Here is a 72,089-nt window from a genome sequence, read left to right as displayed (position 1 = left end):
TCAACTCATATTGTCGTCTAAGAGTTTGCAGCCTCACTTTCTACAGTTGTTCAGCACCTTGATTGCAAGCTTCAAGAAGCAACCAAGCCTCCTTTGAATTTTCAGCACCATAAATCTTTTCAAAGTGTGCTTCATCTACACACTGATGTAGGAGAAACATTGTCTTGCAATCCTTCTTCTTGTTCTCCTTGTATAGCTTCCTTTGTTCCGCGGTTGCACCTTCATCAAGGGTTTGAAAACCTTGCTCAACAATCTCATCTACATCTTGATATCCCATTAGTGCCTTCATTTGTAGTCTCCATCGGTTCCAATTCTTTCCATCTAGAATTAGAAGGTTTGCTGTGAAATTGCCATTGTTTTATCTCATTGCTTTCGAGTGTGATTGATCAAGATTAGAGTGAGTTCTTTGATCTTTCAACCTTGCTCTTGATACCAATTTTCTTGGAACACTGAATGTGTAACCCGAAAATGAAGAATAAATGCAAGAAAATGAAGTTGTGTGAAGGAAGTAGAGTAAAGAAGAATGAAAGAATGAAATGAGATAGAAATTAGTTAGCGAGGATTATGCAGGGGAGGTTACTTGTAATGAAAGAAAGGTATATATGGAAGAGTATATTGAGTGATTTTTGTATTATTGTGAGTAAATACAATGAGAATGAACTATAGGCTATTTATAGTAAGCCATAACCAACTTAACTGAATTTTGAATTACTTTTTCAACAATTAGGAGGGTAGTCACGTAGGAACTGTGAAAATGATTAGTTCATTACTCATAGGATGAGAGAATACTCTTAGTACTACCTAAAACCTCTTAATAAAACTTCAATAATACTCTCTTTAGTAGAATAGAATGGGTAAGAAAGGAGGAAACGGAAGAGTAATGAAGAGAAAGGGGAAATCTTTCATATTTGGTTTGAAGATAGTAAGGAGAGATATAAAAACGCCTGAACTCATCAAAACTCTCTTAACATGTGACAAGAAAGTGGAGAGCAAGACCAGTTTATTGTCAAATAACAAAAAAACAACAACCCTTTAACGGTTTAACCACCACCTATATATATCACTTCTATACTATTATTAATATTTTATTTATTTACATAACTACAACATTTTCAACCGTTTATTTTTATATTTATATTCTTATTTTTAATTATTTTCACTTATTTCTCACCTTTCTTTCTCTACCCTCTCTTTCACCTCTTATCATTTTTTTACTCTTCAATAAAAAAAGTATAAGAATTATGGCGTGAGAAGTAAGTTTGTTTAAAATCCATATATGTGCTATTGTGCTTTTATTAGTGTTGTTTTATTAGCTATAAAATTTTAGATTCACAATAGTTCAGATTTCAATTCACTGATATCAAAGTGATAAAGTTAATATGTCGTTTACCAAAATATACAATACCAGCAACAAAAGACTTGCCAATGTTATAAAGAACTCGACTTTGATGCCCAGACAAACATACATAACGAGATGACACATGACCTTGTGGGTACTAACTGCTCCGTACCGGGAGAGTGGGAGGATAAGTAGTTTGTATAGATGATAAAAAAATGTATGTAATGGCACAAAACATATTTATATACTGTAGCTACACCATTTAGTATATATATTAATTATCATTTATTTTTAAATATATGTAATATAAATGAATAATATATTAAATATCTATAAAAATTTAACTCAACAACATATAAATATGAAATTCTATTTTAATATATAGATTTCATTTTTATATTAATTTTTATGAGATATTATTTATATAAACTCTTTATCGTATGCTATACATGAAGATACATGTGTGTGTGAGAGAGAGAACCATACGGGTCAACAATTTAACCTAATTTTTTTGGAGTGCGGAACTTTTGAGAGTTTCCAAATCCAGACAAAGGCCAAATGAAGTGAGTCACTGCTTGGTAGAGAGGCAGCCAGAACCGGTAGCATAGCCACTTGTTTGGTGCTCCCAACTCCCAAGCTAAGAGTTTGCACCACGTTCAAGGGTTACAATAATATATTGTTGTAATCACAACTTATATCTCAATGTTTCTATCTTCATGTATTCTTGTTTTTTATTATATGTTCCCTATATTTTAGTCTTCTAGCATATCAAATGTTCGCTTTTCAATATCTTTTATTTTCTTTCAAGAAAGTGATATTTATACATGCATCTGAAGATGAAAGTTTTTAAAAATACCAATGAGAGGCCCCTAAGTTTAGAACTTAGGTTGATAAAATCTATTTACACAATTGAAAATGATGGATTTACAAAGAAACACAATTAATTATTGTAAGTATCAGAGTGCAACTAAGAGGGGGTGAATTAGTTGTCTTAAAATAATGACCGTTTTTTCTGCAAAATCAAAGTTAAAGTGCAGCGGAACAATATGCAGAAAAAGTAATAGGAAATAAAATGAAAGAGATAAGGAGAAGAGAGTACACAAGGAGTTTTTATACTGGTTCACCTTCCTGTCCACCGAATGTTACATCCAGTACTCTTGCCGCACAAGAGATTTTTCCACTAAGAATTATGAGTTGTAATTACAATATCTCACCCCGAGATCTCTATGTACCTTACACACTCCCTAATTCTTATACCCTTGGAAAACACCTTTCCAAGTGAATCTATTCCCCTTTCTTTTCACACCCCGTGAAAGAAAGAATTCTTTACAAGAATGAAGAATATTCAACTATGCTTTTCTCTTCACATAAGTATGAAACTTATGTAACTTGCAATCCAAACTCTGAATATATATAGAAGTATATAATGCTCTTTGTAAAAGTCTTTGAAACACTTGAAGCAACTTTGCAAAGTTCACTTGAAAATTTAAGAACAAGTTGCAAAGAGTTCAAAGATAAGTTCTAAGAAAAGTGTGAGAGCTTTTGAGAAAATAGTATGAAAGTTGTATGTATTCTCTTGTATATTGTGTGTTGTTTGTGTGAGAGTTTAAAGCTTTTATATAGAGTTTACAAACACCCTTTGAAGGTTTTTGAAAGTATATGAGTTGTTTAGAGTGAAGAGATTTCGTTTGGAGTGAACACCTTTCACTTTGAAATCTGAAAAACACTTCTTCCAACAGCTCTCAGTAATGGGTTACTCAAACTTTCTGTCCACTTGAAATTCGAATTTTACATTGAGTAATCGGTTACTCACTTTGAGTAATCGGTTACTCACTTTGAGTAATCGGTTACTCACTTTGAGTAATCGATTACTCAAACTCTCTGTCCAACAGATACTTAAAATTTATTTTGAGTAATCGATTACTCACTTTGAGTAATCGGTTACTCAGCTTCAAAAATCAGTTTTTCAGTTGGATAACTCTTTTCTCACACATGTAACCTGTTACACACTATTTTTGAAAAATGTTTGAAGTCTTTTAAAAGTGTCTCACATTTTCTAAAAAATAGTTTGAGCAATTATACTTGTATATGTTAAAGCTTTATCTCCATTTGTCTTCATAAGTCTCTTCCTTTTCTTCTTTTTGGTGATGTTGGTGTCTTCATCAAAATCGTGTCAAGGTGAGGAGCAAGATCTTCTTCACAATTATTTACGTTTTGAGTTTCTATTTTAAAATGAATTGGTAATTAGTAGAATATCTTTTAACAATTATATAAACTACATCTAAAAATGAGAGAGAATTTGAGACTTATTATGCAATGAGATGTTTTTGTCCATGATGGAACATTAGAGAATTTGAGCTATTGTTGTGGTACTAGGTGGATCTCAAAACTAATTGAAATTTAGAAGAATAACCTAACAAATATACTAATTGCATCATGAAGAATAGGGTAAACAATGTGACAAAACCAATCCAATATGAGTTCCTTGTGAAACAAGATGAAAAGGTGAAGACGTGAAATTTTGACTTTGATATCATATTAAGTCCTTACCTTAATATCAATTAAAATGATACCGGTAGTTAATAGGTATATAAATCATAATCTATATGATGATGCAAACGATATGAGAGATATTATACAATTGATAATGAGAAAAGTAATTTTATAAGTATATACAACACCTTGAAGAATAAGATAATTAATATGAGACATGCTAAATTATTTTTTGCCATGACCAAAAACTAGAGAAATTAAGAATGTGATATTAAGTTTCCAACTAAAAAAATAATTGATAATAAAAATAGTAGCCTAATAATCTGAGGTAGAGAGTATAAGTGAAACTTACTCCCCATTAATCTGTAAATGAATGTATTGATTATTAAACTATATCTGAGGAGTGCATGTACGTAATATTTTTAATCAATCAGGTAATAAATAAAACAAACATATGTATTTCTTTTCAATATATGTCTTAGTGTGAATCAATAACTATTTTTCATGTTAGATTCAATCTGTATGTCGTATAGATATTAGACTCTCACTTTTGTCAAAAAAAAAACTTTTTTAGAATAAAGAATTTGTTTGTAAAAGTATCTAAAATGAATTAAATAATGAATTTGTATATTAAGCATTTAATAATTATTTATTCAAGTTAGAACGGATATATCGGATAAAGAATACATTATTATGTATGAGGACTATTGTTCCATTATCTCATTTTTTATACTACTAATGATATTTCATTACTTTTATGGATAAAGAACTAATTCTTTTCAGAGTTATGGTTGCCCCTTCCAACAAAAACCGCTTTTAGGAATCAAATTCTTAACCTTAAATATTCAATAGGACCTTATACTATTAGACCAATATTTTGTTGATTCTAATGCTCTAATTAAGTTAGAAAAAAGAAGTTCAAAGTGATAATTTAATATTTAAAATATAAATATGATATGTAACAATTGGAATCTAGTCCACTGTAATTTCTAAACAATTATAATTAGCTAGTACATATGGGTGACATCTTAATTCTTTAGCAAAACCAACTTCAATTTTAAAAATATTAAACACCCATTTAGTTCTGTGAGCACTTAAATTATCACTCTGGTGCACACTTTTAAAAAGTAGATTCACTTTAGTCTATTTGTTATCTCCATATGTTAATATTAACAAAATTGCTTATGTAACATGTTAATTTGCTTTTTTTTAAAAGATCAATTTTTTTATTTTTCTCTTATATTAGATTAGTACTGTTTGTGTTGATTTTAATGCATTTTGCTTAGTAAAAAAATTACATATGTGACGATACTATACTATAAAATTTTGTCACCTCAACAAAACAACTTTGTGATGATTGCATGTTTGTATTCAAGATCTGTGGGATAACTTGGTATCAAGAAGGATGATTTGGGGTGAAGAAAGATGATTTAACGTTCAAATTTTCAAGTATTGGACTTGTTAAATGGAGAAGATTGTGAATTGATGTATTTTATACACTAGATGAGAGTCTTAAAATAGGCAGAGAAAAAATGTTATAATTAATTTCAAAGGTACACATAATAACTTCCCTTAAAATTGAGGTAATTAATTGCTAAACTACTCACCCAACCAGTAACACAACACATAAGTTGAATAAAATATAAAACATATGAGTTCACATTCTTCTCTAATTAACATGACTAATATGATACATACACAAATCTTGAGGGACTAAAATAAGTATTTTTAGAGCTCATAAGGAAGGAAGAATATGACACAAAACAGTATATTAATCTTTAAAAAAAGAAACAACGTCACGTCTGCAATTTTGTTGATGAGTAAAGCAGATATACTAATATGGATATACATTGGGAATGCTTGAAATATGTTATTGTATTAGTTTCACATTGTCTAATATTGGAATAAAGTAGAGTAACCAATGTTATATATTGGACTAAAGTCCCTTGTTATAATGTGCACCAGATATAAGCACCAAATAGAAACACCTAATGGGCAAGTGGGTCCATGGGTGTGCTAAGGTTTGTAATCATTATTCTCTAATAATATTTTGGTAGCCGCTCAGGCGCTCCCGATGACGTATGCACAATTAGTCGAACCCCGTTAACAAATTCTCTTGTTTTTTCTCTTCTATTTATTTTATGCACATTATTTGATTGCTTGTGACCAACGTTGTGCAATGATCGCTTCCGCTACACCAACAATTGATATCAGAGCCAATTGGTAGTTGGCTCTTAACCTAGACGTCAGATAATGGCTAAAGAGGGTGAAAGCATGATGGTTAGACAAGGTGCGTCAAAGGTAATGAGTTGAAGGAGAATGAAACATGGTGGAATTGTAGTGTGGGCAATGTATGTGTTCATCCAGAACTCCATAAGTTCATGTATTGGGTTGGGATCAAGGTGGATATAGGGACTCATAGTGTTGAGTTTGGCCTAGGGACATGTGCTAACAATATCTCTCTAGATGTTGAGAGAATGTTCTCATTTGAGATGAGAAGTGGAATATCCTAATGGCGTGTCTCAGACGTCATAGTGAAGAATGTTAATTATTAGTAGATCCACAAAAGCACAGAGGTGTTGACTGACTTTGATATAGGGTGTAACATGGCATTGACTTTGATGCAAGTTGTAACACGAGCATTAGTAGAGATGCAGGAGTGTAACATGAGCATTGGCTTGGATGCAAGGATGTGACATATACATTAGTTAGCATTGACGCAATGTGTGAGCTGTGGGTATACTCCTTATGGTGGAGTATGATAGTTCTTTTGAACTAGGATTGTCGGAGTAGACAATGGTGGTAGCAGTTGAGGTTTTCTAAGGAAGCTCCGAGGTTCAGTTTGACTGAGTATCGAAGAGAGGACGATTGTTGGTGAACTTTTGTGTAGAAGTTCCAATATATCGAAAGACTTCCTAACAATAGGTGGCTAGGCGGCATGTTCAATTTGATGGCGGTACGGGAAGCTGCACTACAAGTTTGGAGAGTTATGCTCTTGGTAACATCGTTAATGATACTCAGAAGGTCTATGTTGTGGAGGAATTATTAAAGAGAATTAGACATTGAGCAATGTGGAGCTGGATATTCGCTAAGGTGGAGATTCTTGTGTAGAATTTCAAAAGAAGCGAGATATTCATCTATTTCAATCAAGGTGGAGATTGTTGGGAATGCTTGAAATATGTTATTGTATTAGTCCCACATTGTCTAGTATTGGAATAGAGTAGAGTAACCAATGTTATATATTGGACTCAAGTCCCTTGTTATAATGTGCACCAGATATAAGCACCAAATAGAAACACTCTATGGGCAGGTGGGCTCATGAGTGTGCTAGGGTTTGTAATCCTTATTCTCTAATAATATATTGGTAACCGCTCAGCGCTCCCGAGGATGTAGGCACAATTGGCTGAACCTCGTTAACAAATTCTCTTGTTTCTTCTATTTATTCTATGCACATTATTTGATTGTTTGTGGTTAACGCTGCGTAACAATCGCTTCCGTTGCACAACACATTTTATTAGTTGATAATTAAATTTATTATAAACTATGTTGATTCTAGAAGATATGAGAAACCCAAATGAACGCTTAATCCTTTAAAAATTATGTCAATTAAATTGGGAGTCCATTTATTTATTCTATAATGAAGTTTTATTTGGTAAAATAATTAAAAATAAAAAATAAGAGGGGAAACAAGAATGATTTGATGAAGATTCAATTGACAAGGAAGTAATAAGATAACATGGGCTTGCGTGCTAAGACTGACACGGAGAGGTCCCGCGTCGTTGGCTGCTAAACAAACATATTTCCCTTAACCCACTTGAACTCTAACCCCAGTTTGGGGACATTTTCAGAAAGGACAGTATGGACTATCTCTCCTATTCCCTCATTTTAATTCTAGTTTAATATTTATACATTATATGTTTTTATAATGTCAAGTCTAACATTTATCTTTCATTGTTAATTATCATCAAATCTTACATTAAAGTAAAACAATTAATAAGACATTTATCTAGTAGTCTAAGACTCCACTGGATTTCCAAGATCAAAGGTTTGATTCTTGTGAGCGACATTTATTAGGAGGGACAATCACAAACCCTCCAAAAAGTTTAGTTTATTATCCAAAAAGGTGAAAATATACTCTTAGTACTATAAAAAACAACCAATAAAACATTAATCTAGTTATGTAAGACCTATAAGATTTCCAGAAAGATAAAAAATGTTAATTGCATGGGAGGGAGGGGTAGTTAAACACCTTAAAATGAATTAGCTTATAGTACCAAAAAACAATCAACAACGCGTTAGTTTAGTGATGTAAGACTTATAAGATTCTCATAAAGATAAAAAATGTTAATTGCATGAGAAGGAGGGGCAGTTAAACACCCTAAAATAAATGGGTGGACATCTATTGTGCCATAATAGTGTACCACTTGATGTGCCACTACTTGTGATTGGTCAGAAAAATAATTAATTATTAAAATTTTAATTTAAATATTTTTTTTCAACCAATCAGAAATAGTGGCACATAGAGTGACACTCTTTGTGGGACAGCAGATGTGCTCCCAAAATAAATTAGCTTCTTACTCTTAGGGTGATGATATACACTTGATAATACATAAGTAATAAATAATGTATTTATTATGTAAAGTACTTGAATTTTCTCAATTTTAAATTCTTAAAATTTAAGTATTGTCTCAACGTACTAATTAGTTACCAACAAGATGTTAGTCTAGGATCTATTGGTGTAATACATCACTAGATTTTTAGAATGAATAAAAGGTAATAGTTTGATTATTGTGAACAACCTTATAGAGAAAAATAATTATACATCAAAAATGATTTAGTTCCTTACTATAATGGTAATGAAATAACCTGAATAGTACAAAAGTTAAAATATTTATTGTTTCTCCAATTTTCTAGATCCAGTAAGAAATAAAAATAACTTTATCTATTATTATAAAAACTTGTCAAATTTTAATAGTATAAAACATTATTTAATTTATCTCTAAATTCATTTTCTCTCACACACTTACACACAAAACCTTATTAATAACAAGCCTAGCCCACTTCTTTCTCCCATGCACTTGTCCTCTTCAACCCCCAACACCCACTCTCACATTCTCTCAAGCCTTCTTTCATGGCATCCCTTATCCTCTGTCCCTCCATAACCTCTCTTACCTCCTGAAAATTTATATACTTTAAAAAAATATAATAAAAAAAAACAAAAACACTTTTTCTCCCTTAAATATATTCCCTTTACTTTGCTTTCCCTAGCTCCATACCCATCTCTTTCATATCAGATAACTTGCTTATATAATAGTTTTCTGTTTCTTCTCTGACAAACCATACCTTCCTATTTGGCACCCTTCATTGCTTCTCTCTCTCTCTTACACACACTATCATTTATCTTGAACAAGTATTGAGATTTAAGAGGTAGCATAGCAACATCAAATATTTCTGACACATTATTATTCACACATTTACTACTAGAAATGTCTAACAGAAGATCTCGTTCAAGACAATCTGGTGGTTCAGCTGAGATCACTGATGCTCAAATCACAGATCTAGTTTCCAAGTTACAACAACTTATCCCTGAGCTTCGAGCTAGACGCTCCGACAAGGTATTAATGTCATTCTCTTTCACATTCTCTCTCATACCCACTCACGAGTCATCACATGCATTACACATAAACGCATACACATTTCTCATTTTTGTGTGGCCTTAGTTTGGTTTGGTGGTAGATAAGTCACGCTCGACCCCCCCTCTCTTAATTTTTATAAACGGTGGAGGAGAAATAATAAAGGCATGTTCTATAGATATTTTTATCACAGTATCAGGTAGTGTCTACAAATTACTAACCCTAGATGAAATTTATTTATTTTCATGCTTAGTTTAAAATAACTAATTGGTTTTCATTTCACTTTCTAGATCAGTAAAATCACTCATCAAAATTTTATAATTATATAGTAGTTATAATGTTTTATTCACAATGGGTAATCCAATTGGAGTTCTTCGGTGGTCACGAGTCTTAGGCAAACACCTTAATTGTAAGGGCTGCTACGACCCTCCATAAAGTCACATTATTTGAATATCTTAATATTATATATAAGCTTATATATATATCTATTGAGGTATTCGTAAAATACATAGTAGAAAAGAACAAGGTGACTTCATTCGATGTCCTATGTTGATGTTCCTGAAACATTTTCTTTAATGTTAAGCATGTTCGATGAGCAAATATTAATTTTTGTTATTGACAAAAATATTACTATAGGGAGCATTTATTGTTGAGATTCCATGAACATCTTTTCCACCCTACAGGCTGTGACTAAATAGTACTACTAAGCAACGTGGACCAACAAAACATTGATTTGTGACTTTCTCCCTCTTGCAGGTTTCCTCTGCTAAGGTATTGCAAGAAACTTGCAACTACATCAAGAATTTGCACAGAGAGGTTGATGATCTAAGTGACCGGTTGTCACAACTTTTGGCCAATACAGACTCCAATAGTCCTCAAGCAGCCATTATTAGGAGCTTACTTATGTAATAGTACTCTAATTATAACTAATGCATAATATATATAAATGTCGTGTGCATGTCCATGTCTCACTATATTATCATTATTATTATAATTATTATCCTCTCACTTCTCTGGGTAGGGTTTGGTCTGTAGACAAAGGCAAAGGGCTATATCATGGGGCTCCATGTCCATGCTAATTAGTCCGTTATTAGTTTTTATGTGACATCTTGTAGTGATTATCATCAGCTTTTATATAGCTCTAAATAAAATGGACTACATCTTGATGGGTTCAAATTAGCACATAGATATTATTGGTATTGTGATATTATATTTCATTTCATTTACATATATAGGGTCAAATGATTTTCAAATTTGGAGGCTGCAAATGTTTGGGATTTGATCTTAGTAATCTATTTATCTATCTTATGAGAGAAACTCCGCAGTTTTTGCTTGGACGGTGGACCCATTTAAAAGGGTCAAGGTTGATGCTGATAGTGCCTATTACATGTGACATTACCCCACACTATTTTCGGCTATTTGTTCTGGCCAACCCGTGATATTAATGTTGGCTTTAGGACCACAATATGAAATAACTAACTCATGATCCAAATCCAACCATATTTACTACCTTTGCCAGCATCCATTTATATGAGGATAACAACAAGATCTATATGCATTCATTATGTTGTGGACCGAACTACTTGGTCGAAATATCCAAGATTGACATACTCAAACTTTCTATCCACTTCACCAACATAAGCAATGGAATCCCATATCCCTGGACTCCCTCACTAATTGGAATCCCACTATATGTGATCATGAATTATGTTGGATAGTTAACACAACCCATATCATCGCCTACAAACATCTCAATATAAAGGTAGCTTAGTCATTTAGTTTGGTATGCTCTTTAAAGGAAAGGGTGCTCCACACACTTGACCTATATGATATTACATTGGTTTATATTTATTGTTGATATGAATGTTTCATTTTCTGAATGCAATAACTTGTATTTCCTCTTGTTCTATTAAGCACCCATTTTTAATGAAGTTTTTTACTATAAAAAAAGCTAACCATAACTTTAAATCTCACAACACATGATAAGATATTGATTAAGAAGTTGAAGTTTTTTCACCCATGACTCAAGACTACAATTACTTAGCAAAAGTAGGAAATCTTTCCTACCCTGATAAGTTTCTTGATACCCCAGAACTAGGTCAGGGACGTCACACATTGTATTGTTCATGCTCACGCAACGTCAATGGAGATCAATGACCTTTTAAGGATCAATGTATGTAATGGTAGATATGTTTACATGTATTCAATATTCAGGTGCTTAAAGCTCTTTCCCTACTTTAACCCAAAGCTTAGGGGTTTCTGGCCATAGACTCAGTGAGGTTTATCTAACATAGACCAATTGATTAACAAAGTTCGAAAATAAGTGGTATTCTTTTTCAATTAAGAATTAAGAATTATTTGGTACTCCTATCTATTTAGTAACTAAGAGTTAGTGCTAATAAAAAAAAAATAGTTCGAATGACAAATAATACAACAATAACTAATGATGACACAATAACCGCTTTGCCAAGTAGATAACCAAATCAAGGTACCATGACCTCTGTCTATAAATGAACCTGGCATTCATAAACTACATGATTTCCTCACTCCTCTAAAACTTAGAAGGAGGTAGATCTTAATAACCTCTCACTTCATGCTACATGTGGAATCAACCACCAAAAATCACTATTATGTATAGCTAGCATAGAACCTTAAGGTGGGTAGATCACAAGTACACATACCATTGCACACCAACATCGACTCTGATAATTCCTTCTTGGTCATTGGCCTCTATTCACTTTGCATGACTACTTCACTTTGAAAGGGAATTAAGAGAAAATGAATATTTGAGAGTCATAAAATATACTGATGAGATGACTCCAAAGCTTTCATTCTCTCTTCATTTCCCTCCAAAGCTCAAATCACAAATATACCCTAAAAAAATAAGATCATATCTAGGATAGAATGCTAAATGCACTTAAAAATATTAGTCCACATATCCTCTTTCTCACAAATGTGATAGTGACACATGTAGGATCTTATTAGTTGTTAGTGATTTACCTGTGATATACATATCATCTTCACGTGTTCTGTAGAATTTGTTTAGTAATTTGTTATATAGGAGAATATATCATTAATTCAACCCATATATCCATCAAAAAAGGTAAACCCTGTAAAGAGTATCTTTTGAAGATTTAAATATCTTCTTCCTCAAATCTAATCCTTCATCTCTAGGGATGTGGCTTTCTAGCTAGTGTGCTAGCTAGTCTTGGACTTTGATTGGTTTTGAAATGCTTCTCTAGTCAATTTTATCTTTGCAGTAGTAAGGTGAAAACAAATATATCACGACCCTACGCACCTTTAGGTACCATTCCCTATTTCCCATGCATATGTGGTGGGGAAAGCTTGTTTCATATTGTCTCCTGGACCCCCAAGGAAAAATAACTAGTTCTATAGTCCAAATTTATTGTAGGGTAGACATTTATGGAAATTTATGGGTGATTAGTTCAAACTTGTTTAAATGACTTAGAATTCAGAGTAGGTGGAATTTTGGAGCTTATTAGTAAAAATCTGTTACCGTGTAATGTGTTTCAGACACTAACACTTAAGTCTAATTTTCTTATAATAAATAACTTCTTTAATAATGAGTATAGGGTACCCGGCGCATTATAAAATTGACATTTTTATATAATAGAAGGAGAAATATAAGTTATTAAACTTATCCACCAACCAGAAAATGAAATATTCAACAATAACTAACAACTATCTAGTATATTAATCCTTGTCCAAAGTTTATTAATTAAACTATCTAGTATATTAATTAAACTTACTTCTCATCATTCTCATTAATTCTAGAAAAATCCAATGATTTGAATTAGTGAATAGATCTAAATTATTAGATATTTTTAGAATTGATGGTTAGGATAAAGAGTAAGTTTTTTTGGAGCAAATAAATCTCACTCTAATATATATTATTGTATTTTACATTATATTTCACAATCATAATTGTGGCTATAATATACAATATTATAATTTTAATTGTCTTCATACTAATATCACTATCAGAATTATGATTACATCATACATATAATTATAATTTTCTAACTAATTTATCGATCACTCCCATCGAGTAGAGATTATTGTATAATTATATCTACATTAATGTGTATACTAGAAAATAAATTATTAGTACACCCGCATTTTTGGGCACCCTTTTCTGACTCCTAGCAACTTATTCAACTAAAGTTGGGTTAAAGCCTGATTGATTAGTTTGAGAAGAAAGCCCAAAGCAAAGTTTAACTTGAACCTGTCTTTCGCTGATAGTGATCCTAGGCCGAAGAGAATGGGCAGATTAATTCGAGCTTTGCCTATTGCTAAACAAGTAAAATAAGACAATGCTATAGAAATTGATAGAGATGTGAGTAAAGCTCTTCTTTAAAAAATAAAACCAAAACTTTTTTTAAAGATTATAGCTGTGTTGCCAAGCATTATAATTATTAATAAATAACACTTATTTAAAAAATAATTGAATTATGAAAATAAATGATTTGCCAAATATATTCTCTAAACTTTATATGATTTATATCATTCTCATTGGGGCTCGAGCATAATTGAGCTAGGTCAATAGTGCTCCAAGGTTAATCACACAAGATAAAATTGTACAAACTAACTATGCTAATTCTTTAAAACAACCTGGGAGACTTTTTACGGAAATTTGGATCTAATTAAATCAAGCTAAAATAACTCATCATAAATGAAGGCTTTTGTGTATGGGCAAGCTGTAATGTATTCACCAAGAAGACATTAGTCTAATGATATAATGTTCATTTAGATCCCAAAATGAATAATATGTCAAATGTTTGATTCCTGTGAATCACATTTGTTGGAAAGGAGCCGTAAACTCCGAGAGGAATTAGTTCCTTATCAAAAAATAAGAAAATATATTTGATAGTAAAAAAAAAACGCTCTAATATGTTCACAAATAAATAACTCATGATGTATTGAGGAGGGCTTTTTGGATCTAAATGAAAATATTCCCATTTAAAATAAGAGTGAAGTAAATGTGACTTCTTAATGAAGTCTTAAGAAAATAGAAGACTAATTATTGAAATGGATTATTGGGTTTGTTTTTCCAAGGTAAGTCCAGGCCCACGACCCACGACCCACGATCCACGTTGACAGATAATTATTAACCAATTTCCTTTACAAACCCAATGCTTTTTAGTAACAAACTAGACACGAAAGAGAGCCCCTCTCTACTGATCTAAATTCCAAATCGTTTCTCTTCCAACTCATCACTGGTACGTTCAAGTTGTGTGAGATTTCGAATTTCCACTTTCTCTATTTACTAGTAAATCCATTTTATCATCATTATTATTTGTTTTGGTATGGATATTTTAGGTTATAATAGTTGCAGAATTAATGTTAAAATGTTTTATTGAGTTATTTATCAGTACATGTTACTTTCAGAATATACTCGAAAATCATGAGTTCTGGTGGATACTCTGTAGAAGTTACTGGTCTCTCTGCCAAAGCCACTGAGAAGGATGTCCATGACTTTTTTGCTTTCTCTGGTATAATTGAGCATGTTGAAATTGTTAGGTAACCTACGCTTTACAATTAATTATTTCATGCTTTACAATATGGTTTTATGTTACGATTGCGGCGGCTGTTGAAGTCGTTCCGTGTACAGTTTTGTTGCAATACTTTTCTGTGACTCCCTCGCCACAATATTGTGTCTACATTAGGTAATGTGATCCGGAAATTAAAACCTTCTTACTGTTGTTATTGAGTGTACTTTGAGGCTTCTTCACTTGTTGATTCCGTGTCCTTTTATTGTTGAAAAGTTGAAGTTTGAGTTCTTTTTGTTTGTTTTGATCAATAATTACAATTCCCCTTGAAATTTGTGCTAGTTATCATTGACACCCTTCTTATTTGGGAAAATAAACCTGCCTACCTTCATTTCTTTATTGTGTAAGTGTTAATTGTGTAGAGTCCCTGCACAAACTATGGACGCTATATTAGTATATGTAAATTCATAAACAAGATGAAGGTATTTGGGGGTGTAAGAACAGCATGTATAATAAGGGATGTGGGTGTAATTCTCCAAACAAGAGTAATGTGGGATACTCGAATGGGAAGGGAGGGTAGTGTAATTATCCCTTGTTTTAAATTTTAATAGTCCCATGCCCATTGAAGCCAACACCTGAAATGATCATTCCTATCAAAATAATTAGTTATCTCCTCTGATTTAACTCTGTTTTTTTTATGTCCCCTTTCGATATTCTTGGTGCTGCATCTGAGTTGGTCCGATTTGCTCAATGTGGATGGTGCTGCATGGGTCTCATCAAGCTGTGGTGTGTCTGAGTTGTATGTGGCCAGGTGCTTGGTTTCTGTGTCAGGATTAGACCTATTAGCTCAAGTTTGGCTCTGTGTTATGCCTCCAACCGTCTTTGTTGTGGGCATGTGTACTATGTTTTCGTGGTGTATATGATCAACAATTTTCTCTCTTATATCTTTTATATATTCTGAGCTATAATGCATATCACGACATTTTATTTTGTCTTCTATATTGCGACCTTTTTTATATATTTTAAATTAGAATTTAATTGAATGTTAGTTGTGATTATATATTAAGTAGTATCTTACAAGTTACAATCCATGTTGTGGTCTCACGTTTTATGTATCGGTGCCTTTTTCCCTATCCTAAGTAGGATTTCAAACTTGACAACCTTGGATGTAACACATTCTTGTTAGGTTATGATATATGTATGTAACACACCTTCAATATTTTTTTTCTTCGTTTTCTTCATGCTTAGCTTTCCATAATGTGGTGTATAATTTTTGGCCTGGAAATAAACTCCATGAGACAATTTGGACATTATGGTAAATATTCATTCCATGGATTTGTACCAGATATGAAGTCTATTAAGCATTCATAAAGTGATTGTTTTTATTTTCCTGATGTTAGAGGAGGATTGACATATATATTTGGTGGTGTCTGCATAGTAGTTGAACTGAAATTATTCCTAATATAATATTTCCCATCATTTTATTTGAGTCATTATTGAATTTTGGCTTAGCATTTTACATATGATACTTGATTATTGCTAATGGCAGGTCTGGCGATTATGCTTGCACTGCGTATGTGACATTCAAAGATGCATATTCTCAAGAAACTGCATGTTTGCTCAGTGTGAGTATTATCAGACTCATGTCCGGAAACCTTTACATATTTAAGCTGGAATGATCTTGTGGTCTACTGGTCATTAAGTTGCCTCAATAATCAATTCCATAATTTTCCAGTGATAAAAAGCATGAATGATACTTTATTTATTCCTTTCTTCAAAATTTGTTCTGTTAGGGAGCCACTATTTTAGATCAACGTGTATGCATAACACGCTGGGGGCAGTATGAAGCTGGATTTGATTTTTGGAACCACCCTTCGTATAATCATGAGGAGGAGACTTCTTCAACTGTATGAATATTTAATCCTGTGTTTCTTCACTTTTGCTAAAAATTATGGCTTGCCACTTGTGGTCTGTGACATCCTATGTTTACATGTTTTCTTTCAGACACCACAAAGCAGCCAATTTGTTTCCTCTGCTGGAGAAGCGGTTACTGTGGCTCAAGAAGTCGTGAAGGCAATGCTAGCAAAGGGATATGTTCTCAGTAAGGATGCATTAGCTACGGCTAAAGACTTTGACGAGTCTCATCAGGTTTCTGCCACAGCAACAGCGAAGGTTTCTGAACTGAGTCAGAGAATTGGCCTCGCTGATAAGATATCTGCAGGCGTTGAAGCTGTTAAATCTGTGGATCAGAAATATAATGTCTCTGAAACAGCCAAGGCTGCTGCATCTGCAACAGGAAGATCGGTAGCAGCGGCTGCAAATTCTGTGGTCAATAGCAGTTATTTTTCGAAGGGTGCCTTGTGGATGTCAGGTGCTCTAACCCGAGCGGCTCAAGCTGCTTCTGATTTGGGTACTCGAAATGGTAGGCAGTAAAGCATTGAGATAATTTTACTCTATTCTGTATATTTGTCTACCTCTGCTAAATAGCTTTTGTAAGTAAAGTTAATGTTTTTATACTTTTACAGTACCTACAATGTGCCTATATGGATATTATGATTTGTGAGGATAACATAATAGAAGTTTTTTTTATACAAAACTACAATTTAGTTTACAACTACCTTAACATGATTATAGAAATGGTATCAGATTTGAAATGTTCTTCCTTGAAGGATAATTTCATCAATACCCTTTTTGTTTTTGATAAAGATTGGTTTAACTCGAAACTCGACTCGAGTTTGGTATGAGTTAGTTTTTTAGTTCGAGTTCGGTTGGTTAAAGTTTGTGAACTGTTCGGTTCAGTTCGAATTGTTCTTTTGTACAACTTAAGTAATTAATTAAATTTTGAAAAATAATGAAAGTATAATTACAAACCTGCATAGATCTTCATTAATTTATATACATTTATTACCGTGAGTAATCCTTCATGAGCTGTAAGTATAATTACAATGATTTCCCCTATAGATATAGTATAATCTTAATGTAATATTTATATATTGTTAGTGTAAAAATTTATATACAATTTATATATTTTAATATATCATTTATAATTCATCTGTATTACTTTTTTGAAGTCAATAATAATAAAACATTAATGATGAATTATGCAGTGAAATTGTAAAACAAGTTGGTCACAAAGAAAATATTTACAGGGAAAAAATGCACACAACTGTTAGTAGTTGACTAATCACCATCAATCCATATTTCATTCTCCAAAAAAAATCTAAAACGATTGAATTTTTAGAAGGAACAATTAAAAGAAGGAAATACTACTATTTTGTACAAAGAGAACGATGTCAAACAACTATAGCAGGTGGAATTTGAGTAAGATGAGCATACCAAAAGCATAAGAGCATGTGGAGGACAAGATTAATTAGCTATATATATTGCTTAATTTCCCACTTTAAATTTCATTTTTTATAAGGATATTTCCTAATTTAAATTATTTAATTGAAAAGGAATACATATGTAGGAAAAAAAGGTTTTAGGAACATGGATCCACCCAATGCCAATAAGGCAACCTTGCTTCCATTTTCCAACTAATAAAGGCATGTGTAGTAATAAGAGATGTTGTTTTGGCTACATATTAAAGTTGTCTTTCCATGGGACCTATTCATGAAACATCAGTGTGTCCTTCTACCCCACTTCTCAAGAAAAGAAAAAAAAATACGTCTACTCTTGATTTTTTCTTCATCAAACTAAGGCTTGGTTTAACATAACTGATTAAAAAATAATGAAAGTTGAATAATTGGTAGAATGCTAGCTGAAAATTCAATTAAAAGTCAAAGGCTAATAAACAAATATTTTTTTTTAAAGTAAAGGAAGATTGGTTCAATTGACAAAGATTAATTCATTTCATATATTAAAAGAACGTGAATTATATATGATATCTCAATCTTAACAAAAACGAAGTGAAATATAGAGTTATAAGACATAAGTTCAATCACATCTTAAAAGACCAATGTTTTTGTAAAATTTCTTTCACAAAAAGTAAGCTACAACTTTTTTTTATCAGCAATCAACTTTATTGATAACATAAATAAGATTAGGAGAAGTAAGGTACAAATTTATTATTAACTTATAATTACATATTAAACTCATATTGAAGCTAAACTTTGAACAAATAACACTAAATGGTCATGCCATGCACAATCTTGTTATTGTTCATCTAAATTCTTAGCCGTGCAAGCATTTTCATTTAATGCGGAAAAAAAGCAACATGTAATAAAAGCACACACTCCTTTTATTATTTCTTTTTTCCTATTTAAATGACACCTAATCTCAAACATTCCTTTAATTTATTTTAATTACTTCATATGATTATTGATGTTACCAACAAGGTGTTGATCTAGTGGTATAAGACCCTACAAGATTTTCAGGATGACTAAAAGGTCAACGATTCGACTCCTGAGAGTCACACTTGTTGAGTGAGACATTCACGCACCCCGAAAAAAGACTAATTTCTTACCTAAAAGGGTAATGTAATACCTTAGTAGTACAAAAAAAAATATGATCACTGTTGAAAGTTTCACTTTTGATGAGTTTTAGACCACTATACTACATATAAAGTTTGGACAAAAGTCTTCTAATGTGACTTGCAATTTAAAGTTTAACGTGCATAAATCTATATAAAAAAAAACCAAAGATCAAAACCATCAAAACAAAATACCCAATACACCCACCACAAAAGCTTATGAAAAGATCTATAGTAAGACATACTAATCACAAAATACCACAGACACCAGATTGTAAAGTGAATCACCGAGCTTGTATTTTCAAGATAAGAATCATCATTTGTACCACCATATAGGCAAGTTATTGACTTTACATTTACATTTAAAGATAAAAGTGTCATTACAATATATTTAAAGGATAAAAGTATCACGTTATATAGTTTTCTCTCTATTTTATACATGTCCCTGAGAGAATCCTGAGCCATATTTTCCATATACAAACGAAATTCAGGCAACTTGATAGATGTTATGTTAAATTATTGAAATGGACACTTTGTGCCTGATTTTGCATATGCTCATGGTACTTGGACACTGATATGCTAATATATGAATCCGTTGGGCTAGAGAGATTTTTTAATAAGCTTGCTTATTTCTATAATAATCTTTTCTGAATATGTAATGATGATTCTTAAATTTATCTACTAATTAAGCTTGTTGAAATATGATAAAAAGAGTTAATTGTAGAAAGGACATAATCTATACTAGATAAATTTGGGTCAATTATTAGATAAATTTATCTTAGTTTATTATATAATTTTGTATTAATGAACACCAGTTTTAAAAAAATAATGAATATGACAGTTTTAAAAACTAAGTAGTGTGAAATAAATATTAGGTATATGATTTTTTTATTAGTAAAGGCAAAGTATGAATATAAAAATTACGTTCATTTAAATATTTAAATAACTTTTAGGCATGTTTTATCGTTATATAGTAAAATAGATAAATTCTTCTAAATGTCCCATTCATAAAGAAGGTTTGAACCTCAACTTTCACCCTTTTTATTTTTCACCCCTCTTTGTGATTTTTCTCATACATGTTAGTGTTTGTACTTAGAAAGAAAAGAAAAGAATTGTAGAAAGAGTTGCAGAAAGAAAGAAGTTGAAACCAGAAGGTGAAGAATTCGGGTGTGAGGGAGAGAATTGTTCAAGAAGAGATTCAATGAATATTCAATGCATTAGAAAAATGTGTAATCCATCAATTATATACACCTTTCCTAAAACAACTTCAACCAACTTAACTACTTTCTATAATTGGCAACTCTTCTAACTACTATACCTAACTCTCTTTGATTACAACTATTAACATGCCCTCTTAATCAAGAGAGTTTTGATTCATGACAACAAACTTTACACAGCAAAACAACATTACATAGTAAAAACAGAGTTGTTTTAGAACTTTAATACATTCATCATATCTCTTAACTTCTTGAACCTATCAACCTTGAGTGGTTTTGTTAAGATATCAGCCTTCTGAATTTCTGTTGAGCAATGAATCATCTTGACTCTACCCTTACCAACTTGATCTCTTAGGAAATGAAATATGGTTTCAATGTGTTTGCTCCTTCCATGACTAACAAGATTCTTTGCCAAGCTTATTGCTGACTTATTGTCCACCCTGAGTTCAAAATTCTCAAACTCTCCATACTCCAGCTCTGTCATTAGATGTATCAGCCATAAGCCTTGGCAAGTTGCATTACATGCTGAGATATATTCAGCTTCACAAGTTGATAAAGCCACTACATCTTGCTTCCTTGAGCTCCAAGATATAGGTGCACCGAAAATGGTGAACAAGTAGCCTGAGGTGCTCCTTCTGTCCTCCTTGTCTCCACACCAATCTGAGTCTGAGTATCCTACAAACTCTGACTCACAGTTCTGCCTTTGGTTTGGAAAGAGCACACCATAGCACAAAGTTCCTTTGAGATATCTCATGATTCTTTTTGCTGCAATCATGTGAGCTTGAGTGGGCTTGGCCATGTATTTGCTTATGACTCCCACTGCATATGTTATCTCTGGCCTGCTATGACATATGAACCTGAGGCACCCTACTATTTGTCTGTACAATGTTGTATATGCATCATTTTCCAGGCTAGCTTCATTCATCTTCATGTTTGCTTCAACTGGGGTTGAAGTAGGCTTACAATTCTGCATTTGAAATCTCTCTAGCACATCATTTGTGTATTTCCTCTGATGCATCATTATTCCCTTCTCTATTTTGAGAAATTCTATCCCAAGGAAATAAGCTAATTCCCCAAGATCTGTCATCTCAAACTCAGATTTGAGCTTTCCTTTTAATGCTAGAATTTCACATTCACTGCTTCCTGTGATGACCAAATCATCCACATAGAGACAGACCAGAATTAAATCTCTTGTGCTTGTTAGATTCACATACACACCATGTTCTACTTTGCACTTTGTGAAGCCAATGGATGAAAGGAATGAGTCAATTCTTTTGTTCCAAGCTCTTGGAGCTTGTTTCAAGCCATATAGTGCCTTCTTTAGTCTTAGTACTTTGTTTTCCCCTGCTGTTGCTGTCTCAAAACCAGGGGTGTGTTATATACACTTCTTCTTCAAGAGGCCCATTTAGGAATGCACTCTTGACATCAAGTTGCCACAATTTCCAGCCATTCCAACTAGCAAGAGCAACAATCAATCTGACTGTTTCGAATCTGGCCACTGGTGCAAACACTTCATCATAGTCATACCCTTCTTTTTGCATGAATCCTTTGGCCACAAGTCTTGCCTTGTGTTTGGAAACACTTCCATCAGGTCTCAGCTTGACCTTGTACACCCATTTGACTGTTATAGGCCTCTTAGTACTTGGTAGTTCAGCTTCTTCCCAAGTATCATTTTTATTGATTGCTTTGAGTTCTTCCTTCATTGCTTCAAGCCATACATCCTCCTTGAGTGCTTCTTTGAAAGTGATAGGTTCAATTTCACCTAAGAGAGCTAAGTGAATTAAGTCACCCTCATCAGTGATTACATCATCTGCAAACATTTCACACTCACTTAGCCTTAGTGGTAGATGCCTTGTCCTTGTAGGTCTTGTTTCAGTAGTTCTGTTTTCTTGATGCCTCATTCTTGGAACAGGGTTCAAATCTTCTGAATTATCACTGTTCTCTTGCATAGGGATCACAATTATTGATTTGTTGTTTTCAGGCTTCACAAATGAATCTTTCCATAAGCTCATTTCATCAAAGTACACATCTCTGCTGAACACTACCTGATTTGTGATAGGATTTAGGAGTCTATATGATCCTGTTGGGTTGTAGCCAACAAAAATCATCAATTCACTCTTGTCATCTAGTTTCCTCCTCAAATGATCTGGGATGTGCATATAACAGACTGAACCAAACACTCTTAAGTGCTTCACTGATTGCCTTTTTCCTGTCCAAACCTCCTCAGGAATCTGATTCTCAAGTGCTTGAGTTGGGCATCTGTTTAACACATATGTTGCTGTAATCACAACTTCACCCCACAGATTATGAGGTAAGCCTTTGCATTTCAGCATGCACCTCACCATGTTCATTATGGTTCTATTTCTCCTCTCAGCCACTCCATTATGTTGTGGAGTATATGGAGCAGTGACTTCATGAATGATGTCATGTCCTTCACACCAATCTTCTAGTTCTCTTGAGTTGAACTCTCCTCCCCCATTTGTTTTGAAAATTCTTAAGAGTTTTCCAGATTGCCTTTCTGTTAAGGCCTTGAACTTCTTCAGCTTTTCAAATACTTCATTCTTTGTTTTGATTAGGTAGGTCCACATCTTCCTGCTAAACTCATCAACAAAAGAGACAAAGTATTTGTTTCCTCCAAGAGAGGGCACTTCAAAAGGACCACATACATCAGAATATACAACATTTAGTAATTCAACAGCTCTAGTTTGGTTGTGATTACTGAATGGTGTTCTTGCCTGTTTGCTAGTTAGGCAGTTATCACATGTTGAGTTTTGAGTTCTGATTTCAGGAAGGCCAATAACCATATCTTTAGTGCTTAACATTCTAAGATCTCTATAGTTGAGGTGACCATACCTTAGGTGCCAGAGCCATGTCTTATTTGAAGCAGTTTCTGCCTTCAAGAATTGTGACTCTACAATTCCTAGTTTGATTTGGAATGTCATGTTGTTTGAGAGTGGAGCTTGTAGGATTTTCTTCTTCAGTTTATCATAGACACTCATCACTCCATCATTCAGCTCCATGCTGAAACCTTTTTCATGTAGTTGCCCAAGGCTAATCAGATTGGTTTTCATCTCAGGTACAAACAACACATTGTTATGTATGCTTTGCTCCCAGATTTCATTTTGAGAGGTATGTCACCTGAGCCTTTAGTGATCACTACCCTGTTGTCTGCAAACTTCACTTTGTTTCTCTTGCTTGAGTCAAAAATCACCAACCATTCTTTATGCCCAGTCATATGGTTAGAACAACCAGAATCAAGGTACCAAGTGTCATTTCTTTGGGATTTGCATTCTGTTGTCATCATGAGTTGCACAACTTCTTCTTCAAAGTCTTCATTCTCTTCCTTAACAAGATTTGCTTCTGAATCTTGCTTTCTTTGTTGTTGATTCTTGGTAGGTGCTAAGCATTCAGTTAGGTAATGCCCAAGCTTATCACAATTGTAACACCTGACCTTCTTCTTATCAATTTTTCTCCTCATCCCTTTGAATTGCTTTTGTCCAAACCTCCTACTGGTTTGTTCTGGTTAATCTGAATTATTGGCATAATTATTCCTCCCTTTCATATCAGGGTATCTTCCCCGAGTTCTACTTGAATTCTTCACACAAAATCCTCATTTCTTTGCTGTCTGCATTTGGAGAACTTGGTGTGAGGATCTATCTGTGATTCTCTCATTTAATCTTTGTTCATGGGCTTCAAGTGACCCTTGAAGTTCTTCAATCCTCATATTTTCAACTCTTCCTGATTCCTCAATGGCTACCACCACATAATCAAACTTAGGGGACACTGTTATGAGAATCTTCTCAACTATGGTTGCATCAGTCATCTTTTCACCACAAGCCTTCATCGAGTTTGTGTGTGTGATCAACCTAGTGAAGAAATCTGCTACTTTCTCTCCTTCCTCCATCTGCATGAGTTCATATTGCCTTCTCATGGTTTGTAGACGAATTTTCTTCAGCTGTGCAGCACCAGCATAGTGCTTTTCTAGCACATCCCAAGCTTCTTTGGTTGTTGCAGATCCTGCAATCATTTCGAAGTGTGCATTGTCCACTGCTTGGTGAAGGAGGCAAATTGCTTTGCAGTCCCTTTTCTTGTTTTGCTTTTGTATGTTCCTCTGTGCTTCTGTGGCTTCTTCCTCTAGAATTGGTAACCCTTCTTCTACTATATCTGCCACATCTTGGTATCCAAGTATTGCTCGCATTTGTATACACCACCTAGTCCAATTCTTGCTATCTAGTATAGGTAGTGTTGTGGCAAAATGTCCTGTTGTTTGTGCCATGTTGCAGCAGAAAGATTAGTGATCTTCTTGCTAGCTCTTGATGCCAATTGTTAGTGTTTGTACTTAGAAAGAAAATAAAAGAATTGTAGAAAGAGTTGCAGAAAGAAAGAAGTTGAAACCAGAAGGTGAAGAATTCGGGTGTGAGGGAGAGAATTGTTCAAGAAGAGATTCAATGAATATTCAATGCATTAGAAAAATGTGTAATCCATCAATTATATACACCTTTCCTAAAACAACTTCAACCAACTTAACTACTTTCTATAATTGGCAACTCTTCTAACTACTATACCTAACTCTCTTTGATTACAACTATTAACAATACAATGGTCTTTAGTGATTGACTTTTTTTAGGTCATCTCACACCAATTTTTCTCGCATATGTTTTTTAACTCTTGATCAATTATATTCTTAAGAGTAATGTTATTTTTACCATTCATTTTATATTAATTTCTCAACATCATCTCTTTTGAGAATAGAGAGAAGGGTCCCACATTTCTCCCACTTACTATTTCATTACTCTAACATTACTCTAATTTTAAAATAAAAGTTTTTTTATTAATAGTTATGGGTGTAATTAGAAGGTTTGAGGAAAAATGATATAAAAATGTCATCAATTAAACTTGGTTAAATTTAAAATTACCTGAGAAAACATGTTAATGAATGAAGTTAGTAATCTTATAATTTTATGTTTGAAGTAAATTTTATATCATCCTATTTCATTATAAAGATTTATTCACTTCTTATTATCTATATAAAAATAGAAGTCTACGGCACATGTGATGTGACCCTAAGAATTTATGATAAGAATAGAAAAGATACAAAGTTATATGAGGGCAAGAAAAATTAATTTTCTGGATTAATACATATTTACTTTCCAATTTAAATAGTAGCCAATTCAGTCATATTTATTGTGACCTTTATTTTATCAAAGTTGATGAAATATTTTATTTAAAATTTGCCGTTGAAGAGATAAAATAAAAATATCAATTTATCTTTAATTTGATACAAAAAAGTTCTTTAACTAGTATTAATTCAGTAAATAATCTAAAAAAAAATATTTTTTTTTATTGTTTGTGTCTTTAATTCAAATTCACAAATAATCCTCATAAAAACACACATAAGAGTGACAATAAAGTCATTCATCTCAATTTTATTGATATCAAAATCAAACCTTCAACTTTGAATGTAGAATCAACTGATTGACATGGCTAAAAGTCTGAAGGCCGTTAAAACAACGAAGAACTAGTGTCGTGCATGTTCATATCTGAGTAAGCTAATTTGGGACCATGTGTTGGAAATTTAATTCCTGGGTCCAACATATCAGTAAACTTCTTATCAGAAATAGATTGATAGAAGCACAATAACTGAAAAATACTAGTAAGTTTAGTGTACTTAAAAATATATGATATACTATCTATCTTGTATGGTTTTTAGTTTATTCATGGAAATGAATCCTCTTAATAAGTTTTTTAAAATAATTTTACATCTTGACAATCAATTTTAGGGAAATCTAATAACTTGAATTAATGAGTAGATCTAAATAATTAGATCTTTTTTAAAAAACTTGATAGCTATGGTATGAAGTAAATTTAAAAACTTATTCTTGAATTAAGTGAGTCTCCACTCTTATTTATTTATAAAATCTTATATGGGTTCAAAACAAATGGATTCTTAGCTCATAGCACTGGGACAAATTTCATGATTTAGAGAAACTGGGTTACAATCCTTCAATTAGCTGTTGAGATTTAGACTTATTTTATTTTAGGGGTCAAACTGGGATATAGAATTAATTCATATCTTAAGTGAAAGAATCAGATAAGTATAGATGATAAAATGGGTAATACACGTGAGCATGTTCGTATGGTCCGCATTTTTTACAGACATGACATACAAATTTTGCTCATTTGTCCATTTTGCTTGCAAGCCTGCAGTTATTTCCATTGGGCAATGTCGACTGCCTATAAATATAAGTTAAGGAAAATTAAGAAAATTTCAAATAAGTTATAATATGATGTGATTTTTAATCCCTAAAAATTGTAATATAATATGATTTGTTAAATTTCATATAAAATATTGAAGTTTTGTTCATTTTTTATCTTAATTTGATTTTAGTTTTACATAAGTTTTTTTATTTTTTAATTATTCAACAATACATGTGGGCCGCTTGCAAGCCCATTATTTGTTTTAAAACGGGTAGAACATTGAATTTTGTCCGTTAAGCTAATGCGGGTTTGTGGACAATGAGATAGGCGATGTGAGACTTACTTTCCAACATGCCCTCTCCACATAAGCCTGCCAGACCAGGCAAGTGTAAAGAAGTTGGGCTCTGACTCTGATACCATGTTAATGTTCTATCTCAAAACCAATTGACAATAAGAGGAGTAGCCCAACAAGTATTTAAACCATTACCGAGACAATGAGGTAGGCGATGTGAGACTTACTTTCCAACACTCTGTCCTAGGTCAATCAAATATTACCATATGAATAAAAGATTTTTTTCTTTAAAAAGTAACACCCTAATTGATCCGAGAAAAGAAATAAGACATAGTTTTCAATAAATGATCTTTCTTGCAACCTAGCTGCTCATTCACTCCATCCACAAAATAATATCCCCTACTAGCTACTGAGCCTCTGCTAGATTGTTGGTTGTTAGATGTACACTAATATTCATATCATTATCAAGCTCTTAGCAAAATTGTACATGTCCTTTTTACTGGTTGACGTTGAAACCTCCAAAATTAGACTAATGCAACTTGCAGTTTTAAAGATGCCATTAATTTCATGCTGCCCTTATAATCTGTCTTTTTCTCACATAGCCAAGCCTTACATTCGTTGTGAAATGTGCCTTGTAACATAAGCAATACTACTTAGTTAAAGGGTATCCAAATCGTTGAACACCTGGTCTTACCATGTTATACATGACATTACCAACTAAAATATTTGGTTGACTTCTCTTCCATGGTAAGAAAGTTCACCAAAATCTACACATTAGGGTAAACAATATCTAGAATTATATTATATATACACACACAATCATGAATGAGGAAAAGGAGTAAGGGACAAAGAAGACCAGCTTTGAAAGGATAATAACAACATGGCTTTCTTAGCTTGGGTGGGTTCTTGTTCGAAAGTAAGTCTCATATTATCTGTCTCGTTCTCTTAGGCATGATTTAAATAAATATTGGATTACTTCTTTAATTCTCAACTAGCAAGTTACCTGTGCATTTACACGAGGAGATATTTTTTGCCGCATGGTTGAAAACATATACTATATGTGCATTTACATGGTTAAGAACACACATGTTACTTGTACATTCGTATTGTTAAAAACACATATGTTATTCATGCATTCATATTGTTAAAGAACAAATATGTAATTTGTGCATTTTAATGGTTTAAAATTCATATGTTGTACGTAGATTCGCATTGCTAAAAACACATATTACATGTGCATTCATTCGCATTGTTAAGAATACATGTTTTACTTGTACGATTATGCAAGTACAATTTTATGAAATGATTAAATGTTATTATTACATTATTAAATATTATTATTAAATAATGTATTGGGTAATGAACAATGAGTATGGTGTACTTTATTTATCCTATGTACGAAGATGTATATTAAGAAAGTGATGTGTTTTAGGAGAGAAAATTTTCCTCATTGTTACACGTGTCATGAAATAATATGCATATTTTTTTTTATTATAGATTATTATATAGATTAGTTTTGAGATAAAATATCAAAGCTAAAATTCAACTTCTTTTTGTTGTCATATACTAAAAAATATTATTTAATTATGGATCAAATGTCTTTCCTTTAGTGGGAGAGACTTCCATGTCTGTCATTGTTTAAATACATATTGTGAGGGAGTACACATAGCCTCATCATACACATAGAGGCATCAGATATTAGGGATAATGGTTGCTGAGAAAGAGCCTCTTCCATATGCACGGTACATGTTGGAAGGTTAGGTAGCAAACCCTGACCCACCTCATTGGAGCCATCTCTATAGATTCCTGCCTCTTCTATCTTTTCCCTTGGAAAATTCTATAATGCTATTAAGTGCTGCCAGTATTTTTTCCAAGTGGGTACTAATATTGTTAAATGATTTGTTTTGTTCGGGTACGCACACTTAAATGATTTGATATAAAGCACGGTTCTTTTTCTCTATTTTGTGTTCATGGGATTAGTTATCTGCAAAAGAAAGCAAATTTTAATAAATAAAAAATTGAGAGTGTCATTTTTTAAAAGCAAGTTTTTGTATATTATCATCACAATTCACATTCATGATTCATAAGATTACTTTCTCTGCTTAAAAACTAGTGGTGGTTATTTATAATGTCAATCCACAACAACTTTTCTGGTTTTTTTATTATGGGGTGAGTATGGCTAACTTGGATCAGAATCCCCTGCATTTTTAAAAGCAACCGTAAGGTATGAAGTTCCTGTCTTATCATTGATTTTACTGAATTGCAATTTTAGTTGATAAATTTAACATGTAACAAAACATATTAAAGGCATGGGATTGCATACCACCTTGCATGTAGGTAAAATAAAAACTAGTTCAATTCAAAAGACTAATTTATTAGGGTCGGATAGCCTTATGGTTTAAGTATTATATTCATCTTATTTTTCAGTTAATATGATATTCTTAATATTGTCATCCTTTTAAAGTTTGATGTTTACAACTACTTTCACACTATTAATATTAACTCAATAGTAGTCCTATTTGATGATATTCCTTAGTCCCATTTGGTATCTCAACCTAGCTTAACTAATGGTAATGGTCTTAGGTAGGATCAGTAAACTTAGGGTGTTTGGTTTTTGGTTTGAAGTCCGCATAACCACTTTTGAAAGATATAAATGTGGTTTGGAACTTGTGAAAACAAGTTTACCAATTTTATTTAATCATGTTCTAGAATCAAGTTAGCAATGAGTGAGAAATTATAGCTTATGCATTTAACTGAAACATTCAGACATGATTCATTTCACTTCAAATATAATTATAATCGCAATCAGATCAAGTTTTTAAAATTGTGTTTAGTTATATCATATGAGAGTTACCACAATTAAAATACAGTAACTAATATGTAAATAACATGGAATTTGGATTAGCTGTTCCACTTTTTTGTGTTTCATTGTGTCTCAGTCCAACGAAATATTAACACGTACTTAAAAAGAAAACATAAAATAACATTTTTATATTATTTGATGTAATATAATTAGGTTGCAACATATTAATAAGAAGTTGGGAGAGAGGATCCTAGTTGAATAACATGACCATTGCCTGAGATATTATGTGGGTACTGAATTGCGACCTCTCAGAAAAAAATTTAATCTATTTGGACTTAAAAGTTGTAGCCAACTTTTTTTCCTAAGCAAAAGATTGCATTGATAGGAGCACAAGAGTACTCAATCCATATACAGATTCTCAACCCATAAAGTTGTAGCCAACTCATTTCCCTTTTTCTGAAGTAACCCTTTCCATCAAAAAATAAACAACTTATAAATATCACATCTCCATGTTGGTTTAACTTTTTCCAAAGAAAAATTCTCTACACTATACACATCTTATGAAAAAGCCACATATAATGTCTTTATTTTATGCTTTTATTAAGAAATTATTGCAACCATTTCCTCTAAAGTTATCCTCTTCAGTTTAAACAATCATAACATCAGAATCTCTATTCCATGCTGGCCTATAACAATGAAAGACATGAAATTAAAGAGTCTAGTGCAATGCCAAATTGCCAATTCTATATCATTATATTTAAATACAACTGTCTTTGTAAAGGAAAACCCATCTACTTGTCTCCTAAGTACGTGTACAACTATAGTTTATCATTAGGAAAATAATTACAAGTTATGTGCTTACTCATTCAAGCACTATGTTTGGAATATTGGACAAGTTGAGGCAGAGAAGCAAGCTTTCAATTTCTTATTAAAACAATTCTGTTTATTCTTTTAATTTCAAACCACTAAATGTCAATTAACATATAATTATCACCCTTTTTCTATAAATGCTTAACTAATTATTTTTCCATTTATGTACATAATATAAAGTGGATTTCCTTTATTATTTTTTATTTGACACTAGTAGCTGGGAGGGATTCCGTGTTCTAATCTCACTAAGTGGAAGTTTCATGTACTGAACCTCTATTTAGTAGTTTACATTAAGAATGAGTTTCAAGGCAACAATAATGTTGGTGTTTAGTAATCCATATGTTACAAATTTTAGAAATAACATCTCCATTTTAAGTTGGTAAGGCTATATATGTACACCGAATAGAGATCAGATGTCCTAAATGACGTCTCATTCTTTATCCTGAGCTAATCAGAATGAGATAGGTGATCTCTATCCATATTCACACCTATCCATCTTAGACTCATCCATTAGGTGAAAGTCTCTTATACCAAGTCACATTTTTTAGTAGCCTAAATAAAATAAGAATAAAAGAAAAAGAAAGGAAAAAAAAAACCAGTAATATATATTGAAGTTGATGTGTAGAACTGTAGATTCAATTTCATACACCCATCTCCTCCTCCACATTCTCTCCCCCCTCTTCTTCCTATATACTCCCTTTTCCTTTCCAAATATTCACTGATAAAAGAAAAAAATCTTTCCCTTAAACTGATAAGATATATAAGCTATATACTTCAGAGTTCAGAACAAGTTGTCCATCTTAGCTTCTTCAATTGAAAAACTAATTTACTCTTTTAAGTATTTATATCAAAGAATATTATGCAGTAATGAGTAAACCTTAGTCATTGTAATTCAACATGGTCATCACAATATGATTCAGCTTATGATCTTGAAGATTTGTGGTAGGCCTAGCTAGACCATCAATGAATATGGCCTTCTTTCCAACAAATTTCATGCTACAAACCCCTCACCATGATGATCACCAACCTCCACCTTCACTCAACTCAATTTTACCAACATGTACACCTCAAGATTATCATGGTATGTACTACTATCACTCTGAAACAAACACAAAAACACACAGAATATTTTATTGTCCAATAAACTGTTTTCAAATGTTGTTGTAGGGGGACCATCTTTTCTAGGGAAGAGATCCATGTCATTTTCAGGGATTGAACTTGGAGAAGAAGTTAATGCTGAGGAAGATTTCTCTGATGATGGGTCACAAGTAGGGGAGAAGAAAAGGAGGCTTAACATAGAACAAGTGAAGACACTTGAGAAGAGTTTTGAGCTTGGAAACAAGCTTGAACCTGAGAGGAAAATGCACCTGGCAAGGGCTCTTGGATTGCAACCTAGACAGATTGCAATATGGTTCCAGAACAGGAGGGCTAGGTGGAAGACAAAACAGTTGGAGAAAGATTATGATCTTCTTAAAAGACAATATGATGCTATGAAGTCTGATAATGATGCACTTCAAGCTCAGAACCAAAAACTTCAAGCTGAGGTTTGCACTTTTCCTCAACCTCTTAAACCAATTATATGGTGCTCTGGGTCTGTATACGAGTTGAGTTTTGAAGGGGAATGAATAAAAATGGAAAGCTTTAAAGTCATGAAATACACTTGTAAGATAACTCTGATTCTTCCCTTCATTCCCCTCCAAGATCCAAAACTCTAGACAGACCCCTAGAGTCTAATCCCTTATTTACTATCACACAATGATCCAGAAATAGAGATGTTGTAGTTCTGCTACATGAGATTGTTTTGGTTTTGTGTACTATATAGCACAAAGCTTGGAAATTATGATCCTTTCATCTTTTTTCTCTAAGTATTTATGCTTTTCTTGACTTTTGCTTAGTTTTCAGAACCGTTCCTTTCACTCACTTTTCTAAAAAGCAGTTATTATTTAATATCATCCACAGTTAGTTCATCAAGATCCAATGATTCATTTTCACTTTAATGACATCATGTTATTCTTGCATATTGTACTGGTTTTGTAACATAATCCTTTTCATATTACCATATTCTAGCTTATACATATTTTATTATTAATCATCATATGAACACTTTTGTTTTGGTTAATGTTCCTGCTTTTCTGCATGTTATTTGGGATTAGCTAACTTTTCTGTTGTGACTACTGCTCCAGATATTGGCACTGAAAAGTAGAGAACCAACTGAATCCATAAACCTGAACAAAGAAACAGAAGGGTCATGCAGCAATAGGAGTGAGAACAGTTCAGAAATCAAGTTGGATATATCAAGAACACAAGCTATTGATAGTCCTTTATCTCCAAATCTCATAAGCAGACCCTTATTTCCATCATCATCAACTACTACTAGGCCTACATCAGTGACTCAGTTTATCCAAATTGCTTCAAGATCTGATCTTCAATGCCAAAAGATTGATCAAGTTGCCAAAGAAGAGAGTTTAAGTTACATGTTTTGTGGCATGGATGACCAATCTGGGTTCTGGCCATGGTTGGAGCAGCAATAATTCAATTGAATCTATGGTAGAATTGGTTTTTAATATTAGAATATAGTATTTTTCATGTTAAATCAAGTGCGTTCTAATCAATTCATTGCCATAGTTTGAGTTCTTATATGTTAATTAATCCATGTTTTGGAAACTTGGTGTATAAAATAGTATATATCAAGTAGATATTTTCTGGTGGGGCTTGGAAATTTTTATATCAAACAACAAAGGTGAGTCAATTTTTTCTTATTGAGTTAATGAGTATAACAAGTTGTCTTGAAAGTTTGAGTTAAATACTGTGATTGATTAATGAGTAATGAGAAAATTTCTGAATTGGATTCAGTGATTTTGACATTGGTTACTTTGATGACTTCAGGTATCCATTCACTTGAAATTAAGATCAAAACATAGTTCAGAATCTAAATAGTTGATCTTAATTCATTTGTTGAAATTTGTTGAAGTCATCATTTTCAAAGTAACATATAAGAATACATCTCCTCTCTCATAATGTCACCACACATGGGTTGATTGCTTGAATAAAGAGATTGGAGCAGATATTCTTTTACACCATTACATATGTTATGAGTTGTATGAAAATATTTAATAATTATATTTTAAACTTAAATTCATTTTCTTCAACCAATTACACCTTATAGTATATAGAGTGATACATATGATGTGATAGAATATGTGCTCCAGTAAACAGATACACATCCTAAGATTTAAAAAAGGAATACAAATCCAAATTTTCCAAGTGAAACCATGCCTTGTCAGTGTCAGATTGTATGCAATATGCAAATATAGCATGGGCCATTAAATTAAAGAGGTGGGGTAGTTCCCTTTCAATTTTTAGCATTTTTTAAACCAATCATATTTAGTTGCTTTGGAATCAAAACTTTGTACTGTTTAGCAAAATATGTTTGCCAGTGCTTTGAAGAAAGACCTGCAATGATTTATGCTGATTTCATCATTCAGCAGCACCAAGGGGAAACAAAATCCACTCGAACTTAACAAAGTATATATAAAAAGAGAAAGAGAATCAAACACACATTCCAAGAGGGGAAGAAGACAAGCAAATGAAACAGTGGAACAAAACAAAGAGAGTTAGAAATGGTCATTCTCGTGATTAGGACGTTGTCCATTTTGTTGTTCATGACAACTTGGAAAAGAAAATGCATGGGGTGTCATGAAATTTCCGGTACTTATAATCTTCAAAAAAATTATTGGAATAACAAATTGGTGAACACTATCACTATTTTGGTTGAGGAGAGAAAGTAAAAGAAAAGAAAGTGAGAGGAAAGAGAGTAGAAGGAAAAACAAAAATAGTAGAAAATATAATAATTTTACTGTTTGATATGGTTAAAAATGAAAAAAAAGTAAGAGGAAATAAAATATATAATGTGTATACAATGACATAAATGCTCTCATTACTTTTATATAAAAAAATTATATAGCATGTCTAATATTTAAAAACTAAATTTTGTTATTTCAAATTACATAAATATTTTTTTGTGATAATATTAGTTAATATTTTTTAACTAACATGTAAATTATAAAGTTTAATATAATCAATTTTATTTATAAAATTCAATGAAAATCATTAATATCATATATTTCTTCACACTAATGTATTTAAAGAAATCATAACTCATATTTGATAACTACTTTTAGATTTCTAATTATCTCACTTTTACACATTAGCATTTTTTATTTATATTTTATTTTTTATTTGTCATTTTATATATAATTTTAAGAAATTTTGATTTTTTCACTATATTTTTATTGAACATGTATAATTACTATTTATTTGTGAGTTCATAAGTAATGAAATTAAAATTAAGTAAACTAATTTCACATATAAATGGATATAAACAAAGAATTTCTCTACATTGTATCTATTTTCACCTAAGATATAGTTTTTTCAATTCGTTCATGGTGTAAGGACAAATTAATTTTCAATAATTTTCTTTCCTTTACCCATTTTCTTTTCAAAGTAGGGGAGAAAAGTTTTTTGGTGGGGATATTTTTTCTTTCCCTCCTATTTTATGTTGGAACCAAATAATAGAAAATAATATTTTCTACTCATTTTCTTTCCTCTCATTTTTTATCTTCTCATTTTCTATAGAACCAAACATAACCTATATGGTGTTTGCTTTTTCCTTCTATGATGTGAACATGTGATGTGATCAACTGAAAAAAAAATATAAATCCTATATTAAATACAAAATACTATATTATATATAAAAATGTTACATAAGTTGATTTTGTAGCATGATATTTTTTTCTAAAACCATCTATCTTTTGAAAATATCATTATCATGTTACATCTTTTGCTTATCATAACAAAGTAAAGGACTTGGAATATACAGTAAAAACTTTTAATTTTCCCTGGTATCAAACACCTTTGTTCGTACCCACTTTTTGATACTGATCAGCATGGTACACAAACACTGCTGCACCCTTTTTAGTGTTTGACATGTGAGATCACTGACCCACTCTGTAGCTAGTATCCAACTATCTTCACCCCCACTTCCAATGAGAAATATATACATTATATATATATACATACATATATATATATATACATACATATATATATATATATATATACTACTTAAACATAATAATCACTCACATAAAGACTTATATATATATTTTTAATACAATTAAGGATATCATTCTTCTTTTAAATAAGGAATTAATCTCTTTTAGAGTACATGACTATTCCTCTCAACAAATATTGTTATCAGAAGTCGAGCATTTAACCTTTTAACCTTTATGGAATCTAATAAGATCTTACACTATTAGATCAATGCATTAATATATATATATATATATTAAATTAACCCCTCACTATCCCATACACTCTCTTTTCCCTTATATGCAAATAAAGACCATGGTCAAAATTGCACTGAAATATACAGAACTATAAGTTGTCACAATATATTACTTTATGAAACCTCTACGTCATAAAGGCTGTTCAATGCCATGCCAAGTAATAGTAGAAAGTAGAAACCTGATCTCAGGTGAATCTGTGTGCAGATCAAATAAAGTTCACTGATTCTAATGTTCATCTACATACCTAGCTCACTCTAACTTTTTTCTTTTATCTTATGTGTCTTTTCAATGTTTTGCTTTCGAAATATGAAGAGTGGAGAACATGATATCATTACCCGAACAAACTGTTGCATTGCTAGATATAATTTACGTAGATAATTGTACGATTGCTCCATCAAAGAGTACTGTTTAGAACGAAACCAGAAAAATGAATAAAGGGACAAAAATTGAACACATGTTAGTATTGAATTTTTGTTTGCTGGGAAAAATTATATTACATCCCTATAAACATGACTATCTTTAATGTAAAAAATACAAAACATTCTGTACTTTATTTCAGTTATCAAGATCATGCATATTGGGAAGTTTGGAAGGAGGAACAAGTATACAAATGTGTCATAATAAATTATATGAGTTTGGAAAGGGACAAGTACAACCTAATAAATACTAATTACTAATGATTTTTTTAGGGGAGGGTGAATATCCTATTTTTCTATGCTAAGTCTTTCCTGATATCATTATTTGAACAATAAAATTTGACAACATTCTTTTAAAACAAATCATTTTTCACTTTATATACAATTATACACAGCTGAAGAAAACATTCAAAAATATAAAGGAGAAGATTTTGGAATCCCTAGTATGATGTTGATGAAACATTACTCATAACCAAATTGGTAATGTTTCATTGACTGCAATTGAGGATACCCTAATCTTAACACCATATGCCTTCAAGCTTTTGCAACTTCGAAATTTGCAAGAAAAAAGAAAAAATACTAACTGTATGATTACAAAATACGGTGTTTAATAGTAGGGGGAAAAATACAGTACCGTTCTCAATTTTATTGCAAAAAATAAAATTTCAGAGAATACTAAGGCTTTGCTGTCCAAGCTTTCTTTCTTATTGGAGGATATGTATTTATAAGTTCTTTGTATCTGATCCAGTAAAACTAAAACCAGAATGGATAGATCTGCTTCCATCAAGGTTAAAGTTGAAATAACGGTTGAATCTAATGTATAGTGGTTCTGAGAAATCATTATCAATCAACATATATCAGAAATGTTTTAAATGAGAAATAATCATTGTGTTTTATAATCTCTAAGATGTCTAACTCTCCACAGATATAGGATGTACAATCTATGATCATTGTCCAAAATTTATCTACAGGGAAATCGAGGGGGTGGTCACTAACTGCCCACACTCATAAGCAATATTAAGATAGAGTGGGGAAATAAAGGAAAAATAAATGTTTGAGCCATAAAATACACTTGTGATATGCCTATCAAATATTACTTTTCTTTCCGGATACAAATTCCCAAACACACCCTTTAAGATAGAGTGGGGAAAGTTCCACCTACTATCACATAGCTAGAAGGAGACTATGTTCTCCTAATAATGTCTAGTAAAAATCTTACAAGACCTCATAAGGTCACAAGTTAGCTCCTAATTGGTCTAAGTATAAGACATCTTTTGGGGTCTTTTAGAATTAGAATCATTTCTATTAATGGAGAGATAAATATTTCAAAAAACAAAGAAAAATATAATTTTCAATGACACATTTATCTCTTTAATTACAATAAAATTATATTTTTGTCATTAAAAATAAACATTAAAACATGCATTCACTTCTCCATTAATGAAAAAGATCTTTGTTTTATTTGAGTCTTTACCAGCAACTCTATGGTTTAGGATTTAGGAATCCATAGGTGGAACTATACCTTAATTAATTTGGGGTTAGGGTACTTCTTGCATCCCCTTAATAAATTAAAATTTAAAAATCTGCATTAATGCCCACAATTATTGCCTCAAATATAAGAAAACAAGGGATCGATATGCAAAACTAGACTAGAAGTTAGAACTAAATCAACTAATATAAGGACACATAAAAAGGATAAAGGGAAGTCGCGACTAGTCTCCTCACACTTATATTTCATTTACAAACAAAAAGGATAAGCTTTTGCAGTTATAGTATAACTTATTAAAAGGTGTTAGGCTCAACAATTGTATAAAGCTATGAACAACATTGGTTGATACTATGTAATGCATAATGATAGCAGATAGCACTAAAAGATACTATGCAATAATGCTACAATTGCTTCTCCTGAAGTCTGTTCTTTATAATTTCTATGTAACTTTTCATGGATTAAAGGGAATCAATTAAGCACCCAAGACCAAAACAAAATAAGCTAACTTTTCAAGTCTAAAAACTTAATTAACATTAATGTTTGACAATTCAGACTACTTGCTTGTCTTGTAAGCTCTGTGAAACCCTTTATTACTCTACGCAACAAAAAAATTAAACATGCCCTAATAAACAAATATTGTTTTTACCTTTTTATGCTAATAGTTAAAACGTAATCCAACAACTTCCCATTTTGGCACTAGAATATCATATTGGGACCTAATTAACACCCTGAACTTATGCAAGGCTTCATTTTAAATACATTATTTTATAACCAAGAATTCATTTCTGTATTAAACAGTGCATGTGACAAAATCTGGATTCCTTCAAAGATATCTATTTATATATTAAAGTATTGTACATACTTATGGGATCATGTGAACTTGGCTTAAAAAAATACTTAGCAGATGCTAAAATTTTGGCATTTTGAAGACAAATTCAGAAGCCAACTATGACATTAAGCAAAGTTTCTTGTCAGTGGACATGATTAACAAATGAAGGAATCAGAAAACATCGTTTAGTAACCACGTGCTTGGCGGTTCTCAATTGGACCTGTATTATTAGGGTTTGTGAAAGAGTTCCAGAATGGGATTGTTCCCATCATGTTTGGGATTATATTCCCATGATGAGTGTCCGAGAACATGTGACTCTTATCAAATGTCAACATACTATAGTTTTAATAATTGATTTATTCTTTATATATCTATAAATAATTTACATTTTTTAATAGATTAAGAGTATTATTTAGTCGACAATTAAACATTAATCCTAATTAAAAACATAGAGTAACTTAAGTGAGTTGCCCATTACAAAAAATATTATCCTTAAAATAAATCTCTAACATCATAATCAAGAAGATCAACAATTTATATTTGTTGCTCTTGCTATATATAATTTAAGTTCACCTTTTAGTTGGTTAAGGCAGGTATACTATGTTTTGAAGGAAAATATATGGGATAAATTATCCATACTTGGTGTAGACTTAATTTTAAAAGTTAGTAATAATGTAGTTATTTTGGCATACATGTGCTGCAACTATACATAAAATATATAGTACCTTCCATATTGAACTTTTTTTAAACAAAGAAACCCTGATATTCTGTGTAGTACAATAACTTTGTTTTTTTTTTAAATGGAAAACAGTTGGAACTTTGAACAATACGTATAAAATGTCATGCATATGTTAGGCAAGTTTGGAAGACATTGGATTCTTTTTGGTTCACTAAAGATGGTAGCAAGATTTTAAGGGCATGCAATTTATGTGGATTCTATCACCTATTCATTGATACTAGGAATGGCAACGGGGCAGGTCGGGGTCGGTTTTGCACATATTCAAACCCGAACTCGAAATTCAAAACCTGAACCCAAATTCAATGGGGTTTAAAATAAAGATATCATCCCCGAACCCCCAAAAGTTACAAATGTATTAAGGAAAGTATGATATCATTTTCGTTTCATTTTTCTCTAGTATTTCTATTTTCTCTTGTATTATTTAATTTCTTTTATGTTTGAAGATTCAATAGTATGTAAAATAAAATTAGAAATTAAAAACAATAGACACATCATAGAAATTTTAATTTTAAATTAAATTATACTACTTCAGGGTGGGTTAGGGTGTTTGCTCTACCAAACCCGAACCTAAAAATTAAACCTGAGTAAAACCTGAACCCAATCTATAACATTGGGTTTCCCCCATTAAATTCGGGTTCGTTTCACGTGGGTTCCCACGGGTTCAGTTTTCATTTTCAAATACCATCCTATTTGCATATTATTTTATTTATTCATAATTTCGTATTCTGTAGTTTCTCCTACCTAGTTTTCACTCTCAAAAACTCAAAAATATGATTTTTTTTAATATGACCATAAAATTTGCTATATTTATTGTTTATAACATTCTCTTTATATTTTAGTAGTAGTCCTTATTTTTAATCTTTCTTTGATAGAGAAGGGGGTAAAGATCAAACACCAAAAAAACTTAGTAAGGAAGGATTCTAGTTCTAATTGCATCCGACAACATGCGAAGTAAAAGACAAGGTGGCATAAAACTTTTTTTTAATGGATGTGGGTCAAAAATCACACCAATTTTCTTAATAAGAAGAAATAAAATTCAATACAAATTGAAAGAGAAAAACTGAACTGTAGAAGTAAAATAGTAGATGGGTAAGTGGAGATGATGACCTCGTCTAGCAAGAAGATAAGCACAAGTCTTTCTCTAAAGACATGGTTGAATGTGATGTTATTTGTCTCAAAAAATTTAATTTTTTTGAAATTTTAGTCTTTTTTAGTGAAGTGGTAGAGACATACTACAATCTCATTATGACAACCCTCAAGAAAGAACTAACGAAAGCAAACTAATTCTACTCAAAAGAGAGATAGCTATGTTGCCACCAAAAGTCTTATGATCCAGGAGATTAATAGCTTTTGAAGTAGTGCAGATACAATTATGAATATATCTGTCTTTGATGAAGCCTCTTTGCTGAGGAGAAACAATTCTAAAGGCTATTAGAGCAAGCCTATTAGCTAAGACCTTTGTAATTATTTTGAATTGGAATTTTGCAAGACCAATCTGGAATCCTCAATTATATCTGCATTTGTTGATTTAGGAATAAGCACCACAATGTTTGAGTTTAAATTTGGCATCAGCCACCCTTGAGAGAAAAATTGGTTGACATAATTACACATATCTTGTCCCACAATGTCCCATAAGTTTTGGTAAAAACAACCACCATAACCATCTGGACCAGGAGCACCATCTTCATTCATAGAGAAAATTGCAGCTTTTATTTCAGTCTTATCAAGGACATTAGTTAACAAGATATTCTCCTCCTCATTCACAAGATTAGGAATGACCTATTGAATCGGGATATTGGGAGTAGAGTTGTTAGATGAAGCAAACAAATCCTTGAAATAGTTGAGGGCATGATTAGCAATATCATCTTGGCTTGTAAGGATGACCTCCCCATCTTTGATTAGAGACATTGATTTAGTTGCTTGCCTTATCTTAGTTACCTTATGGAAGAAGCTAATGTTTCTATCACCATTTATCTGCCAATTGAGCCTGGATTTTTCCTTCCAAAAATCCTCTTCCATAACTAGAGCTTGTAACAAATTACTTTGAGCAAATACTTCTTTATCCAGCAACTCATGTTTAGGACCAAAGTCATTGATACTAGCCTGAATAGTATCCAAATCACTGATAGCAGATTTAACTCTCTGGTGGATGTTACTGAACACATTTACATTCCAAGCTCTTAAGATTGGCTTGAGCCTTTTGAGTTTCTGAGATAAAATGAACATTGGACAGCCGTAAATCTCAACTCTCCAAGATTCAGCTATAACCCTTCTGCAATCAACATGATTCAGCCACATTTTATGAAATCTGAAGGGACATATTTTAGTTGCCACAGAGAAGGAGGATCATAGAAGAATTGGATGATGATCAGAAGCAATTCTGCGCAAAGAGCAACAAGATACATGATGGTAAGCAGATAACCAGACATCATTGCACATGCTTCTGTCCAATCTTTTTCAGTAAGAGCAGCCCCCCTTCTTTTGTTAGACCAAGTGAATCCAGCCCCCTAGCCATTAAATGAATTAAGTTTGCATTGTCAGAGAAAGAATTGAAGTCCTTAATAGGAATTATGTTTAGGAGCCTAACCCCCTATATTCATTAGCACCCCTTACTACATTAAAGTCACCAATGCAACACCAAGGGCCATCATTATCCCTCATAAGGTTAGAAATCTCAGCCCAAAGCACTCTTCTATTTAAGTAGAGAGTGTGAGCATACACAACACAACAAAAAAATGTTTGATTATTGATGCTTATTGAAATTGAAATTTGCTGATTTGATGAGGTTATTATAGTAGGATTAAGACTTTTGTCACATAAACCCCAAAGGTTAGGCTGCAAAGAATCTCTGTTGTTAAGCACAAACAAGTTGAGATACAACTCAGACCATAAAGTAGAGTTTACTCCCTCAACATCAATTTTAGGCTCAGAAATGAACACTAAATCAGGCTTATTAGCAATACACATAGATTTTAAAATAAGCCTAGTTTTAATGCTTCCAAACTCTGTACAATTCCAGTATAGAACTTTCATTGAGCATTATTAAAATATCCACCCATTCGGGTAAAATGCACCCTATCATAGGTACCCTTTTTTCAGTTTTTTCTTTTGTGACTTTGTGAGCATAGGAGTGTAAGCATCTTTTTCCTCAATTTCATCTTCTGGTTCACCCTCTGCCCATAATCTACCAACAATTTGCATATCCCTTACCATAGTTTGGTTTTCAAATTCTGCAACAGATTGGATTATGTTATCTCTATTAATGTTTTCCAAGCTATTACCCTGTGTTTCAACTAGAGTATCCTCCACCTCAGCCTCAGGTAGTTCCTCCTGCTCAGTATCTACCAACTGTGAGCATGGAGATGGAGTGGGCATTACTCTTTCTATATGATCTATCTTAGTGCTATCCATTTTGTCAATTTCGAGCGCTATGACCAAGTCATTTTCCTTCTCAGAGACCTTGTCCACTGGTTGAGTCTTCTTTGGCAAGGCATTAGGAGTTTCCCCTGTCACAACCTTTTTTGATGTTCTTCTACAATTAGAGAGCAAGTGTCCAATGGATTGGCATCCATTACAAAAATCAGGAAGATTTTCATACTCAATTGAGACAAAGAAAGAAAATCCCTCTCTTTCCACTAGAATCTGATCTGGCAGCTTAAACCTGAGGTTAATGTCCACTAATACTTTTGCAAAGTGATCAAATATTCTGTTGTTTGTAGCCTCATCAAGAGAGATTGGTATGCCTATGCCTCCTGCAATGGAGAAAATAATTCTAGGACTCCAATATTCTTGTGGTAGAGCCATTATCTTTACCCAACACTGTGAATGAGATAGTTTTTGCATGGTATGATTAAAATATGTGAATGACACTATGAATGAGACATATAGTTTGGCCTTTAGATCTACAAATTTGATAGGAGTATCTCCTTTTGAAAAAAATGATCCTGCCATAAAGATGGTTCTTACATCTTTGAAGCCCTTCTTGGTAATCTTCCTCAAAGATTTTAATGGCTATTCCATCACCTTTAATGCAAGGTTGGGGAAGTTGTGAGACTGCAATATCACAAGAGTTTTTTATTGCTTGGGCAAACGATTTTTTTTAAGAAACCGTTGTGTTAGTCTGACCTGCTGGTATGGAGGCATTTTCGTTGAGGAAACTCCATGGAGTGAAAGACGTAGAGTTAGAGTTCATTGTTATGACTTAAGAGAGCCCTGGGAGGTTAGATCCAAGAAAGTTTAGAATTTTTTGCTCCGAGGATGTAGGAGATTCAGATCCACGAGTGTTAAAGATTCCAACCCGCAGAAGTTAGAGATTCTATAAGAGATGTGAAACTCCTTTGAATTTAGAGTAAATTACACTGACACCCCCTGAGTTTTAGTGAAATTACACAAACCACCCCTCACTTTTCTAAACTTACACAAACCTCCCCTAGTTTTATACTTTCATTACACTGACCACCCCTGTATAATAAATAAGTGTAATTTTTTAAGCAAAAAATGTGATAAATGCAATTAAGTTAAACAAAACATGATATATTGTGTAGACAAGTCTAAATAATATACAAATCAATGTATCTTTATTATTTTTGGTTCGTTACACTACATTATAAGAGTGATTTAAACAATATTTCTTTATAATTGTTGATGCATTTTGTAACAAAAAAATAATAAAGATACATTGATTTGTATATTATTTAGACTTGTCTACACAATATATCATGTTTTGTTTAACTTAATTGCATTTATCACATTTTTTGTTTAAAAGATTACACTTATTTCTTATACAAGGTAATCATTTGACAATAAATCCATATGTTTCTTAGTTTCCAAGGAACATTTGAGTTGCCTTTGAAAATCTGAATGACAATAGCAGAGTCACATTCCAACCACACTGAATTCCAACCATTCATATAAGCAAACTCTATTGACATCAATGTTGTGTTAAACTCAATATAAATGGAATCCTGAATGTCAAAGTAACTAGCAAAGCAAGCTAAGAAGTTTTCATTGTGATCTCTGAATATAGCACCACCACCGCATGCCCAGGAGAGCCTTGAACAAATCACCTCAATGATTTTAGGAGAGTTGTTCTATTAATTGCTTGGAAGATTGTGAGTTTCTTGTTTTCAAATCTGCAAGAGTTTCTACAAAATTAGATGTAGCTTACATTGTGAATTATGCCTGCTGCTATATGGTCCTTTACTTGGGGAATCCAATGCCCTTTACAAGCCTTTAGAATGATGAGGATTGAAGACTTATCCAAGAGAATAGAAAAAAACAAACTAAGCCAATTCCATAGACCATTAGGAAAAGGTGCAAGAAGAAATAGATGGGCAGAAGTCTCAGAAGATTTTGTGCAGAAACTGCAAATTGAAACCATTTTTCAACCCCTCATTTGAAGATTATCATCTATTGGCATCCTATCGTGTGCTAGCCTCCAAGTTCTAAAGGATTTTGAAGAGGGAATTGAAGCAGATCAAATACTATTGCACCAGATCATGTTATTTATTGTCGGGTTAATAAAGTTGAAGGCCTCTTTTAATGAAAGCATACCATCAATTGAGTATTGCCAACAAGCTTTGTCTGACTGTTGAGAAGGGCTTAGTTTGGAGATTTTTTGATAAAGCATAGGAAACTTGTCAAACAAGAGTTTAGGAATAATCCACTTATCATCATTGATGAAATCAGCAACAAAAGCCATAAGGCTAGAATGAAACTCAGTTGGAATGCTGAGATACTCGACCAAAGGTTCTCCAAGCCAGTTATCAGTCCAAAAATTTATTCTTTGCCCATTGCCTAAACTCCATATAGAATTAGAAGTATTAGTGAGCCAATTGATGCGATTTTCAGGCCAGATAGAAGATCTATAGTATCTATTTGTAGGAGAGATTGCATTACCAAATCTACTCTTGAAGAAAACTGCCCAATCTTACTCAGAACTCCACATCTCCCAAGCAAGTTTTATCATAGCAGCTTGATTTAGCTTCTTAATTGATATGATGCCCAAGCCACCAATGTTGAGAGGAGTGCACAACTTAGACCATGCTACTGTGACCAACTTCCTCTTACTTGCGTCACCAGACTAGATAAAATTTCTAAAATAAGAGTCCAGATTTTTGAGCAAACTGGCAGACCACACATATATTTGGAAGCTATATATCATCATACTCTGGATCACAAATTTAACCAACTCAACCCTGCCCATAATTGGAAGAGAATGCCCTTTCCAAGTAGCAAGTTTGCTAATAATTTTGTCAATAATAGGCTGGAGATGTATTCTTTTAGGCGTACCCTTGAATAAAGGGACTCCCAAGTATTGGAAAGGCAATTGCCCAACATTCAAACCCAGATAAGAAGTTAATCTTTCAATCTTCGTAGATGTTGTTGTTGTGTAGAACTTGCATTTTGTATGGTTGATGTGCTGCCCTGAAGCTTTAGCATAATCCAAAATCAATTGATTGAGGGCAAGCAACTGTCTTTTAATACCTTTGCAAAATATTAGAATGTGATTAGCATATAAAACATGACTAGTAGTGATCAGATTCATAGGGCCAGAGATAGTGATGATTAAGTTTTCAGAGACAAGTTTGGTCATTCCTCTACTAACCACATCCTCTACTAGATAGAAAATGAGGGGTGGTATAGGGTCCCCTTGCCTTACACCTCTTAAGCAATTGAAAAAACTAACATTTATGCCATTCACATTTATTGAGAGTTTAGCAAATTTCAGAATTGTGCTAATCCAATTGGTAAACTTAGCATTAAAACCAAAAGCTTTAAGAGTATCAAGCAGGAAATTTCAATCCATTGTGTCAAATGCTTTTTTGATATCTAGCTTAATAGCTATGTTGCCCCCAAAAGTCTTATGATCTAGGAGATTAATAGCTTCTGAAGTAGTGCAAATATAATCATGAATGTATTTGTCTTTGATGAAGCCTCTTTGCCGAGGAGAAACAATTCTAGAGGCTATTAGAGCAAACCTATCAGCTAAGACCTTTGTAATTATTTTGAATTGGAATTTTGCAAGACCAATCTGGAATCCTCAATTATATCTGCATTTGTTGATTTAGGAATAAGCACCACAATGTTTGAGTTTAAATTTGGCATCAGCCACCCTTGAGAGAAAAATTGGTTGACATAATTACACATATCTTGTCCCACAATGTCCCATAAGTTTTGGTAAAAACAACCACCATAACCATCTGGACCAGGAGCACCATCTTCATTCATAGAGAAAATTGCAGCTTTTATTTCAGTCTTATCAAGGACATTAGTTAACAAGATATTCTCCTCCTCATTCACAAGATTAGGAATGACCTATTGAATCGGGATATTGGGAGTAGAGTTGTTAGATGAAGCAAACAAATCCTTGAAATAGTTGAGGGCATGATTAGCAATATCATCTTGGCTTGTAAGGATGACCTCCCCATCTTTGATTAGAGACATTGATTTAGTTGCTTGCCTTATCTTAGTTACCTTATGGAAGAAGCTAATGTTTCTATCACCATTTATCTGCCAATTGAGCCTGGATTTTTCCTTCCAAAAATCCTCTTCCATAACTAGAGCTTGTAACAAATTACTTTGAGCAAATACTTCTTTATCCAGCAACTCATGTTTAGGACCAAAGTCATTGATACTAGCCTGAATAGTATCCAAATCACTGATAGCAGATTTAACTCTCTGGTGGATGTTACTGAACACATTTACATTCCAAGCTCTTAAGATTGGCTTGAGCCTTTTGAGTTTCTGAGATAAAATGAACATTGGACAGCCGTAAATCTCAACTCTCCAAGATTCAGCTATAACCCTTCTGCAATCAACATGATTCAGCCACATTTTATGAAATCTGAAGGGACATATTTTAGTTGCCACAGAGAAGGAGGATCATAGAAGAATTGGATGATGATCAGAAGCAATTCTGCGCAAAGAGCAACAAGATACATGATGGTAAGCAGATAACCAGACATCATTGCACATGCTTCTGTCCAATCTTTTTCAGTAAGAGCAGCCCCCCTTCTTTTGTTAGACCAAGTGAATCCAGCCCCCTAGCCATTAAATGAATTAAGTTTGCATTGTCAGAGAAAGAATTGAAGTCCTTAATAGGAATTATGTTTAGGAGCCTAACCCCCTATATTCATTAGCACCCCTTACTACATTAAAGTCACCAATGCAACACCAAGGGCCATCATTATCCCTCATAAGGTTAGAAATCTCAGCCCAAAGCACTCTTCTATTTAAGTAGAGAGTGTGAGCATACACAACACAACAAAAAAATGTTTGATTATTGATGCTTATTGAAATTGAAATTTGCTGATTTGATGAGGTTATTATAGTAGGATTAAGACTTTTGTCACATAAACCCCAAAGGTTAGGCTGCAAAGAATCTCTGTTGTTAAGCACAAACAAGTTGAGATACAACTCAGACCATAAAGTAGAGTTTACTCCCTCAACATCAATTTTAGGCTCAGAAATGAACACTAAATCAGGCTTATTAGCAATACACATAGATTTTAAAATAAGCCTAGTTTTAATGCTTCCAAACTCTGTACAATTCCAGTATAGAACTTTCATTGAGCATTATTAAAATATCCACCCATTCGGGTAAAATGCACCCTATCATAGGTACCCTTTTTTCAGTTTTTTCTTTTGTGACTTTGTGAGCATAGGAGTGTAAGCATCTTTTTCCTCAATTTCATCTTCTGGTTCACCCTCTGCCCATAATCTACCAACAATTTGCATATCCCTTACCATAGTTTGGTTTTCAAATTCTGCAACAGATTGGATTATGTTATCTCTATTAATGTTTTCCAAGCTATTACCCTGTGTTTCAACTAGAGTATCCTCCACCTCAGCCTCAGGTAGTTCCTCCTGCTCAGTATCTACCAACTGTGAGCATGGAGATGGAGTGGGCATTACTCTTTCTATATGATCTATCTTAGTGCTATCCATTTTGTCAATTTCGAGCGCTATGACCAAGTCATTTTCCTTCTCAGAGACCTTGTCCACTGGTTGAGTCTTCTTTGGCAAGGCATTAGGAGTTTCCCCTGTCACAACCTTTTTTGATGTTCTTCTACAATTAGAGAGCAAGTGTCCAATGGATTGGCATCCATTACAAAAATCAGGAAGATTTTCATACTCAATTGAGACAAAGAAAGAAAATCCCTCTCTTTCCACTAGAATCTGATCTGGCAGCTTAAACCTGAGGTTAATGTCCACTAATACTTTTGCAAAGTGATCAAATATTCTGTTGTTTGTAGCCTCATCAAGAGAGATTGGTATGCCTATGCCTCCTGCAATGGAGAAAATAATTCTAGGACTCCAATATTCTTGTGGTAGAGCCATTATCTTTACCCAACACTGTGAATGAGATAGTTTTTGCATGGTATGATTAAAATATGTGAATGACACTATGAATGAGACATATAGTTTGGCCTTTAGATCTACAAATTTGATAGGAGTATCTCCTTTTGAAAAAAATGATCCTGCCATAAAGATGGTTCTTACATCTTTGAAGCCCTTCTTGGTAATCTTCCTCAAAGATTTTAATGGCTATTCCATCACCTTTAATGCAAGGTTGGGGAAGTTGTGAGACTGCAATATCACAAGAGTTTTTTATTGCTTGGGCAAACGATTTTTTTTAAGAAACCGTTGTGTTAGTCTGACCTGCTGGTATGGAGGCATTTTCGTTGAGGAAACTCCATGGAGTGAAAGACGTAGAGTTAGAGTTCATTGTTATGACTTAAGAGAGCCCTGGGAGGTTAGATCCAAGAAAGTTTAGAATTTTTTGCTCCGAGGATGTAGGAGATTCAGATCCACGAGTGTTAAAGATTCCAACCCGCAGAAGTTAGAGATTCTATAAGAGATGTGAAACTCCTTTGAATTTAGAGTAAATTACACTGACACCCCCTGAGTTTTAGTGAAATTACACAAACCACCCCTCACTTTTCTACACTACACAAACCTCCCCTAGTTTTGTACTTTCATTACACTGACCACCCCTGTATAATAAATAAGTGTAATTTTTTAAGCAAAAAATGTGATAAATGCAATTAAGTTAAACAAAACATGATATATTGTGTAGACAAGTCTAAATAATATACAAATCAATGTATCTTTATTATTTTTGGTTCGTTACACTACATTATAAGAGTGATTTAAACAAAATTTCTTTAGAATTGTTGATGCATTTTGTAACAAAAAAATAATAAAAATACATTGATTTGTATATTATTTAGACTTGCCTACACAATATATAATGTTTTGTTTAACTTAATTGCATTTATCACATTTTTTGTTTAAAAGATTACACTTATTTCTTACACAGGGGTGGTCAGTGTAATGAAAGTACAAAATTATGGGAGGTTTGTGTAAGTTTAAAAAAGTGAGGGATGGTTTGTGTAATTTCACTAAAACTTAAGGGTGTCAGTGTAATTTACTCTTGAATTTATCATTTGTAGTCCATGTTATTGTTATTATAAATATCCATGTAAACTATTTCTTTAAAATATCTCTAATTTTTATTTTATTATATATGGGAAACACTGTTTTGGATTGCAATAAACTAATATATGTCAATCTTTTGAATAGGGGAACTTGGATGTCCATCCACATACCTAAAATAAATCATCAGACATGAGGAGCATAAGTAGTCAAATACATTATAACTCAGAAGTCATTTTTTTGTGACAATGTTATGAAACCTAAGCTGGTCATTAAATCTGAACATATCTCGTAGGTTTAATGAGTTTAAATGATTAAAGCATCTTGTCAGACTATGTAATTTCGCTTATAATTAATAATTATTTATAATTATATATAAATGCAAAATTTTATATAATTATATTGAAGTAATATTTTTTTTATCTTTTTTCTGAATTAGAGTAAAACAAAATAGTAGAGTAGTGTTCTATTTTTTATTTTAAGTGAATCAACCAGTTAACTTTATGGTTATTCTAGTTTAAAGCGATCAAATCAGAAATTTCTCGGTTTAAAGTAATTCAACTTTTCATTCGATTAAGACTACAAACTATAATCGTTTTCAATTCTAGTTGGGAGTCGGATCAGTTGGACCGCCCAATTTGGTCCTCACAACATTGATTTATAGCATAACAAGAAGAGGTTGTAAAATAAGCTTCCAAGGCAAATGGATCTGAAAACATGTAGGGACTAGGGATTGAGAATACCTGAATTTGATTGTCATTTTTAGTTGGGATTGATAAAGTCCAAATTCCATCAAATCATGGACCAGCCTAAACAAATAAACGGGTTTGATAAACCCATTAGTTACTGGATTAAAGTCAAGGAATTAGAAGGTCAAATCAAAACCTAAGTGGGAGAATTGAATATTTTGGATCTTGTTCTATTGTCTAGTTGAGACCAAGTTAACCATATGTACAAAACTAAATGTTATGCTCAATTATAACATTAATGTTAAATGTACAAAGAATTATCAATATTTTCAATAAGTTTTTTATAACAAAATATTTCAATATAAAATATAAATAAATATTTTTGGTCTAAAACCCTGAGGAACCAAAGATTATTTGGTATCCAACTAATTCAATCAAGTTTAGAAATATCACAATAATTATTTTTTCCATCAATATGACTTGAATTTAAGGATGGGGGAATGGAGCCTTCTTGACATAAGTTGGTATGTTGGGAGTAAGAAGTCTTATAGTTAACTTGGTCCAATTTACATTGTGCATCAGCACTATAGTTTTTATTTCATAAGACTATACTATAATATGTGTTTGGAATGTTGGGCTTCTATGTTGTAAGTTCTAACCCCTTAAAACCATTAGGCCTCTTATATCAATCAACATGGAGTTAATCACCAGCTACGTAGCTAGATCATGACCACTCAGATAGTGGTCCCCACTGCATCTTTCAGCCAATCCATAAAAGTAATAAAATCAAAAAACAATTAATAAAAAAAACCTCTATTTTCTGCCACCCAAAATTCCCACTTTCCATTTTCTAACGGATAATAATAACATAGTTTTCAACACACATGGCTTCTAGTTCTACACCCCTCCTCTCACCACCCACCGCCACCGCCGCCGTCAGCTACAACCACCACACCCTACACTCCTCCAAACCCCTCTCCCTTTTCTTCAAGTCCCCTCCCCATCATCGAACCACAAGGCTCCACGTATCCTCTCCCACCAACAAGCCAACCACCACCACCACCACCTCCACAGTCACCACCCAAAAACCCACCGGAGAAACCGTGTTCTTTGACGGAGGGGCCCATTACGGGGACCTCCTGGCCAATGTTGTACTTGGTTTCACCCTCTTCTGGCTTCCCTTGACCTTAGCCGCAGTTTCCAGAGGCTTCTTCCTCAGGTACAGGTTCACCAACCTAAGGGTCACCGTTATATCTGGGTTCACGGGTCAAGACCGAAGTGACTTCTCCTACAACGTTATCAAGGATGTTCAGGTTCATAAATATCAAACTATTCACTTCCTTTGTGTTGGGACTATAAATATTTAGTGTAAATGGGAGTATATGTTTTTGATAGTTTAATTTTTGTACAAAAATATTTGCACTCTTGATCAATCATATGACGTGACTATTAAGGCAGTGATAAGGTATTATAAAAATGAAATATTTTTAAGTGCCTTGATATTGATAGTGAAAGAACATTATAATGGAGTTGATAATCTATTTTAGAACACTAGTGTTTCAAATTGCAGACCATATCATATAATATGGTCACAATATTGTAGTTATGGTGAAGGCTGCAACTATATTACACTGCAATTGCAATGCGATATCGAATCACAATGATATAACTATAATGGGCCACAATGTACCGCATTTGGGCTGCAATGCAACCACATCGGATCACATCGATATGAAAAATATTTTTTGCTTACAAAATAATTCACACCACAATGGTCACAATCTGCATCACAATCACAATAACCACAACCCCGGAATTGCAGTATTATGACACAACTGATAAAATATAAACTAAGCTTTATAAGCTAGGAGCTGATAATCTATGTTTGGAACAATTAGCTGATAAGCTAGTTGCCTAGCTGAAAACATATAAAATAGTTGAAAGCTTATAAACTTTTAAGAACTGAAAGCTTGTAAACTTTTAGTTGGTTAAAGTTGAAAGTCGATAGTTAATTGATTAAATGAAAACTAAGATTAGATAATGAATTCCCTAATTAGTGTAAAATGACACCAGCCCTTATCTTAAAATAATCTCATAAGCTACTTTAAGTACTAAAGAACACATTGCTTATCTTTTGTACAATAAGTTAGTTGATTGAATTATATGCTACATAATAGTGTTCCTAACACATTCATAGTGATAGTGCATCTCAATTAAGTCTTATAGAAACATTTTGGCTTTGATGAGTTCAAAATGTAAATGTGTTGACACAGGTGGTGCCACGGTTTATTGGTGAGTGGGGTGATATAATCATCACACTGAAGGATGGGACCAAGGTAGATCTCAGGAGTGTGCCTAAATTCAGAGAGATTGCTAAGTATTGCCTTGATATGGCTCAGAAGTCTGTTGTTTTGAAAGAAACTGAACCTAAAGGGTTTTGAGAATTTTTTCTGCAATTTACTCATCAACCATCTTATTTTTTCCTACAATGGTATGTAAGTATGTAAATTTTCCTTTTTGTGTAGTGGGGTTTTGTATGTTATTAATATTATACAGTGTCAAATATAAATATATATTTTTTGGATTTGGTTAATAATGTTACACAATGTTGTCTAACTCTTTTTTATGCCAATGATAATTGAGTTTCATCTGGTTGTGAAGTCTAGAGTCAAGTGCAATTTGCTAGTGATATTATTTCACTGTTCATGTGATGAAGGTGGTAATTCATTTGTCGAACTCAATTCAGGGTAAATTTTGATTATATAATCGGGTTAACATTTTGTGCCTTGCGATAATGAAAACTTGTGGAGCAAAAAACATTGAGATAATGGCTATCTCTGTTACTATATCTACTATTTGGGATGGGTATAATGGTGATCAATACTGAATTTTGTTCAGTCTAAATTTTCAACATGTCTGTCATGATTGACTCAGTACAATTATCCAAATATATGCTGTTTGGAAGGAACTGGAGTTTACTTAAGAATGTTCTTTCAGGTAATGAAAATTTGTTTGGCCTGCCATGAAATATGTCCTTTACCCCAACCACCATACTTTTATTCACTAGGTGATATTGGCTACATAAATCGAACTATGACATAATGTTCTATCAGAAATCAATGTTATTGATAAAACATTGAACTAAGTCTTTTTTCATCTCGTATGGTTTTTCTTGGTTTCCCTCTTCCTCTGGTAGAATTCATGAGTATATCTTGTCCATGTAGCAGAGATGAAAATGTTGCATTCGATGAGTGAGAACACTAGACACAATATGATTAGAAATGAGTGTATCCATGTAGCAGAGATGGGAATGCGCCTTAGATAGTTTGGACATGTATGGAGGAGACACTAGAAGCCCCCATAAGGAGGGTAGATCAATGGAAGCTAGTTCAATTCCTGGAGGAATAAGGAGACTAAGAAAAACTATAGGAAAAATGATAAAGAAAGACTTAGAGCTCAATCATTTATCAATTAACATGATTTATGATTAAGCACTATGACGTCGACCAATCCATGTAGTCGACCTCATCTAGTGAGATGAAAGTTTGGTTATTGTTATTGTATATAACTTAACTAGTATGTAATTTAATTAGTGAATCACAGATTAATCCATTGTATCACTAGATCCTGAACCGGTATGATAACTGGTGCAACATTAATATTATTCTTTCTTCTTTAAATCAATTTTCTTATTTGTTGATCAATATGAGCAGAGCAGAACTCTATAACAATCTTGTAGGAAATGACTATATTTTATTGAAATATAGGTGAATGGGTGATCTATCATATGCAATTAATGTCACCACAAAAGTCCCTTTGCCTTGATAAATGATATAAAGGAATTGTTAATATATTTGAGAGTGCATTTGGTATTGTAGCTAGTAGTCCTAGATTATTTCCTTAGCCCCCATCTATTAGAATGATCATCCCATTATTCCCATGGAATTCTGTAATTGGCTTAACCTTGGTAAAATTTGGTATCTACTTTGATGTTAGACTCTATACGATATCAATTAGTGGTTATTTGTTACAGGTCAGGGCTAGCTGATCAAGTTCAAAAGTTTGAGCACAAGTTATGTGCACCCTTAGCCATCATATATATTTTTGGAAAAGAAAAGAGCATATTTTATCGTCAACCACATCTATGTTTTGTAAATTTTAACTTTTTAACTCTATTTATATTGTGGACAGATATCACCAGCATAGTCTCTTGCAGTTTGAGCAAAGTCCCTAGGTTCATAGTATTTTATATTATTTGTTGTAATTGCCACCAGCATTATTGATTGAAGTACAAATAGTTTTTATACTTTCAAAGTTTCTATAAAAGATAAACAATTAGTTCAAATGATATGTACTTTCCATGTGATTGTAGAATAGCTTCAGTAATTTTAACTACCATTTTGGCAGGGAAATTAACAGAAACATTATTTGAGTTATCATGAGTCTTGAGAGGGAATAAACTTGTTTGGAATGTGCATAAATCCCCATTTCCATTTGCTTTTCAAATATACAAGCGGTTGACTGTAAAGTAGAAACACTATAATCAAAAGTTCACAACACATTTAAGCTGTTTCTTGAACTTCTCTTACATCTCTCAAATGTTAACTCATTTTGCACATTTCAAAATCCTAGATTTATGGGGTGTACATTTGTTGTCTCACTTTTTGTACCACTTATTATACCTCCTGATACATAGAATGACACAAAATAGTGGAATAACAGATGTGCTTCCGTTTTGAGGATGAGAATGAGACCCTTGGTCCCTTATACTATCTTAGAGAGGCAATGGAGAAATAAATTGGATACGTAATGAATCCAATAAGAAAAAAACCCAAAGATTTTGTTTGAATGGGAATTAAATATGAGAGAAGGATGATCTGTAACCTTCTCATTTGTATAAAATTTTATCTATATGATACAATAACTCATCATAATTTATTTTTATGAATTATGATACATTAGCTCACGTTATTCCATTTATATTTTAAATATCAAGATATGAATAACCATAAATTAAAAAAAATACAACTGCAACTGCATTTCTTTTGGATCATATTTGATACTCTAACCAAATCAGGTCAAAAAAACTATGCAAGAAGTAATTATTGTCGGGAAATTAGGAATCAATTGCTTCAAAATGACAACTTATAGAAGCTACAAGTGAATAAAAAAAAAGAGAAGAGTAGAAGAATAATACCAAAAAATTTAACATGGAAAAATCTCCTCAATGTGAGAAGGAAATAACCACATGATCTAGTCCAGAAAATATATTCACTATAGAAAGTGAGATTACAATATTTGACTCTCTTTTACTAAAATGATAACATTCAATCTTACACAAAAAGGGTGGAAATATAAACTCTTTATAGTATCTCATTAAGAATATAAGCTCTCTCACTTTCTCTCTATGTTGTTCTTTCTCACTTGTTTGTGCTTTTCTTCCTCACAAGTCTCATTTATATAGTAAAGGGGAGGAAGGCTTTATCGTAAAGACAAAATGAATAATTAATTGTTGTCATACTTTTCAAGATATATTGAAAAATGTTACTCCAACTTTCTAAGTTTCAATTTATAATTCTCAAGAAATAGTTCCAAGACTTAAGATGAAGATCTCTTGTACCAATGATGACCCAAATGATGTACTAAGTCAATCAAATTGTGTTACTTAATTGGAATTTTTTAATAAAAAACATAAATTAATATTTTATATTGTTTTCGGAAATACTATTAGTTAGAGACATGAGAACATGGTCTTTTTGGGACAAAGGATCCTTGTCCCCAAGACTTTGAATTAACCATCGTTAAATGTACTCAATGGTTCATCTACCAATGTTCATTAGCCTTACTTCCGCATCAATTAGGAAGGATTCCCACCAATTGTCATGTTCATATCAAATGTTTTTTACCTCAAAATTGATCTAAACCAAACTACAATCACTTCTAATATTTACTATTATATGGAATTTTATATAAGATTCATTAAATTATATGGGATAGTTTTTATTTAGTGAATTTCATAAAATTAATTAGTGATAAAAAATATTAAAAATGAAAAGAATATATAGCTAAATTCTTGAAGGAAATAAAAAGTATAAGAGCAGTAGCTGGTGGTTTGTTTGTTGAATACCTTATTTTATGTAAGGTTTGGTATTTGAGTGGGCTGCCAATGTGTAATATTTAAAACCCCAATATTATGTATTTTTTTAATGCGTTTGTAATCTTGTATGTGTACTTACATAAGGTTACATGTGAATTATTTTTCAATAAAAGACAAATGTAACTTTACACAATTGCACATAATCAAAGTCACGTATGTGTTATGACTTTAAAATGTGTATCATGAGATTTATCTTAAGTCTTTCTTACTTTTGTTACTGAAATGGTGGATTCCAGCATTACTCAACTAAGGGAAAGGGAGTATAATGGAGCAAGAAAGTGACTCAGAGAGTAAGACGGGATGGGAGTCCACAAAACTTATATCACTCCCAAGACCAAAATTATGAGAGTAATCTATGCATTAATAATTGATAATGTAAAGATTTATACGTAATTAGTGTATCATCTATCATTTATTTGTATTACTTTTAATTAATAGTTAATAATAATAAAAAATGAATGATGAATAATGTATTGACAATGTAAAATTCTCTTAGATCTTGGTGTACACATATTTTTTTCTCAAATATTATTCTACCAAAATAAACTTTAACAATAATAAAGTATCAAAACATGATTTACTAGCTGTTGTAACATAGGAGATATCTTACATATATAAACTTGAGCAATCTGAGTAGAGACATTGAGTTGCAGTAAAAAGCTCTTTACAATACTGATATTATTTATTGCTATTAAGTTTGAGACTATTTTTACTTAGAACACTGATATTCTTTATTGCTACGAGTACCTGCCTTCTCTATATTTCAAAGCCTTAATTAACATTTTAAAGAGACCCTTCAACTATTAATTCAAAACCTGCTTATAATTTAAATTACTCGTATACCACAAGAGAAATAATTGTTTACACTTTACACGCATAGGGAACAAAATTTCAAGCTACCATTAAAAATAACAAAAGATTCAATATGTATACACTAATATTATAAGTATTTTTTATATTGTTAGTAAATCATTAATCATTCATATGTTAAAATTAATCATTAAATAAAAGTAACACAAATTAATAATGGATGATATACTGACAATGTAATAAACTTTATTAAATAAATATTTGTGCAGACTATTCAACTTACAGAACTGGAACAATGACTAAAAGAACTTAGTATCAGATCAGCATGGCATGACCAAGGCCCTCCTAGCTAGAAAATCAAAGTTAGACAAAATAATGAATAAAATATTTGAATTTGGAAAACACCCTAACCAGTAGCTAATTCCTCAAAACATTCATAGATATAATTAGGGGTGAGTATGAGCTGAATTAAGATGAATTAAGACTTGTCCATTTCTCGGCCTAAAAGATATATGTATATATGTTATTAGTTATGTATATAAGATGAATTAGAAAATCAATGATATTTTTGACTAAAAAGTGTCATTATTCTAACACATTTGAATAGAGACTCATGCAAACATGATAAATAAGTATGGGAGGGGTCGGACTGGTCTTGCTTCATCTCTACCCAACCCTAAATATTAACCTAACTAATTTTTTAACCCTAACCCAGCCCTGGATCCAATGAGACTTGACCCTATTTAGATCCGGTCATGATCAAGCCATATTGAGTAAGTGGATAGAGTCACGTCCTATTAACCTCTAAATATAATAATGGGTGAAAAATATTGATATGACTATGTTAGAACCGTTATTTCTAGTGGATTAAGTGATCTTATTCAATTTCATATCATGCCATATAGATTAAGTGATCTTAATCAATTTCGTATCATACCATATAGATTAATTGATCTTAATCAATTTCGTATCATCCATTAAATTTATATGTTTTGATTTAAATCCTATAAATTCAATAATTTTGATTTAGTCTTTAATTTTTAGAATAGTGGTAATAAAACTGTTTATTTCTTGGTTAATACGAACATTTCTATATTTTAAATAAAATAAAGAGATTTTAAAATGGAGAGAATATAATATGTGAAAAATATGAAAATATCTCTTTAAAATAATTATTACTAATCACTGGCTTATGTACTGCAACTTCGTGCAACATTCTGGGACCACTCTGCATTTTAGAACTCCTCTCAACATTTTGAATTATTGTTTTTGTCCTTTTCTACCACTCAGAAGTCAGAAACTTTGTGAAAACCGTAATGCTGTGACAGAATTCGCGAAACCCTTTGGGAAGATTTCCTCAGACATTGATTTGAGTGTAATGTGAGGAAGGGATATTTGTTTAAACTTTAAAAAATAAGTAATCTTACAATGAGGACAAATTAATGTACACCACTTATTTAAGTTAACTATTGTACTTTTAATATTTTTATAAACTATAAATTTCAAATTCATCCGTTTGATTAATGACTATATAACATTTAGATTATTTGTTTTAACTTAGAGAAAATTTAAACACAAATTTATTATTAAATAGCTTCAACTTTCGTATATTATAAATATATATTGTATTAATCTTGATTATGTAAATAGATTACATAACAATATTGGGTTTTTGTGTAATTTAATGTATGAGATGTATAGGATAGAACTTTCAATTTAAGTGTTAATTATCAATAAGATGTTGGTCTAGTAGTGTAAGACTTCGTTGGAATTCCAAAGTCAATGGTTCGATTTCTGAGAGCGATACTTATCAGCATCGACAACCACATACCTAAAAAATGATTAATTTCTTACCCAAAAAGGTAAAAAATACCATTAGTAATACAAAAAACATGTAAATGTTGATTTTGAAAACTTATTTTATATGTAAATTATTAACTAGGTAAGAGTTGATATAATTTAATTTAGTGTAAATATATTCCCCATTATTCAGAATATATAATAAATTATTAATTTAGTTTAAATGTACATAAATTATAAAACATTAGTTTAATAATGTAAGATTCTATTAAAAATATCTGAATAACTAAAATGTTAAGACTTAAGAGTTCCACCATTAATTTAGTACAAATGCACATATATTAAAACAGCAATGATTATTATTCAATTATTAATTTTCTCTAAATATACAGTTTTTGTTTTCTGTTGACACAGAATCGAGAGGGTCATTATGTTGTTTTTTCCTCGTACATCCATCTTATTCACATCAACGGCCACGATTCTTCCATGATCCGTACAAGATCGATTATTCATCTAATGAATAACATGTCCTATAAATAAGGCCAACACGTATCAACACACATAGTGACTGAACCCAATCTCAACTCAAAATTGAATACTTGGCTGTGAGGTTTCCTGCAATGGCTGTTGTTAGTGGCAAATGGGTCAAGGTTTTCTCCTTTTTCCTTCCCTTCATTTATGTTATGATCATATTCATTATTATTTATTCTTCTTCTATAGATTTGTAGAGTTATTCTTTTTTTTCTTCACTATTTTATTGAACCCCATCTCTTTCACAATCACTTTTTAATTGCATAGACAATAGGTATTTGATTAACATGAAATCATGTTTGAAGACGCCATAGTTTATGTTCCATTTTATGTAATTTCTTTTGTTTGGTGTGTTCAATTACAATCTTCTGAAAACAATGTTATTCAGAGCATAATAATGATTTCTTCAAGATCTGTGTAGCATAGGATTGCTGAAGAACATTGTTCTTCAAGGACGAGGGTGATGAAATAAAAAATTGGGGATTTGGAATTCCGTTGTGCCTTTTCTCTGTTGACAGGCCCCTGAGGATTCCGATAGGATAAAGATTTCACGTCCAAATCCAGTTTCCTAGGAAAACCCCTTCAATCATATATTGGGTTGCCAACTGATTTTGTTTCTAAGAAGACCCACATCCAATTATTTTTAATCATCCACATAAGCAGGTTCATTATTTTTTATAATTATGCATAACCCATAATATTTTTTGATATTTTGAGAAAAAATATTTGTATTGTATATTTATATTCACATTATTGATTTATATCATAAAAATTTGATAAGGTTTTACATTAGTTGTCAATAACTTAACATAAGTACATAACCTTCATATTTTATTTAGACTTAGGACTATAACATCAAATACATATAGGTAGATTTCCTTCGTGTTATTAGCATAATACTCTAAGCAACTAAGCTAGACTACATGAGATAAATGTTTAGTTGTTGTTCTATTGATGTTTATGTTTTGAATTATATACTCTAAACTATATCTTTATTTATTTATTTTTATGTAATTTCATGGTATCATGGTGACATATATTAGGTTGTGTTGAATTGATTATAGCAAGTAAAGGTGAGAGTACATCAGGCAGTTGGACTGTCTTAGCCTATATTCAATAGTGTTAAGTGTATTGGTCTTTGAACTTGTGAAGCCTGTTGGGCCCTGGGCTTATAACAGTATAGTATGCCAGGCCCGGGTCGTGAATTTGAACACAAGACAAAATTATTCATGTTAGACATAACTCGATGCAGCCTATTTATTCTCATCCCTTATTGTAATGTGGTATTTGGGTCCAAATTAATGAACTGGTTATACATATTAGATTGAGCTCAGGTCAAGCCAAACTTGTCTCAAGCTTTCCCATGAACATCCTTCATAGATAATTTTGGCGCAACAATTAGAAATATTATTATCATTAGTATCTTTTCTGCTGTATATATATTCATTGTGTTACCAAAACATATTATTTTCTATCTCAGAGTATGCTATTTGTCTCTATTAAATGGTTTAATAAATTACAATAACTTGCGCTTTAACAACTCATATAGAAGTTATTTTCAATCTAACATGATAATAATAATCATATAAGATAGGAAGTAGACAGTAGGTTGAGATAAGTTAAAGTGAGTTTTTTCAATATATGTTTTCCTCAGGTTGATCAGAAAGGAACTGGGCCAGGAAAAAGAAGTTCTCATGCTATTACTATAATAGGACAAAAAGTGTATGTATTTGGTGGTGAATTTGCGCCACGTGTCCCGGTCGACAACAAGATATATATCTTTGACCTGGAAACTCAGTCATGGTCCGTGGCAGAGGCATCCGGGGATACGCCGCCGCCACGTATCGGAGTAACAATGGCTGCAGTTGGAGATACCATATATGTATTTGGTGGAAGGGATGGTGAGCACAAAGAGCTCAATGAGCTCTATTCCTTTGACACCAAGACCAACAAGTGGGCCTTGATTTCAAGTGGAGATGTTGGGCCGCCTCACCGAAGCTACCACTCCACAACTGCTGATGATCGATACGTCTTTATCTTCGGCGGTTGTGGTTTGGCAGGAAGGCTCAACGACTTATGGGCCTTCGATGTTGTTGACAACAAGTGGGTTGAATTTCCTTCCCCGGGTGAAAATTGCAAGGGAAGAGGCGGGCCGGGCCTTATAGCGGTCCAAGGAAAAATATGGGTTGTCTATGGTTTCGCCGGAGAGGAGGTGGATGATGTCCATTCCTTTGATCTGGCCCACAAAACATGGGCTCAAGTTGAAACAAGTGGGCAGAAGCCCACAGCCCGTAGTGTGTTTTCCACTCTCAGCAATGGGAAACACATAATTATATATGGTGGGGAAATAGATCCTAGTGACCAAGGTCATATGGGTGCTGGAAAATTTTCTGGTGAGATTTATGCATTGGATACAGAGACATTGGCATGGCAGAAGTTAGAAGAAGTGGCAGATTTGGGTGGTCATCCTGGGCCACGTGGATGGTGTGCATTCTCTGGTGCTGCTTGGAAGGGTAGCCGAAAGGGATTATTGGTTTATGGTGGCAACTCTCCTAGTAATGATAGGCTTGATGATATTTTCTTCTTTAGTATTAACTAGAGTTGATTGGTGAATAATTAGCTGGTTATTGTAATATAATTGCATCACGTGTGATGAATTTCTAAATATGTGAAGTTGGTATGTTTGGCACTTAATGTTTTCGGTTTCTGAATAATCTATGTGTTGGGAAGCAATTTGACTATCCAAATGAGGATGTAAGTTGAAATATTAAGTTAGTTTCTGTCATTGTATTCTTGAAGTTGTGCAAATTATTTCAGAAGGGATCTATATTAGTTTGAATCATATTGATATAAACACAATGAAGAGATTGATTAAATTAAAATTGAGGTTTGAAACTTCAAACTTTTTGTTCTATTTTCTCATTTGGCCAAAATGAATGGCTGAAATGTGTATAAATTAAGAGTATAATATGTATATACTATAAGTATAAAAATTTATACACGATTAACATATCATCTATAATTCATTTATATTAATTTTTTATGAGTAAAAGGTAATAAAACATGAATAATTGATAATATAGTGAAAATGTATACATTTTTTCTCATAAATTAAACACTTATGTTGTCGGGGCCATTGATTATGGTTGTTCTTATTAGAAGACTTTTGTGGTTGGATTTTCTAATCAGAGTTTGCCATTTTAATTTGTCACATATATCCAACTTCCCCACTTCATTATACATTCCATTTGGATCTTCTTTGATTTCTCTTTCTAATTTCATAGTTATAAGTTGCTAATGATATTGCTGATTCTAATTTTTTTACCAATACTTTATATGGTAAAAGGATCTGCATGCAAGGACAGCATAAAGTCAAATTAAATTTAGAATTACTCCAAGTTTAACTTCTAACTTTGTTACGCTGAAGTTAGGGCAAATCCACTTCAATTGTGCACCTTGACTAAAAAAATTATAGTTTTGGTATACATTTTTTAATATTTACTAAAGTAATGTATTTAGTACATTCGACAATGTGAAAGTTAATTAACTCTTTTTTTCCTCCTACATTGTCGAGTTATGTGGGAGGGAAAAAAAGGTTAATCGGTTTTCCTATTGCAGAGTGTACTAAAAGTACACCTGGAAAGATAGAAGCTAAGTCGAGAGAGAAATCAATAATGAGAGAGAAAGGAGAGGAAAAGAAGAAAGGAGGGTTGTTGGTAAGGGTCACTATCGTGACGAGAAGAACAACTCTGTAGGTAATCCCCTTCTTTCTTTACAAAGGGCAAGCCTAAAGAGCCATTGAAGTTTTATTCCTAGAGGTATTATAAGACTTTTCAGAGTATGAGTACGACTTTTTTTTCCAGAAAATTTCCAGAAATCTATGGTGTTGTAGAGATGTGGGCAACTTTTTAGAAGATTAGAAGTGTAGAGGATGTCATAATTCCTAAGAAAAGGGATAAAAGAGGAAAAAAGTTTGGGTTTGTTTTATTCAAACAACTTGGAGATGTAGGGTTGATTGAAAAAGCCTTGATGAATCTCTGGATTGGTAACTTTAAAGTTGGTGTAAATAGACCAAGATTTGAATGGAAAGGATGTCAAAAGTTTGGAGGAGGAGGTGACCAACATCGAACAATGCGAATAGGGGAGTATGCAGTGCAGGAGAAGATAATTGACAGGACAAAAATGGAACATTCCTCCTAGAAAGAAGCTTTGATCAAAGGCATACCTCTTCAAAGGGTTGAGGATTTGTATGAACGACACGACCTATTTTCAATATATCTACCGACACTATCAATTTACTTCGCAAGAACTTTGTGGGTGAAATTAGAAATTGGGATCATGTAGACAAAGTTCAAAATATCCTTTCTTCTAAAGGGATTTTTCTATAAAAGCATCTCATTTGGGAGGTAGGTTGTTCCTTTTGAAAGGTGATATTGAAGAACATTTAGAGGTTCTAAGGACTTGCAAAGAACCCCGATGTAATTCTCTTTTCTCAGATAAGGAGATGGGCCCGTCAAGAGAGGAAAAGGGGTAAAAAAAGGTTGGGAGGAAATTGAAGAAATATGTAGGTATTCCCTTGAAAAAATTGTGTTATTGAGTCGTCTTTACCCTATTTGTCTCAACCGATTCTTCTAGTGTTGAAGACAGATTTAAAGCATAAAAGAAGAGGTGCGAATGTGAATTTGGTGAATGGAGGTGAAGGTACTGCAAAATGCTCATCTCCTTCGAAAAAGTTGGCTTTGGTGTGTTATAAGAGAAATAATGCCTCTTCGGATGTTGATTCCTCTATTAGCAACTCTATCTCAGATTCTAATGTGAGATGTGCTAATTCTCACCACTTCAAAGATGGTTCTCAAACGACTGGTAAACTGTGGCAAGTTGGGAAGACTATTGAGGTCACATTTAAAGGGGGTGATTCGGTTATGGTAGAAAGGTTAATCGAATTGGAGTTAAAAGATCAGGCTGGTTGTTCTAAAATCATCCTAGGGTAGAAAAATGGTGATCAATGATTTGTCTTTCTTCGAATGTAAGGGGGTTGGGGAGTAAGGTTAAAAGGAGGGGTTTGAAAGTTAGTTCTATCAAATAAAGTGGAGTTCCTTGGTGGGCAGGAAACGAAGTTGGAAGGTTATGATGAATTGTTGTGTCGTAGTCTCTGGGGTAGCTCCCAATTTGATTGGGAGTGTAATAATTCAGCGACTATATTAGGTGGCATTCATAGTGTTTGGGATGTTTCGATTTTCTCGAAGATTAACACGGTCAGATGTGATAATTTTCTTGCGATTCATGGAACGTGATTGCCTTCTCAGGTGGATTTTTGTATTGTGAATGTGTATTCCTCTTTCCGGTTGATAAACAAAAGACGTATTTGGGAGGATTTATATTCTATTAAAAGAAGTTTGAATGTTAATCACTGGTGCTACTTCGGAGACTTTAACGCAGTGCGTGTGGCTTCTGAAAGGAAATGTGGTTCTGTAATCCTTTGGAATTGCAGGAATTTGATAACTAGATTTCTGGAATGGAGCTGTTGGATCTCCCTCTCATTGGCAAAAATTTCACTTGGGTTCAACCAGGAGGTGGTTGTATGTCGCACCCCAATTTTCGGCTGCACGACTTTATTTAGAGTCGCCACTACATTTTATAGTTAAAAATGTTGTAAAATCTTTTAAGCTCAATTACCTTGAGCTTTTGGATTTTTGATATCTAGGTTCGAGAGTCGGTTATAAGGTAGGAAATGTATTAGCACCCTACCCACCCATCTTAGACGGTACCCTTCACTAAAATATATGACTTTATTATTATTATTATTAAATTATCTGGTTAATTAATTATTAAAAGGAACAAATTTATTTATTTTAATTATTCTGTCTGACAAGATTGACCTTGGTCCTACGTATCCCTATTAAAGGAATCAATGCTTAGTAGTTCTTTAGTAAAAAAATATTTGTTGGTTAACAAATTTTATTAATGAAAATATTTATTATTGTGTATTTATGACAAAAAGTGTTTTGATTAATTATTGGTTTGCATTGATAATCGTGCTAATAAAAATATGGTTGTTACTTTAATTTATGGTGATATTTATTTGATTTGAAAAAATGATCTTATTAAGTAATTGCTAGGTAATAGATATATCATTGACTTTTTGTTATAAAAAATAAAATTTATCATATGACAATGTTATTATTAATATTATTTTACAAATTATTAGTAAAATTATTTCTTCAACGGTGATAATAAAAGTTGGTTACAATTATCATACACATATTGTAGAAAAATAAAGGCACTTACTTGTTGAAGCTTGCAAAGGAGCAGAGATATAGTGCGACGAAAGACAAATGACTTATTAGGTTCGGTGACATGTTAGAACCATTTTGGCAGACACTACAACGTGTGGAAAAAATGACCACGTGGTAGATCTGCACGCGTTGGGTGAGGAAGGGTGCATTTAGACGTAGATAATCTTATGTTCATGTGAGAGTAGTAATCTGGAGCGACATGGTGTACTACAATAACATGATGTTTCGAGATTTGATTGGCTATGAGTGGCTGGTCAACACATATGCGGACTAGTATGGAGAGCTCTTTTTTGAGGGATTTGTGTGTGTAATTCTTGGTTGTAATTTTTACATTGAGTTCTTGTCTTTTTAGTGTTTTTTTTCTTCTAGAATCCCCTATTCTTTGGTAATAAGACACTCTATTTATAGACTATGACTTATTACAAGTGCTTAATAAGGAGAATATCTCCCATTAATTGATTAGAGGAGATTAAGGGAAATAAATCATATTTGCAACATAATCAAATTGATTTGAATTTTTCTTCATTTGATTTGCTTATTCTCATATTGCAACCTTAACTTACTTGATTCCAAATCTCTAAAAGATTTAATTTTTTATCGAATCAAATCTCTAAAGATTAATTATTATAATCAAAATTATTTGTGCAACACAATCAGATTGATATAAAATTTTCCAATCTAAACTTGATTTGCATATTTCCTAATTGTGATCTTTAACTTATTTGATTGATTTGTAACGTTGATTTATTTGATTTCAAATCTCTAAAAATTTAATTTTCTAATCAAATTGATTTGTGCAACACAATTAGATTGATATGAACTTTCTAATTTGATTTGATTTGATTTGCATATTTCCATATCGCAATCTTGATTTGATTTTTGAATCCTTAAAGATTTAGTTATTATCAAGGTGATTTATGCAACTTAATCAAATGGATATGATGTGATTCAAAATACATATTTTCAAATCTTTAATTTATCCGATTATCCAATCAAATCTTTAACTCACTCATCTTTTATTTTATTTATTATTATTATTAAAATAGCTCTAAAAAAATCATTTTTTGAGAATTTAATTACTTTAAACTTGAATTTTGGTTAACATAATCACTTAGACTTAGGAACCTTAACAAATGATTTAGCCTTATTATTTTAAATTTGAGTTTTGGTTAACCTAGTCATTTAGATTTAGGAACCTTAACATAACATGTTTAGTTTTATTATTTTTAGAAAAGGATTTTTGGAATTCTATTATTTTTTATTTAAAAAAGTTTTAGGCTGTTTTTGGGCCGGACAAAAATGGGTGTTCACAAGTAGATTGGATAAATTTATGGTTTCTATGGAGTGGGTTGACTCTTGGCCAGGTCTATCGTAATGGGCTATTAAAAGGGAATTTCTAACCACTGTCATATTATTTTGAGAAATCACGTCATCCAGAAAGCCCATTCGCCGTTCAAATTCAATAACTCTTGGATTGGTTAGGTTGGTTTTACTGAGATGGTGAGGAAATTTTGGTCTAATCCTATTCATGGGAGGTTGCAAGCCTTTATTTTGAAAGAAAAGCTTAAAATCCTTAAAGTAGGATTAAAGCTCGGAGCAAGGAGAATTTTGGGAGTTTGGACAAAAAGTTGGATGACATCTCCAATGTCATTTAGAATATTGATGTTCATGGCGAAGTTGGGGTGTTGGAGAGTGATGATTTGCTGCTGAGGAAGAATTTATTGGCGGATTGGTGGTTAACAACTTTAGTGAAGGACAGTTTGCTTGGGCAGAAAGCGAAGTGCAGATGGCTAAAGGATGGGGATACAAATTTTAGTTATTTTCATGCTTACATCAATGCTAGAAGAATGAGGAATCATATTTTGGGGATTACAATTGATGGAAGATGGTGTGATGATACTATAGAAATTTCTAATGGTGTGGTAAACTATTTCAAGAATATCTTCCACTGTGATCAAAATTGTCTCCCAACTCTGGATGAGGTTGATTTCTAAAGCATATCGGCTGAGCAATTGAGCTTGATTAGTGTGGACTTTGAGGAATAGGAAATTAAGAAGGTGGTCTGGAATTGTGCGACAAATAAAAGTCCAAGTATGGATGGATTTAATTTAAAGTTGTTCCAGGAGTTTTGGGAGTTCACTAAGTCAGATATTTGTTTATTTGTGAAGGAATTTAAGGTAAATTCTAAACTGCCTAAGGGCAATAACTCTTCTTTTATAGCTCTGATTCCTAAGGTTCTCAATCCTGTTAGAATTCAAGATTATAGACCTATTTCTCTAATTGGTTCTCTGTATAAAATTATTTCTAAATTGTTAGATGTTAGACTTAAATTGGTTATAGCCTCGATTATATCTTCCTCTTAATCGGCTTTTTTTTTTTATTATCAATGAAGTTATTCACTTAACAAAAAAGTCTAAGGAAGATTGCCTCATTTTCAAGGTGAATTTTCAAAGAGCTTATGATTCGGTTAATTGGTAGTTCATTGATTATATGCTTTTTAGATTCAGATTCTCTATCACATAGAGGAAATGGATAGAGGGTTGTTTATCTTCCACTACAATGTCCGTGTTGATCAATGGTGTTCCATCTCAGCAATTTTCTGTTTCTAAAGGTATTCGTCAATGTGATCCTATGGATCCGTTCTTGTTCCTTATGGTGACTGAAGGTTTTGTAGGGATGGTTAGGATGGTAGTCTTTGGTGATTTGTATGATGGATTCAAGGTTGGTAGAATGGGGGTTGAAGTATCAATTTTGCAATTTGGTGATGATACAATCCTAGTCTGCAATTATGATATTAAGAATATTTGGACTATCAAGAGTATTCTTAGATGCTTCGAGCTTGTCTCTGGTCTCCAGGTTAATTTCCAAAAAAGTTCCTTGATTGATTTTAATGTTCAGGACTCTATGATTGGGGCAGCGGCGAATTTCTTAGCTTGTGAGGTGGGTGATATTCCATTTTCTTATCTTGGAATTCTAGTTGGGGCTAATCCAAGAATATGTGCAACTTGGAAGATTGTTATTGATGTTGTTGCAAAAGATTAGCTAGCTGGAAAACAAATCATATATCATTTAGGGGGAGACTAATCCTCATTTATTATATCCTTAACATTGTTCCAATCTATATGTTGTCTCTTTTCAAATCCCCCAAAAGGTTATTTCTAGGTTTGTGTCCCTACAAAGGTCCTTCTTTTGGGGGAATAAATTTGGTGATAGAGAGATCCCTTGGGTGTCTTCGAAAGAGGTGTGTAAACCAAAAAAAGAGGGTGATCTTGGTGTCAAAGATTTGTATTTATTTAATAGATCCTTACTTTGAAAATGGAGAAGAACACATGAACCAAATTCCTTGTGGGTTCAGGTTATAAATTCCAAATATAAGATTGATTTGAATATTGTGTCTTCCTCTTCACAATCATCTTGGTGGCAGGACCTAGATCTCTTTCTCGGGATCATGGTATCCTTGGTGAGGATTTTGAGTCAAATATTTCTAAAATCATTGGTGATGGGAGGAATACCCGGTTTTGGTTGGATAAATTGTGTGGTTCTCAGTGTCTTAATCAACTATTCCCTAGGCTCTTTCTTCTAGTTGTGGATAGGAATGCGATACTAGCTTATTATGGGGGTTGGGGTAATAATATATGGCAGTGGGCTGCGAGTTGGAAAAGAGAGTTGCTGGAAAGGGAAGAGGGAAATGTGAGGAGCTTGTATAATTTTATTAGGCATTTGCATTGTGATGACAATAAGCTGGATGGTTAGAATTGGAATTTGGATGGCTTAGGTCTTTATGCAGTGAAGACTACTTACATGGAAGTGATGGATAATGTCTTAGCTGATTTGGGAGATTTAAATGCAGATCAAAGAGCTTTGAACATCATTTTACAGAAGTGATGGTTATCTACAGCTCCCCTTAAGGTGTATTGCTTTATTTGGAAGGTTTTAAGAGGTAGAGTGTCTTCTACAAATGCTTTATTTATCCATAATGTTATTCATAGAGAGGATGATTTGAGTTGTGCTATTTGTATAAATTACTCTGAGTCCATTGATCAATTATTTTTTGTTAGAAATTATAAATTTATAATTAAGGTGAGCATCATATATTTGATACAATGATATTAGCTATTTATTTTCGGGTTTACATTATAAGTGATCTAATTAGTGACACCCCTTAGATTTCTAAAAGGTTATAACAGATATGAGCTTAATGGGTGGATACCCATCAGGTTAACCCATAGGGGATAATGGGAACCCTATTAGTTAACACATCAGGAAGGTTATGGTCCCCAATACACCAAATCAAATTTAGTTTTCTCATCTCTCCATCAGAGTGAAAACGCAAGTCCCAAGAGGAATCAAGGATTTGGTTGAGGAAGGCCATCATACCACATCTCTTTCAGAAACGTGGATCAAAAGAGCACATACAGGAACATGGATTCAGGTATGACATTGCACCCTTTGATTCATAAAATTCATAAATGTGTGTGAGAATCATTAAATTCAAGATCTTAGGATTGGTATTTCACCAATCATAAGGAATTTCCAACAAGTGGTATCAGAGCATGGGTTCTGAATTTTTATGATTCTCCATTAAAGGTGTTTTCCCAAATCTTGTATGAACCCTAATTTTAATTTTGGGATTATTAAATTATGCTTTCGTTATCATTTTATAAAATATTAGGGATTTAGGGTTTAATTTGGGAATTATAAAATCTGATTGTTGTATTATTATTTTTTTACCGATTATTACAGTCTTTCATATGTATGTATATATATATATATATATATATATATATATATAAATGTATACATGAATGCATTTTTATGATTATTCATTAACAAATACATAAAAATGTGTGTGATCTCCACGTGCCCTGGTTTTTTTTAATTTTATATATTTACTTGGTTGCTCGCGGTTTTGAAGATTGGGTGCACTGGTTGGGATTTTGGTTATTGGAATATAAGTGGTTGCGTTCATTACATTAAATATGAGTGAAGGTGCGTTCACCTTTATATATTGGTCAAAAAAGAGCTGTTGCAGGTGTACGATTAAGATTAGATATGTATTGCTATCTTAATGTGTGAAAGTATATATATATATAAATGTTACATATATGTTTTAAAATATGTAAGAATATCATTTGGAATTTCGATAATGATTTGTATTTTTTTTATGCTTTTCAATCGGATCTATTTTACATTTGATTAAGATTACATCCATTTTTATGGGTTGATATATATGTAACATATCTTTTTGATTTGGAATTACATTATTGAATTAGATTTGTTAATCATAAAGATATCAAATCTGGAGGTTTTAATTCCAAGATCATTAATTTTTAGTAATGGACCCATATTATTTTAAATTTTTGTCTGTAATTATCTAGGATTAATGGATGCAATATGTTGCCAAAGTAACCTCTATTGTTAGAAATTAATTGAATTCCACAGATGAGTATGAAATTATTTATGCAAATTGTGTTCGGTCCAAAGGAAGACACAATTTGGCAAAATAGTAACATACATGTAATGATAAATATGTAACAATTATAAAGTTTCTTTTCATGTGAATAATAGTCGGTCCAAAGAAAGGCTATTGTTTGACAGAACTAATTGTTAATATTTGATCATTACACTGAGAGTACCACTTACAAATTGATTTCTCTGTCCAAAGACTAGATATTGATGTTGTGTTAGGTATCTTGTGATGGGTCTATTATGTGAACAT

The 72,089-nt window shown here is 32.5% G+C and overlaps 6 protein-coding genes across 9 annotated transcripts; 5 read left to right on the top strand and 1 right to left on the bottom strand.

The window, feature by feature from the left end:
* Positions 1-8,886: 8,886 nt before the first annotated feature.
* On the top strand, positions 8,887-10,649 carry LOC109339118 (transcription factor PRE6-like). Its single transcript, XM_019576516.1, has 2 exons — positions 8,887-9,447; positions 10,222-10,649. Exons 1-2 carry the CDS (start codon positions 9,319-9,321, stop codon positions 10,372-10,374), a joined length of 282 nt encoding a protein of 93 aa, XP_019432061.1. The 5' UTR covers positions 8,887-9,318; the 3' UTR covers positions 10,375-10,649.
* A 3,964-nt stretch (positions 10,650-14,613) lies between these two features.
* On the top strand, positions 14,614-17,589 carry LOC109339116 (binding partner of ACD11 1). Of its 4 annotated transcripts, none has more exons than XM_019576511.1 (5): positions 14,614-14,705; positions 14,875-15,006; positions 16,525-16,600; positions 16,769-16,882; positions 16,980-17,589. In XM_019576511.1, exons 2-5 carry the CDS (start codon positions 14,891-14,893, stop codon positions 17,406-17,408), a joined length of 735 nt encoding a protein of 244 aa, XP_019432056.1. In that variant the 5' UTR covers positions 14,614-14,705; positions 14,875-14,890; the 3' UTR covers positions 17,409-17,589. The 4 variants fall into 4 exon arrangements, with proteins under 4 accessions (XP_019432056.1, XP_019432057.1, XP_019432058.1 ...); XM_019576512.1 differs by having other exon boundaries at positions 14,657-14,720; XM_019576513.1 differs by having other exon boundaries at positions 14,663-14,709; positions 14,848-15,006.
* A 6,684-nt stretch (positions 17,590-24,273) lies between these two features.
* LOC109339119 lies at positions 24,274-24,939 on the bottom strand. The gene has a single exon (XM_019576517.1). The coding sequence runs from the start codon at positions 24,937-24,939 to the stop codon at positions 24,274-24,276; it is 666 nt and encodes a 221-aa protein (XP_019432062.1).
* A 6,522-nt stretch (positions 24,940-31,461) lies between these two features.
* Positions 31,462-33,618, top strand: LOC109339122 (homeobox-leucine zipper protein ATHB-13-like). The gene is made up of 3 exons (XM_019576519.1): positions 31,462-31,907; positions 31,994-32,370; positions 33,010-33,618. Exons 1-3 carry the CDS (start codon positions 31,790-31,792, stop codon positions 33,355-33,357), a joined length of 843 nt encoding a protein of 280 aa, XP_019432064.1. The 5' UTR covers positions 31,462-31,789; the 3' UTR covers positions 33,358-33,618.
* Positions 33,619-51,594: 17,976 nt separating this feature from the next.
* Positions 51,595-53,427, top strand: LOC109339117. The gene is made up of 2 exons (XM_019576515.1): positions 51,595-52,089; positions 53,050-53,427. Exons 1-2 carry the CDS (start codon positions 51,661-51,663, stop codon positions 53,215-53,217), a joined length of 597 nt encoding a protein of 198 aa, XP_019432060.1. The 5' UTR covers positions 51,595-51,660; the 3' UTR covers positions 53,218-53,427.
* A 6,635-nt stretch (positions 53,428-60,062) lies between these two features.
* On the top strand, positions 60,063-62,862 carry LOC109339121 (nitrile-specifier protein 5). The gene is made up of 2 exons (XM_019576518.1): positions 60,063-60,193; positions 61,729-62,862. Exons 1-2 carry the CDS (start codon positions 60,164-60,166, stop codon positions 62,671-62,673), a joined length of 975 nt encoding a protein of 324 aa, XP_019432063.1. The 5' UTR covers positions 60,063-60,163; the 3' UTR covers positions 62,674-62,862.
* The last annotated feature ends 9,227 nt before the right edge of the window (positions 62,863-72,089 follow it).

This window comes from Lupinus angustifolius, unplaced genomic scaffold (genome assembly GCF_001865875.1).
Source record: "Lupinus angustifolius cultivar Tanjil unplaced genomic scaffold, LupAngTanjil_v1.0 Scaffold_58_23, whole genome shotgun sequence".
Lineage (NCBI taxonomy): Eukaryota > Viridiplantae > Streptophyta > Magnoliopsida > Fabales > Fabaceae > Lupinus > Lupinus angustifolius.
The sequence above is the reverse complement of the archived record's forward strand: the minus strand, read 5'-3'. Positions and strand labels throughout refer to the sequence as shown.

What these genes read in the sequence shown, in the direction of transcription:
- LOC109339117 (XM_019576515.1), top strand. Translation starts at nt 51,661, where the DNA reads ATGGCTTCTAGTTCTACACCCCTCCTCTCACCACCCACCGCCACCGCC. An exon ending in ACGTTATCAAGGATGTTCAG is followed by an intron (nt 52,090 to 53,049) that starts GTTCATAAATAT and finishes GTGTTGACACAG; the next exon opens with GTGGTGCCACGGTTTATTGG.
- LOC109339122 (XM_019576519.1), top strand. Translation starts at nt 31,790, where the DNA reads ATGAATATGGCCTTCTTTCCAACAAATTTCATGCTACAAACCCCTCAC. An exon ending in TACACCTCAAGATTATCATG is followed by an intron (nt 31,908 to 31,993) that starts GTATGTACTACT and finishes ATGTTGTTGTAG; the next exon opens with GGGGACCATCTTTTCTAGGG. An exon ending in ACCAAAAACTTCAAGCTGAG is followed by an intron (nt 32,371 to 33,009) that starts GTTTGCACTTTT and finishes CTACTGCTCCAG; the next exon opens with ATATTGGCACTGAAAAGTAG.
- LOC109339118 (XM_019576516.1), top strand. Translation starts at nt 9,319, where the DNA reads ATGTCTAACAGAAGATCTCGTTCAAGACAATCTGGTGGTTCAGCTGAG. An exon ending in GAGCTAGACGCTCCGACAAG is followed by an intron (nt 9,448 to 10,221) that starts GTATTAATGTCA and finishes TCCCTCTTGCAG; the next exon opens with GTTTCCTCTGCTAAGGTATT.
- LOC109339119 (XM_019576517.1), bottom strand. Translation starts at nt 24,939, where the DNA reads ATGGCACAAACAACAGGACATTTTGCCACAACACTACCTATACTAGAT.
- LOC109339121 (XM_019576518.1), top strand. Translation starts at nt 60,164, where the DNA reads ATGGCTGTTGTTAGTGGCAAATGGGTCAAG. An exon ending in TTAGTGGCAAATGGGTCAAG is followed by an intron (nt 60,194 to 61,728) that starts GTTTTCTCCTTT and finishes TGTTTTCCTCAG; the next exon opens with GTTGATCAGAAAGGAACTGG.
- LOC109339116 (XM_019576511.1), top strand. Translation starts at nt 14,891, where the DNA reads ATGAGTTCTGGTGGATACTCTGTAGAAGTTACTGGTCTCTCTGCCAAA. An exon ending in AAACTGCATGTTTGCTCAGT is followed by an intron (nt 16,601 to 16,768) that starts GTGAGTATTATC and finishes TTGTTCTGTTAG; the next exon opens with GGAGCCACTATTTTAGATCA. An exon ending in AGGAGGAGACTTCTTCAACT is followed by an intron (nt 16,883 to 16,979) that starts GTATGAATATTT and finishes GTTTTCTTTCAG; the next exon opens with ACACCACAAAGCAGCCAATT.